This window comes from Lontra canadensis, unplaced genomic scaffold (genome assembly GCF_010015895.1).
Source record: "Lontra canadensis isolate GAN:19392208 unplaced genomic scaffold, GSC_riverotter_1.0 scaffold66, whole genome shotgun sequence".
Classification (NCBI taxonomy): domain Eukaryota; kingdom Metazoa; phylum Chordata; class Mammalia; order Carnivora; family Mustelidae; genus Lontra; species Lontra canadensis.
The window spans coordinates 6,460,382-6,529,658 of NW_022631060.1; the positions used below are offsets into that span (position 1 = coordinate 6,460,382).

General features: G+C 54.7%; 2 protein-coding genes across 3 annotated transcripts; both read left to right on the plus strand.

The window, feature by feature from the left end:
• Window positions 1-21,018: 21,018 nt before the first annotated feature.
• Window positions 21,019-41,879, plus strand: SYT12 (synaptotagmin 12). Its single transcript, XM_032879595.1, has 8 exons — window positions 21,019-21,291; window positions 27,478-27,537; window positions 31,004-31,197; window positions 33,324-33,716; window positions 36,663-36,878; window positions 37,525-37,645; window positions 38,540-38,673; window positions 40,096-41,879. The coding sequence occupies exons 2-8, from the start codon at window positions 27,504-27,506 to the stop codon at window positions 40,267-40,269; spliced, it is 1,266 nt and encodes a 421-aa protein (XP_032735486.1). The 5' UTR covers window positions 21,019-21,291; window positions 27,478-27,503; the 3' UTR covers window positions 40,270-41,879.
• A 5,229-nt stretch (window positions 41,880-47,108) lies between these two features.
• Window positions 47,109-55,558, plus strand: RHOD (ras homolog family member D). Of its 2 annotated transcripts, none has more exons than XM_032879597.1 (5): window positions 47,109-47,292; window positions 51,642-51,729; window positions 52,536-52,645; window positions 54,363-54,472; window positions 55,069-55,558. In XM_032879597.1, the coding sequence occupies exons 1-5, from the start codon at window positions 47,161-47,163 to the stop codon at window positions 55,229-55,231; spliced, it is 603 nt and encodes a 200-aa protein (XP_032735488.1). In that variant the 5' UTR covers window positions 47,109-47,160; the 3' UTR covers window positions 55,232-55,558. The 2 variants fall into 2 exon arrangements, with proteins under 2 accessions (XP_032735488.1, XP_032735487.1); XM_032879596.1 differs by having other exon boundaries at window positions 54,363-54,497; window positions 55,069-55,553.
• Window positions 55,559-69,277: the final 13,719 nt, after the last annotated feature.

The window sequence follows — 69,277 nt, forward strand, 5'->3', positions numbered from 1 at the left end:
GCATCGGGTTCTCTGCTCAGCGGGGAGCCTGCTTCCTCCTCTCTCTCTCTGCCTGCTTCTTTGCCTACTTGTGATCTCTCTCAAATAAATAAATAAAATCTTAAAAAAAAATAACAGTATCACCTATGAAACAATCTTGCCAAAAAAAAAAAAAAATCAAGCCTGCATCTTCTGAAACTTCTAGATCCCACTCCCAATCTATAAGATCCCATGGGGACAGAGAAACATGTTACATTACACCACAGGGCTGCAATCATCGAAATCCAGGCATGGTGATCCCTACAGGACAGACCGCCAAGCTGTTTCGCAACAAATAAGTTACAAAGAAAATAAGAGAGATGGAGGGACACTCTAGAGTAAAAGAAACCTAACACATGAACCAATCACAGTGTATTAACCTTATCTGGATACTAACTCAGACTTTTAAAAAAAGAAATTCCTTTTTATTTTATTTTATTTTATTTTATTTATTTGACAGAGAGAGCACAAGCAGGGGGAGTGGCAGGCAGAGGGAGAGGGAGAAGCAGGCTCTGCGCTGAGCAGGGAGTCCAATGCTGGGCTCAATCCCAGGACCCTGGGATCATGACCTGAGCAGAAGGCTGATTCCTAAGCGACTGAGCCATCCAGGCGCCCTGTTGAAGGAAATTCTTTAGGAAGTAACTGGCACTTTGAGTGCTGACCAAACATTTGATGGTACTATAGAACTATTCCTCTTGGGTGGGGGAGGAGAGTGGAAATTATACTATTATATTAATGAGAAACTCCTCATCCTTGAGGTGATTCTTGCCTTCCGTGGGTGAAATGATGTGCCCTCTGGGATTTGCTTTAAAGGAGAGGGATGTGGATGGGAATGCAGATGAAGCTAGATCAGCCCGGAACTGAGGCAGCGGGGTGGAGACTGTCTGGCTTTATGTTCAAAAGTCTCCACAATCAAGAGCTTTGGCAAAGCAGCCCTCTCTGTTAGTGGCGGCGAGAGCTGCTAACACACCTGCCCAGCCCTGCAGCCCAACTCCCTCCCCTAGGGGTGCGGGGTGCCCGAGACAGCCCTGGAAGGGGACCCCCAAAGTGCTCTGATAACAAAGACACCTGTGTCCTGGAGGGCTGGGAAGACTTTGTTCCCGGTCATTTTGTGAAACATGAAGCGTGGACGAGGCACGTGAGCCGGAAGTGGCCGCAAACTAAGACCACTGATGCTGGTGGCCAAGACGCCCCAGCAGAGGGCACGTGCTGTTCTGAGCAGGACTCAAGTCCCAGAACCTGACCCCGGGGAGTGGCGGAAGCCAGGCGGGATGTTTGGAGTTGGGACCAGGCCCGGCTGAGCCGGGGAAGGAACACTTAGCTCTGTATATTTGGAGATCTGTGGGCGGTGTTTATTTGCTGGGAAGTCTGGGTCCCTTCCCCTGGGGGTGCTCGAAGCCACAGCGGCCAAAGACACGTCCTGGAGGTGGCTGGGGAGCGGGCGGCTGGGCTAGGGCTGAGGACAGGGCAGGCTCCTGGCTGCAATTTAGCTCCTGACTCAAGGGGCTCAGAGGTGGCCCGGCCGTGGGGAGGGCCTGGGAGAAGCCACCAACTTGCTGGGTGGACGCAGACAAGCGCCCTCTCTCTGGAACTTGGTTTCTACATTTAAGCAGTTCTGTCCAGGGGCACCTGTCTCGCTCAGTGGAAGAGCGCGCAACTCTTCATCTCAGGTTCCTGAGTTCGAGCCCCAGGTTGGCTGCAGAGATTACGAAAAATAAATAAACTTAAAAAAATAATAAAACAGTATGTCCATTGTCAGACAGACCCAGGGAGGAATCCTGATTTTGCCACTTGCTGGCTTTGGTGTGGCTAATGGCTGGTGGACTCCACTTTCTCGCTACAAAATGGAGACAATAAAGTGACCAACATTACAGGTTGTCCTCAGGGGTCCGTGAGGCAAGTGAGGAAGTTCTTAGCGTGGGGCTGGATGCTCCAGAGGCACTCACTACATCAGACCTGCTGGTGTCACTCATGCTATGCCTTGGTGAAGGTCCTTCCAGCTCTGAAGAGACCAAACAGGTAAATCTTCCATATGAAAAGACACCATTAAAAAAAAAAAAAAGAGGACACTGTAGACACAGTTAACGCACAGGAAACAGGAATAAAGGAGTAACTTGACAGTGAAAAACCTGTCAAATACTACCTCAGTGTGGTCAACATCAATGATGATAAGCGATATGACAAACATGGCGCTTTATCTCTGTGGTCTTCCCCCCAAAGCGCCCAGATGCTACCTAAACAGGAGGAAATGAACAGGTCCTAATTGAGAGACAGTCTACAAAATGCTAACCATTTGCCCTTAAAACTGCCAAGGTCATTAAACACACACACGGGAGGAGCAGAGGGAGAGGGAGAGAGACAAACTCAAGCAGACTCCACACTGAGCACAGAGCCTGATGCGGGGATCAATCCCTCAACCCTGAGTTCAGAACCTGAGCCGAAATCAGGAGTCAGACCCTTAACTGACTGAGCCACCCAGGGATCGTGCTTGAGGTTCTCTCTCTCCCTCTGCTCCTCCCCCTGCTCTCTCTCCCACTCTATTTCTCTCTCTCTAAAATAAGTAAATCTTTTAAAATGAAAAAAAGAGGAGCATAAGAAGGAAAGGGGACTAAAGGTAATGTGGCATCCTGGATGGATTCTGGGACAAAAGGACATGGCTTAGAAAGCAAGGAAATCTGAAAAAGGTTAGACTCTAGTTAATAATAATGTGTAAATGTTGGCTAATTAATTGTGACAGTTGTACCATACTAATTCACACTAAGGTGTTAATTGAGAAACCTGGGTGCGGCGTACATGGGAATTCCCTGTTGGACCTTTGAAAATTCTCTGTAACCCTAAAATGATTCTGCGTTAAAGAGTATCAAAAGAGGGGTACCTGGGTGGCTCGGTCGTTGGCCGTCTGCCTTTTGCTCGGGTTGTGATCCTGGGGTCCTGGGATCGAGCCCCACATCTGGCTCCATGCTCAGCAGGAAGCCTGCTTCTCCCTTTCCCACTCCCCCTGCTTTTGTTCCCTCTCTTGCTGTGTCTCTCTCTGTCAAATAAATGGAATCTTAAAAAAAAAAAAAAAAGTCTCAAAAGAGAAAGACACTTGGGTGGCTCAGTCGGTTAACCATCTGTCTTCAGCCCAGGTCATGATCCCACAGTCCTGGAATTAAGCCCTGCATTGGGCTCTCTGCTCAGCAGGAAGCCTGCTTGTCCCTCTCCCTCTGCTCCTCCCCCTGCTTGTACCTTCATACTTTCTCTCTCTCTGTCAAATAAATAAATAAAACCTTTAAAAAAAAAAAAAGAGTATCAAAAGAGAAAAAAGACAAGAGACAGTGGGGGAAAAATACATAAACCTCTAAAGCAAGGGGAAGATCTTGGCCAAAATACACAGGAGCTTCTACACACAGTAACCAGAGGGAATCCGATTAAAACAACAATGAACCACCATCTTCTCACCTGAAGGGAAACCGGTGGTGATGAGGGCACAGGGCTAGAATCAGTGTTCGCAGATGTGTAATCCCTGGTATAACCTCTGGAGGAGGCAATTGGCCTGTAAATTTTAAAACTTTTTTATTTTTTTATTTTTAAAGATTTTTATTTATTTGACACACAGAAAGAGAGAGAGATCACAAGTAGGCAGAGAGAGAGAGGGGAAGCAGGCTCCCCGCCAAGCAGACAGCCTGATGTGGGACTCGATCCCAGGACCCCGAGACCATGACCCGAGCTGAAGGCAGAGGCTTAACCCACTGAGCCACTCAGGTGCCCCTGGGCTGTAAATTTTAAAAATAAATGTGTTTGGGGGGCGCCCGGGTGGCTCAGTGGGTTAAAGCCTCTGCCTTTGGCTCGGGTCATGATCTCAGGGTCCTGGAATCGAGCCCATGTGGGGCTCGGCTCAGCAGGGAGCTTGCTTCCCTTCCTCTCTCTGCCTGCCTCTCTGCCTACTTGTGATCTCTGTCAAATAAATAAATAAAATCTTTTTAAAAAATAAATTAAAAAATAAAAATAAATGTGTTTGTTGCAGCATTATTAGTAATAACCAAAACTAGAAACAGCCTTGGTCCATTGACAAGAGACTACAATGCTCCCAGAAAATAAAATACTCTGCAAGAGAGTGAAAGCATGAGGTCAGCCTTTGGCACAAACAGTGCCATGGTCACGATTAACCCTGTACCATGCATCGTGGGCTAGCCTCTCCCTCACTGTAAATTTCACAACTCTGTGACTTCATTGCTATTGTTATTCCCATTCTGCAGATGAGAACACTGAGTCACAGAGCCTGAGTAACTTTCCCAAGGTTGCACATGTAGTAAATAGCAAAGTGGGGATCTGAACCCAGGCAAGCTGGCTCGAAACGGCAAAAAGAACAGAAAAAAAAACAGTGTACACACGAATCTGTGTGTTTATGCAAATGCATAAATAAACAGCTGATTAATGTGCTCTCCTTTAGCGGGTGTCTCACAGGACGAGCCAAGAAGGTCCTTGGCTTCACACAGGATAAAAATCAAATGTGAGCTGAGAGGAAATGCTGAGTTTTTTGAAGACATGAAGAGCTGCAGACAGATACAGAGCATCTGGGAGGCTCGGAAAGGAAGTAAGCGTGACTCTCTGCTTGGCTTGGGGCCTGGGCTTTCTTCTGAGGATTGTGGCCTGATGCACGCGTCTTCTCAGGCATCCAGGAGCAAGGACAGGTATATACGTGTGCCCTTAAGTCACTTAGGTCCTGGAGCTAGGGTTCTCGACGAGTCAGTGGTCTTGGAAAATGCCCAGTCACTCCTTAAATGTTATCTGTAGACTCTAAAGAAATCATTAAACCCTTGACCTCTACGAGGAGGACACACATTATCTGTTCTACAATGAGTGCAGGAGGCGGGAAGGTAGGGCACGCTAGAACAGAAGCAGGAAAAGGAGCCAAAAAAGCAATTTTTCATGGGGTCCGTTTAGTTTCCTTGTCTCAACTGCACTAGGTTTCAAAGTGACGTGAATTTTCTGCCTTGAGCTAAGGTCAAAAATAGAAGCCAAACTTTCTCCAAGACTATGAGATTTAAGTGTAAATGGAAAGTGCCCAATGCTAAATTGGCAGTATTAGGATTTTGCTGCCACTGAGCAGAACCGTGGGCAAAGGGAGCTGAGCTTGACAGAGATACAGATTCTGGTTTTTCATACCAAATTTCATGTTTCAGATGCTAAATGATAGCAATTTGTTTGATGTTTGGTACATTGATAGAGCTTCTGTAATTTAAGAAAAAGTTTAATGAGTGTATTTCTTAAAGACATGCATGAATGAAAAGCAAAAAGGACCAAGGGCCATGAGGTTGTCTGGGGTCTTTGGCACTCTAGTTTTGCTGTTGTTGTCGTTTTAAAATTTGTTGAGAGAGAGAGAGCCGGTGCAGGAGGAGAGCAGGCAGGGCAGAGGGAGAGAAGGAGAGATAATCTCAAGCAGACTCCCCACTAAACTTGGAGGCTGACGTGACATTCCCTCCCATGACCCTGAGATCATGACCTGAGTCAGATGCTTAACCAACTGAGCCACCCAGGCGCTCCAAGGCAGCTCTAATTTTTTAAAGCCAAATAATCAAGAACCCAATAGATTTTTCTCCCATTTGGCCTAGAAGAGGCCGGTTCCCTTTCTGTCCCTGCGGGTCGTCCTCACGGCACAACTGGATACAATCAGAAGGGGATCAAAGGTGACAGGACCAAGCCCCACCTTCAAAGAGCACCTTATCATTTCTCGTGCCCACTCTGCGCCAACCCAGTACATCAGGGTGAAGATGGTGATAAGAGTCACTATCATGGTGAAGAGACCAGTGGCCCAACAGGCACAAAACTGACTACTGTGTGGGGCGTCCTGACTGGGTGGGGACGGGCCGAGCAGGTGAGGGAAGAATTCACCCAAGGCAGAACTAAAGAGATAGAAGTTTACTGAATTCACTGCAAGGGAACAGGAGGCAGGACAGCAAAGGGGAGACGGCCATGGGTGGTGGGGGCCGGCCACAGTTACAGGGTAGAGGGAAGCAGTATGGGGATGTATGGAATTTTCCCTTTTTTGGTAACTATGCCTGGTCATCCATAGCATTGACCGGTTAGGGCCTATGGCTTAATGCATCTCCGTGGTCACTGTGGGCCTTTGCCTTGTTCAAGTTTCCACTGCTCAAGCCTGTTGCCTAAAAGCGACCTCTACAACAGGGTTTGGTGGGAGCTCTAATGGGGTGAGGTAAGACACACAGGAGGGAACTCAGAGGCCAGTCATGGGAGCAGTGAGCGGTGGGCAGAAACAGCATGCAGGGTGAGCATGGGTCCTAACAAGCCTGAAGGTTATGAGTTTGGCAGGTGTGAAAAACACCAGTCAGACAGCCCCAACGTCCCTGAAGGGTGTGAGTGCTCTTTGCCCTGGATGGCTGGGTCAGACAAAGGGGTAGACTGGGTTGAACAGGGTGCTGCCCAGGGTGAAGCAGCCAAGGCAAGATGAACCATGACTGAGAGCGAAGACCGGAGGTCAACTCCAAGGGACAGTGCCACCTGGTCGATCTAAAGGGGCAGGCGTGAGTCTGTGCAGGAGATGCAAGCCCAGGGGCCAGGCACCTAGAAGGCTGGCGTTAGGAACTGGAGTGGATCGAGTCCTCCCCAAATTCCTATGTTGAAGCCTTAACTCCCAGGGTGACTGCATTTCAAGACCCGGCCTTTGGGGAAGTAATCAAGGTTAAATAAGGTTGTAAGGGTGGGGCCCTAATCAGTTAGGGCTGGTTTCCTTATAAGAGAAAAAGACCGCAGAGAGCATTTTCTCTGTCCACAGGGCGCTTGAAAGTGAGAGGCCGTGTGAGGACAAAGTGGAAAGTGGCCCTCTACAATCCAGGAAGAGAGGGCTCCCCAGAAACAGACTTTGCCAGCACCTTGATCTTGGACTTCCCACCTCTGTAACTATGAGAAACTCAATTACTGTTGTGTGAGCCGCCCAGCCTATAGTATTTTGTTATGGCTGCCCAAGCCGACTAGGATGGTCCGGGTGGAAAGATGATCGCAAGGGGAGGCAAGGAGAGGAGGAGAACCCTCTAATAATGTGCGGGGCTTGCTGCAAAATGTTAATGCGGACTTTTTTGAAAAATTACTGTGAATTGCAAGCCGGCAACAGCAGAGCATCAAACCATGCACAGGCTGTACACCCAGGAAGACAGGCCAGAAGAGGGGTTAGGGTGGAGGCCTGGAACCAACACACGCACGGTGAGGGGGTCTGTCCCAACCCCATGCCAGGGTCCTCGCGTGGGTTTGTGCGCAAAGACCGGCACACACGACCGACTCAGAAAGCAAGCAGAGAAGGCGGTCGGACTTCAAACTGCACTGCCCAGGAAGGGCAGCCAACACACGCAGATAAATTCTGCAGGAAGCGTAAAGCTGAGAAAGGAGCACGCAGGCGGCCAGGACCCCTTTGGGGTGACGTCAACATCCCTTACTCGGCCCCTACCCCCTCCAAGAGCAGGCCTGCAAAGCCCTGTCTGGATCACGTGACAGCACGCCTGGCCACACTGGATTGGAGCAGGGCCGATCACCTGACCCACGCCAGCCAATCAGAGCTCTCCCAGGAAAGGTGGCCCAGGTTGGGATTCTAGACGCTGTTACCCCGGGAGCTTGGGGTGGCCTTTCTCCCTGGTGAGGGGTCTGCAGAGTGGGAAGAAGGGGGCGGGGCCACAGAGGGAAGCCATTAGGGTTCATGGCGGTTCCACGTCCCTGATCCTTGTCGTTTGTGGACATCTGGCTGGCTTGGCGGGGCGCCTTGAGATGCAGAACGTGTTTGAATCGTCCCCCTCTTCGGCTTCAGCGAGCTTGAGTGGGATTCTGTTCCTTGCCGGGGTGGGACAAGGCTTCCCAGAGCAGGGGGAGGAAGCCGGGTTTCCAGGGATGAGCAGGAAATAGGAAGCAGATGACACGGTGTGAGAGTGGGGGTTCCTGGTGGGTGCTCTGCCGAGAGCTTCCTTCACACTCCCTCAGGTTTGCTATTTTTACCCAGCGCGCTCCCAGTTCCCAAGTGAGAGGCAATGATAAAAGGGAGTGGGAGAAGGCAGGGTAGATTTATTAAAAGACTGGGTATGAATCAAAGGGTTTCTCTTCATTTCTGAGGGGGAACACTTCCTTTCTGATCCTGAAGAAGTCCCTCTTCATTGGATTTTCTCCTGTGGGTCCTTTTAGTCATCTGTTCATTCATCAACTCATTCCTCCTCCTCCTCCTCCTGTTTTTCCTCCTCCTCCTCACTGCTATTACTACTGCTACTACTGCGTAGTCACTTGTTCGAATCCCACCGCAGCTACCTGCTAGTGGGTTTGCCCTTGGCCACATTTCTTTCTTCCCCAACAAGCACCAAGTCGTCTGATATGGGAACTTTCATGGTAGGAGTGTTGGGAGTTAGGGTGAGGAGTGTTGGGAGGCTTAAATGAGTCAAACTATATAAAACACTAAGAACTGGGGTACCTGGGTGGCTCCCTCGTTAAGCATCTGCCTTCACCTCGGGTTATGAAACAGGCTTCCCGATGAGCAGGGAGCCGCATGCAGGACTCTATCCCAGGACCCTAGGATCATGACCTGATCCAAAGGCAGACACTTAACCTACTGAGCCACCCAGGCATCCCATTGATTTTTAAAATTCTGACAAAGCGCTAAAGGACTGAGAGATGTCTGAGAAATGTTACCAGGTCCTCAGCCGGCCAGCATCCCGTAGAAACAGGCACAGAAAGAAATACTTCCGGGGCACTTGCTTGGCTCAGACAGTTAAGTCTTGGACTCTTGGTTTCAGCTCAGGTCATGATCTCAGGGTCACGATATTAGGCTCCATGCTGGACGTGGAGACTGCTTAAGATTCTCCCTCTCCCTCTGCTACCCGCCCCCCCCCAAAAAAAGGAAGCAAGAAATACTTTCATGACAGACTTTATATGTTGTTACATGAAAAGGAAGGCCAAGTTTCTGTGGGAAAGGAGAATGACTGACCTGTTGGAACAGTTCTGGAACGCATTGCAGGAGAAGGTTTTGAAGAATGAGGAGGAGTTTTATACAGAGGGAAGCATATAAAAAACATTCCAGGCAAAAGGAATTGCACTGAGCAAAAGCCTGGAGACTAGAAAGGCTTGGTGTGTTTGGGGAATAGTTAGTAAGGTATCTTGCTGAAGCTTAAAATGTATGGCCCTAAGGGACAGGGAGGGCTAGACAAGAAGCTGAAGATACAGGTGATAAAATACCACAAAAATATCTGCCCTGATTTCTGGCTTCCCAAGACTTTAAGAGAAAATATTTTGCCACCTCCCAGGCTAGAAAAAGAAGCAGAGTCTTAAGAATTGCCTGGACAAATAATCTTTAGTCATTCATTTCTCCCCTGTGGGAGTGTCCAGGCCAACTATATCCCAGGGGCTCTTGAGGGGGAGGGTGTGGCATGATTTCTGGAGCTAGCAGCCTTGCCCAGGTGCAGGTTCCATCCACCTCTGTTGTGCTGGGTCCCCAGGAGTGTGTAGGACAGATGAGAGCCAAGATGGGCGTCAGAGTCTAGACTGTAGGCATCATGATTTAGCTGGACTTGTGCAGTGCTAACCCCCCTTCCAACCCGAGGTCCCCTAGATCCCTTCCTGGGCTCATGCCCTTCATCCTGCCAGGACTGTTCTGGCTCTGTGTTAGCTGCTTGCTTAGCACCGTGCCGCTGACACCAACTCCAAATGCTCTTCGTGGCTGCCCTGCCTCCTGCTGGTGCCTGTGAGGCCCTGACAGCTGTCCCTGGGCATTCTGGGGGAGGGCGGCCTCACCTGTGACTCAGGCTCTGGGGAGAGGTCAGGAGGTGTTTTCCTGTGGTTCTTTTGCTTTATTTTAACAGGGGCTGTTGGCCGTGGTGCCACACTTTTTTGGTCTTATCCCCAAATGTGCTGAGCCAAAGGAATTTCAGGTCTGGGGAAGTAGGAAAAGGATTTGGGACCCAGGTTCATTTAAGACTTTCCTAAGGCCCCAGGTTCTCCTTCTCCTGAAGGCCTCATCCCATAACACATCACACAAAATGTGTCCACATGTCACGATGAAGAGGACTGATTCTTAATCACACCATATTTGAAGTGCAGTTTACTAGTCGGCAAAATATTCCTGCATGATCAAATATTAACTTTGATTTTCTTATCTTAGTTTGAAGGCAATAATTTCCCCAGTTTTTCGTGTTGTAGGCCCTTATAAACTGGGTTGGAAGCACTGGGCTATCTTTGAAGAGCCTCCCACAGAAATCCCCCAACCCTTTGGCCCTCTGGTGGCCTCCTGCTCTAAACCCCACAGTGTCCCCTATCACAATCCCACCCTTTGTGACGAACCTCCCACGAAATCAACATTCTCGTTAGGTATGCGGGACTTGTCTCCCAGTCCAGCCCAGGCACACAGCGGGTGCTTAATAAATGGGCCTTGACTCTCTTCCCAGGGCCTGGAGATGGAGAGAGCCTGAGCCTGCAGGACAGACCTGACCTCGTGTCCCACCTTTCCCGGTGGCTAACCCCCATCTCACCGCTCTACACAGCAAGACTGTGAGATAGAAAGGATGAAGAGTGCCCATTGTACAGATGGGAAAACTGAGCTGCTTAGATGGGGTCCGTAGTGGCAAAAAAAACAGCTGCAAAAGGCAGAGGGAGCCCCAGCGGCTGGTTGCGTCGGCAGTCAGACTAAGACTCAGACACTAAGACTCAGCATCGGGCTGTGGTCAGGACAAGGGTGCGGTGCCTGGGAGAGCACAGGCAGGGGTCAAGGGTGGGAGAAGTCAGGGGAAGGCCCAGGCCCAGGGAAGGAGGCCCCAGGGCTGGGTGGGTCAGCAGGCTGGAGCTTTGGAACTAAAGCCCAGGTAAGGGTGCTGGGTGGCAGAAACTCCAGATCTGCCGCTCCCCCACTTACCCCTCTCATCCCAGCAGAAAATATTGCTCTGGATGTGCATTTAAGGCCTGGAGATAAAGCCCAGATCACCGGGACCCACAAGGCCCTGCATAGCCCCTCTCCACCTGCACAGCCCCATCTTGCTTCATTCCCCTCTGCAAGCAAATTTCATTCCCTCGGCAAATACTTACTCGGCACCTCCTAGTAAATATGGTGCTGGACATGCTGGGTTGATCAGGTCAGCCCTCCTCCCTGCTTTCATGGAGCTTATGGCCCAGTTTCCTCTGCTTGGAATGCCTTCTCCCACCCCTTTTGCCTAGCCCAATGCCTGGTCATCTTTCAGGTCTAAGCTTAAAGGTCACCCTTTCCAGGAAGCCTTCTGGGAAGCCCTTCCCGCTCAGATTGGGCTAGTCATACTCCTTTGTGCTCCCACCATGCCCTACACTCCGTCATCACATTGCTTGGCTACAAGTTAGCCTCCACCATCAGACTGTGAGCTTCGAGAGGGTAGGGCCTACCTCATTCATGGGCCCTAAGACCCGCCTTCATCTGAAAATGCACCTAAAATGCCAGCCGGTGAAGGGGACAAAGGAGCCTTGAAGTCAGCACCAGATCAGGTTTCCCCGTTGGCCACAAAGTGGTAATAAGAGCCATCGCTCACAGAGCCACGTTCCAGGTTCTCACCCGTCTAAGGAGGCGGTTCCGGTTGCTTTGCAGTTTGGGCAAACTGAGGTATCGAGAAGGTAGGGAACTTACCCAAGCTCACGAAGTGACTCTGGTGCCCTTAACCATCTGTGCTGCCTCTGAGGGTTGTGGAGAAGGTTCTCGGATGTCAGATACTTAGTGCAAAGTAGGCACATGCTAGAAAGGGCCTGCAGAGGTTTTCCCCGAGGAGAGGGGACTCTTGGGGCAGAAGTTAGGGCTCTGAGGTCCAGGAGAGTCAGCCTTTCCTTTGGGAGGTAGAAGCAAGAATCTTACCCGTTATTCCTGAGTTCTGGGCCTTGAGGGATGACAACCGTGTCTTCACAGGTGATGGGCTGTAGAGTCCGGCAGGAAAGTGGGTGTGGGTGGCTTGAGGCAGAGTAATTCAAGATAATCGAGTCACTGAGTGGGGATGGGAGAAGGGCCCAGCCAGGCAATGTGTGGGGTGTCCCGATGGAAAGAGACCCTTAGGGACCAGCTGGAACCAGCCATACCCAGTGCTGAGCTCTGTGCCTGGCACTTATGTTTCTGTTCTCCTTCTGTGGGGAGCTCGGTCCCTCTTTGGGATGCTTCCGATTTGGGGAACTCTGACCATGAGAAAGTTCTTGTTTATGCTGATCTGACCTCTGCTTCCCAGTGTTCTTCTGACAGGTGGTGCTCAAGGCCCACTTGGATCTCACCTCCCTTTTCTCCTACCGCGCTTCCGGGAGCCGAGCAAGCCATCCAGACCTTTCTGGTTTTCAGCCAGGACTCCTGCCTCTCTCCTCTTTGCCCCAACCCTGACATTGAAGGCCTCCAGGCCCTGCGTCCATCCCCTTCACGCCCCGGCCCCTGCCAGCTCCTGGCCCACAGCTTCCCTCCCTGGGCCAAGGCCCCACCGGCCAGTTAGCAGGGTGCTGAGCACACCAGATGCTCCCGCTTTGGACCCTCCCCTGTGAGGTCCTCCCTTCTCTTCCCTGCGAGGTTCCAGGCTCCTGCCAAGTGTGGCCTTGGCTGAGAAGCATCCTCTGACCTCCAGGTCAGGGCCTCTCTGCCCGAAGACTCCCGGTGCACTCTGCTCGGTGCTCTGGCCCGTCGGGGTTCATGCCATCTGTATGAGGTTCCTGGGGCTGCTGTGACAAATGACCACAAGCACGGCAGCTTAAAACTACAGAAGTTTATTTTCTCACAGTTCTGGAGGCCAGAAGTCTGAAATCAAGGTGCTGGCAGGGCTGGTTCCCTCTGGAGGCTTGAGGGAGCATCTCTTCAGGCCTCTTTCCCAGCTTCCGGTGGCGACCAACCACCCTTGGCATGCCTTGGCTTGGGCTCCCGTGTCGTCTTCCCAGGGCCGCCTTCTCTCTGTGTCTCTGTGTCTGTGATCTTCCTCTCTCTTCTCTTGGAAGGCCCCCAGCCACTGGATTTAGGGCTCCCTCACTATCCAAGGTGATCTCATCTTGAGATCCTTAATTATCTCAGCCAAGACCTGATTTCTTTTTTTTTTTTAGTATTTTTTATTTATTTATTTGACAGGCAGAGATCACAAGTAGGCAGAGAGGCAGGCAGAGAGAGAGAGGAGGAAGCAGGCTCCCCGCTGAGCAGAGAGCCTGATGTGGGGCTCGATCCCAGGACTCCGGGATCATGACCTGAGCCGAAGGCAGAGGCTTAACCCACTGAGCCACCCAGGCGCCCCAAGACCTGATTTCTAAATAAGGTTACATTCACAGGTACTGCAGGTTGAGACTCGGCCATATCTTTGTGGGGGGCCGCAGTTCATCCGGCGACAACCCCTACCAGCCCAGGAGCATTCAGGGTCAGGAACAGCGTCTCCTCCGCCTCTCCATCCCCACAGAAGATGCTTGTTGGGAGAAAACTGTTGGCTGACGCAGTGACCGAGAATCTAAACAGTGTGCCCAGGGCAGATGCCTGGGGAGGTGTGGGGGGGAGGCTAGGGGGTGTGCAGATGGAATGGGGGGCCACAGACACCATAGGCTAGCCTCCCTGCCTCCCCAGCACCAGCTTCTCTGGAGCGGGCTAGAGAAGGGGTCCTTGCCGGCCTGCCCTCTGCCTGGACGCTGAGGCTGGACCATGAGGAAGCCATGTCCCCAGGGGCCTTGTGGGTCGAACCCAGGCTGGAGAATAAAGGCTGAAGTGTTGCAGGAGGGGGAGGGGAGGGGTGGGTGCGGGGCTGATCGAACACCTGTTTTCACTTGAATGGAGGCAGCAACAAGGTTTGGCCTGAGGATCTGAAAACACAGATGGGCCTAGGCGTCCGGTCCTGCCCTCCACAGTCACCCAAGCCCCGCGTGGTCTCCCTCCTCCTACATAGGTGTTTTCTGGCAGCTGGGAATGCCAAAGACAGGGGTGGGGGTAATACAAGTACATGCCCAGCCTGTGACCATGGGCCCTGGGAGCTGATGGGGGTTGGACGTGGGGAGGAGAGTCCCAGCCAACCTGGGCCTCTGACCCACAGAGGCAGATGGACAGACACCCATCAGGAGAGAAGCGGCTGGCAGACAGGTCTCCCTGGGCACATCCTGGGCAGCTGGAAAACATCCCCCCACCCCGCAACCTGGCCTTACATCCAGAGCTGCAACCTCCACTTGAATTTCTTCTGCCCTAATGCCAGTGGCAGCCCCCGCCCCCAGCCAAGGGCTCTGAGCTACCCATGAATGGGGCACACTGAGTGTCTTGTGGGTGCGGAGACCGACAGTTGCCGGTTCGGAGGGTTACAACAGGGGAGCTGGGAGAATGAGTCCCTGCCCCCCGCAAAAGACACTTACATCCCCAGGCCCTCTCCAGGCTGAATCCCAGGCCCTCATGCTGGAAACGGCAGCTGGGGGAGCCACTTCCCCACTGGGGTGTGGGGGAGGGAGGCACACAGGGTCAGGCATGGTGGGTGCCCTCGGGCGATGATGGTACAACAGGATCCCCAACTGGGAGCAAAGGGAAGTTAAGCGGCTCCTTGGAGAGAGGGTGTTCATGACTGGGGGCCTAGGCTCAGGGGCTCTATGTGGACGTGATTTCAGCTTCACTGGACTTGGGTTCTCTGTCAGTGACAAGAGTTAATTACAGCATCAACCTGCTGGGATTAACGAGATAATGAATATAAAGAGGGTTTGAAACATGTCTGACGGATCCCAGCTGTTGTGGCCGTCACCACTGGAATCCCTTCATGTTTGGAGCTTTAGAAAATTCCTCCCTGTATGTGACCAGAAAGAATTATGAACACAGGAGTGTCCAGTTGCTCCTTCGTCCCTTCCTGGCTCTGGATCTCAAGGGGGTGGGGATGGGAGGAGGGGGATTGGAGAAGCCGGGGGAGGCTGGGCTGGATTTCACTGGGAAGCTTGGGAGCTCATGGCTGGAGAGAGATGCTATCTCTCTCCATCACAAAAAGGGGGCATGAGGACAGGCTGTGGGAGAGCCCCAACAGAATGCTCAGGCAGCTGGAGCCAGGTAGAGAAATCTGGGAAGCAGCAGGCAAGGGTAGGAGAAGACAGGAGGAAAGGGATTTTGCTGAGCATTTATGAATGCGCTTCTTTGGCATTTTCTGGAGAGGCTTCTGGAAAAATGTAAATAACTTTTCAGCCATTTCAGATGCCAGACTAGTGTTTCTTTAAATGTGTAAGACAGCGTCTCCAAGTAGCATATATTATCAAAAAAGAGCATCACGAAACCTCCCCAAGGCAAGCTTGTTCTGGAACTATGCTCTAGTTTACAAGCCTCACGGATGGCATCGCAGGAACGATAGCGTCTCCTCTTCCTAACTGGTTGTCGTGCCCCCAAGAGAGACCCTAAATCTGTCTATTCCTCTTCCTGGTAAAACTCTGTTCCAAGCTCTCACCTGCTCTACCTGAATCCCACAAGAGCTTTCAAACTCTCTTCCATCCCTCTTCCACAGAGTGGCCAGAAAAGGAGTCACGAAAATTGACCTCAGTGGTGGTCCCTGATACTGTCACCCCAGATTTGCCACGGCGCATCTTGCTGATCCGTCTCTCCTCACCACCACCTAAAGCTACAGGGTCCTCACCTGCACAGCTCACCAAGCTCCCTGCTGCCTCAGGGCCTTGACACTGGCTGTTCCCTCTGCTTGGACTGCCCCTGAGTCCTAGCACAGGAGGTGTAGCTCAAATGTCGCCTCCTCAGAAGCCTTCCTTGCCCACCTAGCCCCTCTCTGTCATGTCACCCTGCTTTATTGTCTTCATTAGAGTTACCAAAGTTTGTAAGCATCTCATTTCCTTATTGGTTTGCTCATTTATCTCCTGTCTTCACCACTAGAGCGTAAGACCAGGGCCCCATCTGCCTCTTTCATGGTTATGTCTGCCTTGCGGGACAGGAAGACCCTTGGCTAGCTCTGTTCTTCCTCGGTCCACGAAGGTGGCAAGTAGAGCCCCCGGCCAGGGCACAGGCCACACTCATCTGTCACTATGCTGAGCAACACGATCCCAGGGTGGCCAGGTATGGGAGCCATTAGAAATGAGGTTTCCGTCTTCCTGCTCCAAGATCTCCAGCTGCAAGCTGACGAGGAAGGAGGTAGACAAGAAAGAGGCCAGGCCTGGGGTCCCGGCCGCCCCAGAAAAGTATGTGTTGCAGGGAGAGGCCCGCAGCATCTTGGGGACTGATTCACACCCCAGCCAGCCCTCCTCCCAGACTCCTCCCCAGAGGGCATTGTGCCCCCGCCCCCCACCCCTGTTTCTGGCCTTCCCGAAGCTGCTTACTCAAGACCCACCTGGGTGCTTTAGTTTCCTAACGCTGCTATGACAAATTACCACAGAATCGGGGCTGAAATTTATTCTCTTCCAGTTCTCAAGGTCAGGAATCTGAAATGGGTCTTACAGGGCGAGAATCAAGACCTCAGCAGGGTCAGTTCCTTCTGGAAGCTTGAGGGGAGAATCTATTTCCTTGCTTTTCTCCTGTTGCTAGAGGTTGTCCTCATTCCTTGGCTCATGGCCCCGCATCCCGTGGTCTTTTGTCACTCCATTAGTCTCCAGCTTTGGCCCTCCCGCCTCCCCCATGAAGACCCTTGTGATTACCTTGGGCTCACAGTAATCACAGACGCTGTCATTACAAGCCCCTTGACTTAATCACACAAGCAACATGCGCTTCCCTTTTACGGTGTGAGGAACCACTCATGGCCTGGGGTTGAGGATCTGGATATGTTGGAGGGTCATTATTCAGCTGCAACCTGGGCACCCCAAAACACGGACCTCAATGGGTGGAACCTCACACTCTGTTTCTCAGAACCCCAGGACTGGGGGGAAGCTCTGGCTTCAAGGGGAACGGATCCCTTTGATATGTTTCATAGAGTTTGCAAATCACCAGAATGGCTGTGAGAGCCTTAAGACTAACCCTCCCACTTCAGGGGCCCAGCCTCCCCCTGCTGTTCAGCACCCCTCCCCTCTGCCAGCTCTGCCCCATCCTCTGTTGCTTACTCTGCATACCTCCCATCCCCCAACGTCCTGGCCACTGTCTGTGTTGGCACCCACCCCCAGACCCAGGGGCTGCTGGTGCTGAGGGGTCAAGGGGTCTGGGTCCAAGCACAGTGCTGCCTGGGTCCCCCCACACCTCACCCAGCTCTAGGGCTTTGGGGTCCCTGCTGGTCTCCCCAGGTTCCCTTCTTCCCTTAGACCAGCCCCATAGTTGGTCACAGCAAAGGTGAGGTTGAGATTGAAGAGGCCAGAGGAGGAAGAGAGTGTGGCCAAGAGGGAACCAGGGGTGGGTAGCCTGGGAAACGGTGTGAGGTATGCCAGGCACCCTAAAGGGCCTGAGCTTTGCAAGGTGGGGTGGAGACAGAGGGTGCCACATACCCCACCCGCTGTTCACTCACGGCGTGACTCTCCTCCTGCTCTCTGAGCCTCAGTTTCCCCATCTGCCTTGCGGTATGACAGAGTGAATAAGAAAATAGGAGGCATGAATCTGGCCAGCCAGTTTGGGGGCTCTGGCAGGGAACCCAGCACCTCTCTCCCAGGCCCTGGCTGGCTCATCTGTGCCCTTCGTTTGAGACCTGTTACCTCTGAGGGCCCAATGCCCCTGGGCATGAGCTCTGAGGACCGGCAGATGTGAACCTAAATTCCCATCATGGTGAGAAGATTCCCTTCTCCGAGCTCAGTGTCTTCATCTATAAATTAGGGACGAACCTCACAAGGCTGGGGGGCCATTAAAGGAGTGTGTGCACGACATGCAGCAAGCCTTCAGCAAACGGGAGCAGCTGCCGCCACCTGCCCCTGCATTTTCTTTGAAATAATAACACAGAACTGGAATTCATATACTACTTGACATTGTGCAAGGTGTTTTCTTGGCTGTTACACCATGAAATCCTCCCACAGTTGGTGATATTGGGGCAAATGATCCCAGTTTATGGAAGGGAGTGGGATAACTGAGACCGAGCCCAGAGAACTTTCCAGAACTCACAGGTAGAACTGGAAGGTTCTTCGGGGTGGTCTTGGCTTCTAGAGTGTGGTGGGAAGGAGTCTGAAGAGCTCTGATTTATTCACATAAAGCCTCAACTTCTGCTTTTTGCTTATCCTGTAGAAGCCCACATCAGCATTGCCTGTTTATGTGCTGATGGCACTTACTGAGTACCTACTGTGTGCCAGGCACTGTCCCAGATAGGCTATAAGGATGAAGACAGGCAGAATTGTCAAAGTGGAGAATTAAGCGGAGACTCTGGAGCCAGGCTGCCTGGGTTCAAGCCCCAGCTTTGCTGCTTTCCAGCTGTGTGACCATGAGCAAGCTACATAACCTCTCTGAGCCCCAGCTGCCTCAATTGTAAATCGGCCTAAGAATAGTATCTCCCCATGGGCTTGGGATGAGGACTCAATGCCTTAATATAATGTTAGAAGAGCACTTGCCAAATAGTTAGTGTGCCATGTGTTTGCGATTATTAGTCTAGTGGGGGATGCAGAAAATTAACTGTAAACACATAAATAAAATAACTGTGGATTATGGCTGGTGTTTTCAGGGAAATAAAGGACATGCTGTGGGGTGGAGAACTCCCTGTGGGGTAGTCAGGAGGGTCTCTTGGTGACTGCTTTAGGGCAATGTTTAGGGGATAGAGGAAACAGCCTTGGCAAGAGCAGGAAAAGGGCTTTCCAGGCAGAGGGACCAGCAAGTGAGACTCCCTGAAGTGGAAAATGGCTTGGCAGGTGTCAGGAACACCAGAAGGCCTGAGAGGTGGGAGATCAGTGGGTGAGGAGGAGGACGGCACGACAGGTCAGAGAGGCCAGCAAGGCCGTATGGACCACAAAGAAGTTTGGCTTTTTTTTCCAGAATGGTGGGCAGTCAAACGAGGTACTTCTATTTCTGTGTGCAGAAGCGGATGGTGTGTGCAGAAACTCACACAATCTAAGCAGCCAATGCTGGGAAGTTTCACAAAGTGAACACACCCAGGAGCCAACACTGAGCTCAAAGCCAGGACAGGAGCGGCACCCCAGACACCCCCCGGGTCTCTTCCAGCCACGACCCCTGTGGTAATCGCCATCCTGACTGCTCACAACAGAGTAGTTCTCCCTGTTTTTTTTTTTTTAACTTTCTATAAATGAAATTATTCAACATTATAAGCACTATTCAGCATCACCTGCAGGTGAAATTCACCCACCTTGTTGCAGAGGACCAAAATTTTTCTTTCCCTTTGCTGTGCACCTGCCACGTGACTATGCCTCCAGGCATTTACACACCTGGCTGTTGACAGGCACTCGCAGCCCCCTGACATCGGTGCACGGTGAGTGCTCCCGCTCTTCTGTTCAGGGAGGGGTTTTCCGCATGAAATCTACACGAGCTCCTTCCAAGCTCACTCCAGTTCCTGCATCAGCCCCCAGAACCCGACGAGCCTCAACTTCTGCTTTTTGCTTCTCTCATAGAAGCCCACATCAGCATTGCCCTTTCATGCGCTGATGGCGTGTCTAACTCATCACTCCCTCCCAAACCAGGAACCCTGTCATTCCCTCAGGCTTTGATGTCCTAAGAAGATACTATTCTTAGGCTGATGATGTTCCATGGAAAATGGGTTCAATCATTCCAAAGCTGCAGGTGGCTGTGAAGAGTCAGTTAAATGAGAAATGGCAGTGAAAGCCCACAGTCTGGGCCCCAGGTCTACCCAGAAAGCGAGCGGAAAACGAGGGCGCCCCCTGTGGGTACCGGTGAAGCTGCATCCCTGATTCCCCAGGGTCCTGCTTTCTAGGATAAGTCCCCTCCCCACAAAGCCAGCACAGACCCCGCTTCTTCTTCTTTTTCTTCTTCTTCTTCTTTTTTTTTTTTTTAGATTTTATTTATTTATTTGACATAGAGAGATCACAAGTAGGCAGAGAGGCAGGCGGGGCCGGGAAGCAGGCAACCCGCTGAGTAGAGAGCCGGATGCCAGAGTTGATCCCAAGACCCAAGATCACGACCTGAGCTGAAGGCAGAGGCTTAACCCACTGAGCCACCCCCGGGCCCTAGCACAGACCCGCCTTCTACTGAGAGGTCAGTGCCCACAGGTTACTCTCAGCACCAAAAGCCCAGATAGATGATACACACGTATTCCCCACTGAGATGCCCCTCTTCTTCACCTCATATCAGGTCCTCCAGGTCTCCTGCAGGATTTCCCAGGTGCCCCCAGGCCTGCTCTCTTGATCACTGTGCCGTGGCAGGTGGCATCTTCCCACACACACCCAGGCCCCTCCTGATGCGTGCGTGCCTCCCTGCCAGACTGCGAGGGTAGGGTGGGGACCTGTCCCCCTGTTCTGGGAACAAGGAAGATCGCCCACACCTGGCACTCTGCCTAGAGTCCAGCGGGGGCGTCATAAATAGCTCCTGAATGATTCATTCATCCCTTTGGGAGGAAAGCACGACCTCTAAGAGGTTAAGATCATGGGCTTTGAAATCACATAGATGTAGGTTCAAGTCTTGGCCCTGACCTTTGGCTCTGTGACCTTGGGAAGGTCATTGCACCTCTTTGAAGCTTGTCGGCTCATGTAAAAAATGGTGTGACCACGACCCCATTAGGTCGTTGTGAGCATGGAGATGATGTTGGCCTGCCCAAAAGCCCAGTTACGATGGGAGGGGTGATTATCCATTCAGCGCCTTGGGAAACCTCCCGCTGTTCCACCTGTTCTCTCACCGGTGTCCAGGAGGCGCGCAATATCAGGCCGGTTTCACGGAAAAAGAAACTGAGGCCCAGAAAGGGAATAGGATAACCTGGGGCGCCGCAGGCTGGGGCTGGAACCCGGGCCTGCCCACTTTGCGTCCAGTACTCCGCCTGCCTCTCAAAGCCACTGGAGAGCACATCCCCCAGCCGACCCTCGTCCCCCGACCTGGGAAGTGAGGGGCTGCGCTCGGCCTCGGGCGACCTCCCGGGACTGCCGGGTGCGCTTGGGGATCTTGGGCTCAGACCCCGGAAGCGGCGCGTGGCTCCCGGGAGCGGAGAGAGCGCTCGTGGTTGTCACTTTAAATTAAAAGAGGGAGCGGGAGGGGGGCGGGCGAGCGCGAGGGAGCGCGCGGCGGGCTCCTGGGAGCGTGCCCGGACTGCGGCGCAGCTCCCGTGCGCCGCCCCGGCCCGGCTGAGCCCCCGGCCCGAGCCGCGCTCCTCCGAAGGGGCCGCCGGGCGACACTGCAGGGGTGGCGTTGCGGGAGACGGCCGGGCCTGGCGCCGGTGCGTGCGCGCTGCAGGAGGCCGGCCGGGAGCCGGGAGCCGCGAGCCGCGAGCCGGGAGCCGGGAGTCAGGAGCCCGAGCGGGAGCCGAGAGGCGGCCCCTCCGCGGAGCCCGGGTGAGTAGCACCCGGCCGCCCCCGCGCACCACCCGGATCCGGTCCCGCGCGGGGACGCACGCGGCGCCCCCTGTTAGCGCCGCGGACCCCGGCCTCCGCGCACTCTGCACACCCGCGCCGCGCCGCGCTTGCACACGCACGCCGGGCACAGAGCGCGCCGGGCGCCCTTCCCCGGCCCGGCCACTTCGCGCACTGCGCATCATATCGCGCCCGCACGCCCGTCCCGCGTGTGCACACACGCGACTCACCCGGGCATTTACACGCCTCCCCGGCGCCCGCGCTGCGCGAGCGCCCCTCACTTTCACACTCAGCGTCCTGACTGGCCCCACTGCCCCCTGCCCCACCTCACACCCTCTCCCGACTCTTCCGGCTCAGTCCCCGGCTCTCGGGTCCCCATAAACCCTGGGGGGTTCCCGCGGCAGGGGTGCTGGGTCTTCAGAAAATGCTCCGATCCGGAGAGGCAGGTCGCACCGCGTCGCCAGGAGGCCCGGGGAGCTCGGGAGAGGATCCTCAGCCTCGTCCCGCGTCAACGGCCTGGGTCTGGGGCTTTGCGGGGGCTCTTGGGAACCTCTGATACCGCTGCTCTTTGCAAGAGGAAGCTTGCCGCGTCTCAGGGCCTCGGACTGTAGAATTGGCTGCTGAGGGGTGGGAGTGGGGCCCAGCATGGGGACCTGGAGCCAGGCCTGTGGGTGGAGGAGCCCTGAGCCAGCCCTCCTGGTGATTCCTCTTCCAGGGCTGCATGACAGCGTGCCCCCCTCCCCCGTCATTAGGGCCACCCCAGAGCGACTGGGAAACCTTCACCCAGGAATGTCGGCTCCTTCTCCAAGCTAGGGAGGGGAGCAGGTTAGGAGGGCAGCGGCTGTTGTGCTTCTTACTAGAAATGGGGAAACTGAGGCTCAAAGCAGACAGGAGTTCCAGCCAAGTTAACCCAGCCAGCCTGGAGAAAGGTCAAGACAAGTACCTAAGCCCCCTGCCTTCCCACTCTGAAATCCAGAACCTTCCCCTAGCTTGGGAGAGAGCAGGTTCCCAGTCTGGGGTTCAAGCTTGGATTCTCCGTCTTGTCGGCTATGGTGACGCTGGGCAAGTCATTTCTGGCGGGTCAGTTTTCTTACCAGTACAATGGGCAGAGTAGCACCCCCTCAGAGGGCAGCAGGGAGGGACTTGCTGAAATAAAACACGGCGAGTCCTTGGTACGGTGCCCAGCACATAGTAGGTACCCAGTAGACGCCAGCAGCCGCCACCCTAGCCAGTCTGCCCTGCGGTTTCTGTAGGCTTTAGGGGGATGGTAGCAGGATATGGTTATTTCGGGGGCGGGAGGAGGGAAGCACTTGAAAAAGATTTCAAACCTAAAGATCCTAAAGAGGTTTACAGCCTGGGAGGTGAGGACTGCCCTGTGCCCACATCGGAATCCTTCCTAATATCTGATGACCGCGGGGGTGGGGGGACAGGCAACACCTTGTGAGCCACAAATGTGATGTGGGCTCACAGTGAGCAAGGAAATGGGGTGGGGGAAGCAGAGACACGGGGCCCCTTTCCCCTGGAGAGGCACAAAATTCCTGGAAAGCCATTCCTCCGACAAGCCCAGGAGGGGGCCTCGACTGTGGTCAGATTCCAGTAAGGCCAGTGACAGTTCTTTCCACCCACCTCCACCCCCTGAAAGGCCTGGTCAGGAGGTGGCATCAGGGCCAAGAGCCCAGGCCCGGATCCATCACACCTTGGCACCAGTCCCAGTGTTGCTACTCAAATGCTGAGTGACCTGGGGCTCCCGCTTCCTCATCTTTAAAACAGGGACCCGTTCATCCAGCCAAGCGTCATGGCTGTATCGCGAGCCTCGGCCAGGCCAGGCTCTGTGCTGAGCATTTCGCAGGTATGAAGTGCAATGCTTGCAGCAGTCGGGAGCCACTGCCACGTAGGTCTGATTAAGTCTGGATTTGAACCTAAAGCTGTTTCCAGTGAGCAAGCCCTATGCAGTTTTGGATTCGGGATGGGGGGGCTGGGACCAGAATGAGTAGAATGGATGGATGGGAAAGGGTGCCTGGAAGGGGACGTGGATCTGAGGAGGTTGGGTGTGAGTTTGGGACAGCTCTGGCTCATCCCTGGTGTGCCCACTTCCTCTGTATCAGAAGCTCGAGGGAGTTCTATCATAGGCTGCCCTGGCTTCCTGACATGGCTTGTCAGCAGACGGCCTAAGCCACAGCCCCTCTGCCCAGAGGACCTCCAGCCAGGCGGCGGTGGGAGCCTGCTTGCCGAGGCTGTAGTCGGTGAGATGAGGGGGGCGAGGGGGCCAGCACTAGGGAGGAAAGCCATGCAGAAGGGCACTCACTACACAGTTAGCTCAGTCTCTGCTCCCTGCTTCCTGGTTGGGTGACTTTGGACAAATTTATGCCCTTCTCTGAGCCTCTTCTTCCTCCTCTGTGGAACGAGGTTAATGATAGGATATCCCACAGGGGTCTTGTGGGAGATGTTGGAGAAGACACCTGTGAAGTCCTTGGGGGCTGTGGCTACTGGTGGAAGAGGCACCGGACGGGGCAGCAGGGGTGGCTGCCCAGGACCAGCTCTCCCACTGCTGGCTGTGTGGCTTTGGGCAGATTCCTGAACCTTTCTAAATCTCTCACTGTTCATCCAAGAGCCATGAATGGAGATGCGCTCCAGGGGCCAGCAGGTTCTGGAAGTGAGTGGAGGGATCGGAGGGGCCGGGCTTGAAGAACAAATGCCCTTCCCAAGGGGCAGAGCCTACTCCATTCCAGCTTTGGCATTTTTGCAGGGGTCAGGGGAGACCAACCCACCGGCCCCTAGATCTCTTCATTTTTTAAGGGAAGCTGTAAATCGAGCTTACTGCCCACACGATTCTACTGCTCAAACGAGGGCTTAGTTAGGGGGCCTTTGGGACGATTGTCAGGCTGGTAACCACAGCAGCTAATGTTTACCAAGCCAGACTACACTTCTTAGTCTGCCCTCCTAGCACCCCGATAAGGCAGTCATGAGCCCCATTTTACAGATGGGATGACTGAGGCTCAGAGCTAGTCAGGGGGCAGAGCTGAGATTCAGAACTGTGCTCAGGCTGCCCACCTCCTCCCCCAGCCCAGTTTTCTCCTCCTTCCCTCCCTCCGTCTAGGCAGATTCAGTCAGACTTCTGCTACCTCTCTGGGGGCCACTGCAGAAGCTTGGGGCTTGGGTGTGCCTCAAATCATCCACATGTTCACTGAAACTACAGCTCCCGGGCAAGGGGTTTGGGAAGAGTGGGCAGTGTGATAGTCGGGGTTTGGAGCTGGACCAGCCTTGGAGGGCTGGGGGCCCCTCCACAGCTCTAAGTCTGGCACAGCAGATACGGGGTTCTGTCCCATACCAGGTGGTACTTGCCACGGGGATGTACCCCGTCCACGCTAGCCTGCTGCTAGCACTGGCTATCCCCGTGAAGCCTCACTCTGGAAGTCAGCTTGTGCCAAGTAAGCAGGAAAGAAAGCTGATGGCATTGGATTCCCAGCAAGGCTGGGACAGGTGTGTACCCCTTAACATATGTGTGTTGGTGTGTCCAGACCCCGTTCTGCCAGGAACTAGGGCCACCTTGGATTTGTCCACAGGGACCGGTTTGGCCTGCACGTTCTCAGGAAAGTTTTGAAACCATATGCCCGTCTGGAGTAAGGCACAAAGGTTAGGAGTATGGAGCCAGAGGGCCTGGGTGGACCGGTTTCTTAGCCCCGTGTGGTCTGGGGCAAATGATTTTCCCCTCGGGCCTCATGACTCTTCCTCTGCAAACTGGAGATGATAATAGTATCTACCTCCTGGGGTGGTTAGAGGATTAAATGAGGTAATATATAAGCAAAATGCTTAGAATCATGCTCTCGGGCCTACGGAGTGCTCAGCGAGGCTAACTGTCATCCAGGTCTACAGCCCAGGGTCCCAGGAGTGAGCTCCCTCTTCGGGTCAGCATAGGTGAAGCCTTCCCGGATAAGCCTCCTTTCTACCACCGTGAAAGACCCACCTCTCACTGGATCACCATCGGCAGAGCTGGGAGCAAGGAGCTGTCCCCGCACCTAACAGAGCTTTGCCCCAGGGCTCTGTTTTGCCCTGTTTCTCCAGGCCTCCTGCCCTGGGGCTTCTGGCACTCCCCCATGTGCTGGATAACCCCGTCAGAACCAGACTTCTGGGCTGTAGAGCCACAGACTGGGGAGAACCCCAGGATTCAAGAAAATGCTTACCTTCTGATTAGACTCCAATCCCCAAGGGAACCCACAGAATCCTTCCAGGGGTTGCAAAGAGGGTAGCCAAGCCACAGCCTGGGAGCCTTTTACCCTGTGGCTGAACAGTGTTCACATTTTTTTGAGAATTGGTTACAACATTTAAAAAATCAAGAAACTGCACATTTAAAAAAATCCAGGTATCTGGCTTTTCTTTTCTTTTTTTCTTTTTTTTTTTAAAGATTTCATTTATTTATTTGACAGACAGAGATCACAAGTAGGCAGAGAGGCAGGCAGAGAGAGAGGGGAAAGCAGGCTCCCTGCTGAGCAGGGAGCCAGATGTGGGGCTCAATCCCAGGATCCTGACCCGAGCCAAAGGCAGAGGCTTCAACCCACTGAGCCACCCAGGCGCCCCTACCTGGCTTTTCTTGAAAAAGCCAGAAGATAGATAGATAGATAGATAGATAGATAGATAGATAGATAGATAGATAGAATAAAATAAAATGCCTAGAGATTGGGGCCCCTGGCTGTCTCAGCCAGTAGAGTCTGCAGCTCTAGATCTCAGGGTTGTAAGTTCGAGCCCCACATTGGGCATAGAGATTACTTAAAAATAAAATATTTTATAAAATAAAGTCATGAAAAGCCAGAAGATCCAGCAGTGCTAGATTGGCATTCCTGCGGGAACAGAAAAAACAGCGGCCTTTGGTGGGGTGGCGGGGAGGCGAGCCAACACCCTGACCTGTTTGCAGCCACCTCTGCGGGGGCGGGGCTGTCCTGTCTTCCCATGGCCCTTAGAGCTGAGGCCGATAGGGTTATCCCAGCCTCCCTTGTCCATTCCTTTAGCTCATGTCTGTGAGACAAAAGTACTTCTCAGCAACAGCAGTAATAAAATTATGAGCAGTCACTGGGGTTCAGGTAATGGCTTGTATGACTCCCAGACCTTTCTAGAACAACTGATTCAGACCTTCAGCATTCATAAAACTTGGAATTGGAGGGTGGGGTGGGGAGGAAACCACCCTGAGCAGTGAAAGGACTGATAATAGAATATTGCAGAAATGCAGCTTTGCCTTTCCAGTGGAAACAAAAGCTTTTGAAGTAAGCGTTAGCAAACACCCTAAAAGCCCACGCTATAAGTAGCAAAGAATCAGAGAACAGTTGTGGGTAGGATGTTGGTTGGATGGGGTTGGTAGGATGGAAATGAGGTAGCGGTGCCAGATTTAGTGAATATAAATGCAGGATACCCAGGAAATTTTGAGTTTCAGATAAACATTGAATAATTTTTTTTTTTTAGTATAAGTATGTCCCATACAATATTTGGTACATACTTATACTAAAAATGAATCAAATTCAAATGTCACTGGGCATCTTGCATTTTTATCTTGCAATCCGGAAATTAAGGTGGTCTTAGAGTGGTTGGAAAGAGCTTTAAATGCCATTTTTTAAAAAAGATTTTATTTATTTATTTGACAGAAGGAGAAGTCACAAGTAGGCAGAGAGGCAGGCAGAGAGAGAGAGGGGAAGAAGCAGGCTCCCCGCTGAGCAGAGAGCCCGATGTGGGGCTCGATCCCAGGACTCCGGGATCATGACCTGAGCCAAAGGCAGAGGCTTTAACCCACTGAGCCACCCAGGCACCCTAAACACCATTTTTTAAAAATGCCATTTAATAGGTGACTGGATTAAGCGTTTACCGTTCCCAGGCCGTTCTATCCCCGCTCCTGGGATTGAGGAGGGAGCTTGCTTCTCTGCCCCTTCTCCCCACCCCCCACCCCTAGCTCGTGCATGCTCTCTCTTGCAAAAATAAATAAGTAACATCTTTTTTATAAATAAAATTTTAAAAATTAAATTAAAAAAAAATGACAGTGCCATTTAAAAGCCTACCTTTGGCTGAGCTCTCCTCACAGGTGAATGTGAGCTCCAGACAGGCCCATGGCATCAGGGAGGTCAAGGCATAGGGTTGGGGTTGGTGGCCCTCCAAAGCCCCCTCTGCTGACTGTCTTTCCCCTTGCAGGCCCGGCTGCTGCAGCAGGCGTCACCATGGCCATGGACGTGGCTGAATACCACCTGAGCGGTGAGTCCCAGCAGAAGCTGTCACCTCACCGGGCCCTCCCATAAGGCCCGGGGTGGGGGTGTCAGTGGGATGCCAGTAATGGCCCTATTTTAGCAGTAAGGAGAGGGACTTACCCAAGGTCACACAGCCTTGGGGACGCTGGGCTAGGACCCGGCATGGCCTTGGACGAGTGACTTCCTCTCTGGGCCTCTGCTTACTCATCTGCAAAATGGGGGAAGTGAGGCCTCCCTCAAGGACTGCTGGGAAGATTCAGTAACCGAGCTTAGTGCCAACTCAGGTCTTTGCATGTGACCTTCCCTTTGCCCAGAGTCCTTCCCTGCCTCCGCCTGGCTAAGCCCTCGAGACCGGTGGGATGTCCCCGAGGCAGATCTAGCTCCAGACTGGCAGGCCGCCAGCACCTCCTCGGCCCCTCATCTCCTGGGGTCTCAGTGGCTAATCCACAAACAAGTGCTGGGCAGGGGCCTGGCAAATAGTCGACAGTCAAGGAAGCTTTTATGATCTGCCACTCAGCCGCTGCTGCCTCCTCCTCATTTCTGGTCCCAGCAGAGCGCTCGCTTCCCTTGGGAATTCTCCCTATATCCCCGAGGCTGGCAGGCAATAAAATGAATAAATAAATTCGCATTAATAGGCATCATTTTGCGTCACCGTCCTGGGGCTGTTCCTCTCCTGCCCCCCTCTCTGCCAACCAGACTCTGGCTTCAGGCCCTCAGCCACCCCGGGATCCTCCCCCTCAGGATCGTCCACATCATTGCCCATCATCCACAGGGACCTCAGACTTCAGTGCCCACCTGCTCGCCTGCCCCCACAACCACTGGCCCTGCTGGGAGCCATCCCTGGAGCATCCCGGCAGAGCTCCTCACGTGTGCCCTCACTCTCCAGTTCACCAGGCCCATTCCTAGGCCATCTCTTATTCACCAGACTCCCAGAACTTTCCTGGCTCTGCAGGGCTCGCCTGGGGCCCTCTGTAGATCTCTGTTGTGGTTTTGGTTAGCCCACAAATGATGTTCTGTCAACAGAGGTCAGAACTCCGGGTTTGCTCACAGCTCCTCCGTCCTGATCTCCCGCCCCTCTCATCTGTCCCTGGTCCTGCCCAGCCCTTGTCCATAGGCTGTGTGATGTTTACGTCAAAACCGTGTGGTTGGACCATGTCGTGAATTCATCTCTTTTTCTTCTGGCAATGCATGACATGTCTTCCTGCTTTGCCACAGTGACATCCTAATGACTTCCATTCTCAAAGGCCAGCGGTATTTCCCTCCCTAGTTAGCACCACCTGGCCCCAGTGACCCCGGCAGGCTGTTTCTAGTTTTCTGCGGTTATAAATACAGCCTCAATGATTCACACCAGATATAAAACTTCCTGGGACTTTTTTCCGCAAGATAAATTCCCCAGGGCGGGACCGTATGCTTGGAGGGTGGCGGCAGGCAGCGGGGTGGTCATCTCCATTCTCTGGGTGGGAAGGCTCCAGCTCAGACTGGTGAGGCTCTGTGTTTCCTACCCCAGGGCCTTTGGCCAGTGGCTGGGCAGGCTCTCAGCCTCTCCCAGCCTCAGCTCTCCTCCTCTAGCAGGTGGAGGTCAGGAGTTCATAGGATGTGTGTGCTGGATAAATGCCGGGGCTACAGGCTGGCCCTGCTCTTCTCCGGAGTACGTTGGTGTTATGGCTTCTGGCTAGAGTTGGTGGGTCTCAGGAGAGCAGGGGTAGGCTGAGGCCTCCCACTGCCAGCGGGACTGCTGCTGCTGCGTGGCAGCACAGGACAGCCTGGCTTCAGGGAAGGGGTAGCAAGGAAATCCCCAGCCCCAAATGCCTCACTGTCTCTCCCCCACTGGACACTCTGAATGCTTCTGGCTTTGGACACCCTCTCCTCCTCTTGTCCTAAACTCCCAGTCCCTGGCGCCTTGGCCTGGCACATTTCTTGCTCCTCCCTTGTATCTCAACCTGGATGTCTTTCCTCCAGGAAGCCCTCCTGGATTGTCCTCATCACTCTGTTTTTGTCTATTTATTTGCCTACTTATCTCATCCCTAGACTGTGAGCTACTTAAGGACGGGGACTGAGCCTGGGGCTGACTCCCCCAGAGTGTTCGCACACAGTAGGTGCTCATCAGACGTTGCAGTGATGAATCTCCACACATGAAATGCCCTCCCCATCTCTTTTCGCTTTGCTGCTTCGGAGCTGTGCGGGGTGGAGGCTGGGTGGGGCCATGGTGACTCCTGCTTGCTCTCCAGTCTGGCTGGCAGAGTTGAAATCCCAGGACCACCCCCTCCTGCCTCTGTGACCTTGGGCAATTTCTTTATCCTTTGTACACCTCAGTTTCCCCATTTGAACTGAGCACAGAAGCAGCCCTGATAATGGTGCAGAGAATTATGTTTGCCGGCAGAAGGTCACTTCTGATAGGTGAGAGCTCACCCAACACAGGTGAGGGGCGGTTTGTTACTATGTCTGGGGCCAGTGAGGCTCAGATAGGGAAAGTTCTTTACTTATCAGCGGAGAGAGAGCATTAAGCGTCTGGATTTGTCCCCAAGCCCTGCACAGCCGGAAAGCTACATCTCACTCCTGGCTGAGCCTTTTTTTTTTTTTTATAAGAGCTTTATTGAGATAAAATTCACATACAATTTACTCGCTTAAGACGTACAATTAAGTGGATTTAACATATTTTATACCCATCAACACTTTCAACTTTGAAAATCTGCTTATCATTCTCCAAAGCAACCCTGTATTCTGCATTGCCCCCTTGTCCCCCTAGACAATCACTAACCAACTTTCTGTCTGTAGGCATTTACCTATTCTAGACATTTCATGTAAATAGAATCCTACAACATGTGTTTTTTGGTGCCTGGCTTCTTTCGCTTAGCATGGCGTTTTCATGGGTCATGTATGTTGCAAGGTGTATGTTGCAACCAAGACCTTTGTGTTGCCACATTATAGTCTGTTGCGTGGATGGAGATTTTATTTATCCGTCTATCAATTGATAGACATTGGGTTGTTCTACATGACGGTGAGGCAAAAATGGGGTCATTTCTTCTTTTCCCCGAACCCTTTCCCTCTTCCTTCAGACCTCAAAAGGTGGCTTTGATTACCTGGCGGCAAGAGGTCTTTTGAAGGCTGTAAGGTCAGAGATCTCAAAAGGGGGGAAATTAACCCTATTTGTTCAAAGCCTAGGGAATGTTTAACCATCGTTCACAGCTCTTCATCTGATCTAGCCAAGCTAGTCCCCACTGCCATCCTGTTCTGGTAGAAATTGATGCTTTTGTAGAAAAGGAGATAGAAGCAGAAATCACAGCGTACATATGTCTTATTCAATCCTGGATCCCCTAGCACCCTTCATGGAGCCTGGAGCATAGTAGCAGCTCAGTAAATATTTGTGCAGTGAATAAGGAAGTCAGTGCTGAACTCCCTGCTCCTTGGGTGGGAGTCTATAAGCACTGGGGAACCCCAGGGCCTACTAATGAGAGCCTGCTCTTACCTTGCAGTCATCAAGAGCCCCCCTGGCTGGGAGGTGGGTGTCTACACTGCTGGGGCCCTGGCACTGCTGGGAATTGCAGCTGTGAGCCTGTGGAAGCTCTGGACATCGGGGAGCTTCCCCAGCCCCTCCCCGTTCCCAAACTACGACTACAGGTACCTTCAGCAGAAGTACGGGGAGACCTACACAGAGGCCAAGCAGAAGGTGAGGTTTCCGCTCTCTCAAGACGGCATCCCCTCCCTCCCCAGTCCCTTGTTCTCTCCTGGTTAACTTCCTCCGGTGACCAGGGACCCTTGTCCCACTCCGTGTCTCCACCACAGCCCAGTGGTGCGAAACCAGGGGACACTTAGTGAGGGAATGAATGCTCTCAATTTTAAAAACCATCCTGTGTTGGGCACCTGGGTGGCTCAGTCGGTTGGACGTCTGCGTTCTGCTCAGGTCATGATCCCTGGATCGAGCCCCATATCGGGTGCCCTGCGCAGTGGGGCGCCTGCTTCTCCCTCTCTCCCTGCCTGCTGAGCCCCCTGCTGTGCACTCTCTCTCTCTCCCTCTGTCGAATAAATAAATAAATCTTTAAAAAAAATAAAATAATAAAATAAAATAAAAACCATGCTGTGAAAACTACAGGAAAATACAAATAAGAAAACCTCTCTCCACATGCTACCACCCAGGGGCAAATAACTGTGAGCTGTATTTTAACCACTAACATTTTGATTTCATTCCAGTACTTTTAACCTACCCTCCAGTCTTTTTTCCATGCATAGTTTTTATACAATGGGTGTCATTTCTACATAAAATTTTATACCCTGCTCTTTTTATCTCACACCTAAAACATTTTCCTATATTGTTGAGCCCCCGTCATAAACCATCATTTTTAAAATGATTTATTAATTTATTTTAGAGAGAGAGAGCAGGGGGGAGGGGCAGATGGAGAGAGAGAGTCTTAAGCAGACTCCGCACGACCCTGAGATCATGACCTGAGCCGAAACCAAGAGTCGGATGCTTAACCAACTAAGCCACCCAGGGGCCCCGTAAACATCATTTTAATGGCCGGTTCAGGTTCCTTTTTATGTATGTGCCATGATTTCCTAAGTGCCATTATAAATAATGCAGTGAATATTTTATATATAAAATTTGTCTTCATTTGGGATTATGTACTTTGAGTGGATGCCCAGATGTGGAATTCCTGTGTCAGGGAGGACAAACATTTTTTAGGGCTCTCAGTGTATATTGCTGAATGTTTCATCATTAGACACTTGGCAGAGAATTTTTCTAACATCATGTCGAGTTCCAGAGAACACAGCCAGAATTTGTTACTGGATAGGGGCCCCGCACGCTCATTCATTTGAGGTGCGAGGGGACTATCTCCCATTCTGCTGGGGGGTACTGTACTTTGGCACAACTTTTCCAAAAAGCATTTTGGCAACATAGGTCAACCGCTTGCAAAAGGACCGTGTCCTCTGAGCTAGGATTTTAAGAAAGCTATTTGATGCTGCATTATCTCTCTTCGTGAAAAATAAGCAACAACGTAAATGTCCAGCAGTGGGGGACAGTAAAGTAAAGCACAGCTATCCACTCAATGACAGGTTGGGGGCCTGTTAAAAATTATGGTAATGAAGACTGTGCAGCCGCTTGGGAGATGCTGATGGCACAAAGGCTTTTGGGTTCTCAAATCCCAAGGTCAATTTAGAGAAAAAATTTTGAATATTAGGGCGAACGTTACCCAACTTGGAAGACTTCCCCTTTTGTAGATATTTTGGTAAACATCCTTTGAGGCTGCTCGATCATCTGTTGAACCGCTCTGCCCTAGTATTCTTACCCCTTGCCCTTGTGCTGGAAACTTAGATTGCGAACTACTTTCGCTTTTCATAAGCACCACTGCAGTGAACATCTTTATGTACGGAACTCAGTCTGCATCACTAAACATTTTGAGAAAAAGCTTTCTTCCTCGTGGTTAGGGAAAGAAAACGGAGTGACACAAAAGAGCATTAAGCCAGGCCCTTCCTGGGGCGTCTGGGGGGCTCAGTCGGTTGCGCATCGGACTCAGGTCCTGATCGCATGGGTTGTGAGATCGAGCCCCACACCAGGCCCCATGTTCAGTGGGGGTCTGCGTGGATGTTCTCTCCCTCTGCTCCTCCCCCTGCTTGTGCTCTTCTCTCTCTCTCTCTTTCTCTCCACCCTCAAATAAGTAAGTAAATCTTTAAAAACACCTGACTAAGGCATGCATCGTTCCTGCAAAAGGGGAACTAGAGGTGCCTCGAATAGACCAGGCTCACAAGACCATGCCTTTGCATTTGTGAGGCTCCCGTGTCCCTTTTTCTCACCCCCAGAGAGTGCCTGCCTGGAATGCCCCAAGGGCCAGCACGCGGGGACCACCCAGCCGCAAAGGCAGTCTCAGCATTGAGGACACCTTTGAGAGCATCAGCGAGCTGGGACCGCTGGAGCTGATGGGCCGGGAGCTGGACCTGGCCCCCTACGGGACCCTCCACAAGTCGCAGTCGGCTGACTCGCTGAACTCCATCTCCTCTGTGAGCAACACCTTCGGGCAGGACTTCACGCTGGGCCAGGTGGAGGTGAGGATGGACTACGACACGGCCTCGCACACCCTCCACGTGGCCGTGCTGCAGGGCAAGGACCTCCTGGAGCGGGAAGAAGCCGGCTTCGAGTCCTGCTTCATGCGCGTCAGCCTGCTGCCCGACGAGCAGATCGTGGGCATCTCCCGGGTAAGTGGGGTGCGCTCTGGGCTCTCGGAGGTCCTCCCCGGGCAGGCGGGTCTGCAGGGCCAGGCTGGATGTGAGGAAGGTGCCACAGGGCAGCTTTAGATGCTAATCCCAGAGCTGAAGGACCTGAGGACCAGGCCCGGTTCTCGGCAGTCCTACCCCAGCAGCCCAGTGTGTGGTAATTGTCCGTTTCCACTCCTGTCCCCTGGGTCAGCTTAGGGTCCTGGCAGAAGAGGGATGACATGTTCAAGTTGGCTCATTTGTGGAGAGCTCAATAACAGGACTGTTAATGATCGTGTGGGGAGGGGTGCTTGGGTGGCTAAGTTGGTTAAGCTTCCGACTTTTGATTTAGGCTCAGGTCATGATCTCAGGGTCGTGGAATCAAGCCCTGTGTCAGGCTCCACACTCAGTGGGGAGTCTGCTTAAGATTCTGTCTCTCTTTCTTCCTCTGCGCCTCTGTCTTCCTCCCTGCCTCCGTTCCCTAAAATAAATAAATAAATCTTTAACACACACACACACACACACACACACACACACACACACAAAACAATGGTGTGGGTGGGGTATAGGATGACCTCAAAGATAGAGTGGCTCCCTCTTCTGAAGGGATAAGGGGAAGGGGAGACTACTGGCCCCAAAGGAAGAAAGGCATGTGGAGGGGCCACGTTGATAGGCTCTGTGCCCTTTGGTCAAGGGACACACATGGTCAGACCACAACAGTACTGCAGAGAAGGACCTAGGGAATAAGCACCCACACCTCTGACCTCTGATTTCCCTTGAGTGACTCCCCCTGTCTGACTCCACCAGGAGCCAGAGGCTAAGGGAGCCTGTCGATTAACCCATAGAGGTCAGTTCCTGGGGTCGAGAGCAGGGTGGGGAGAGTGGGGGGAGACACTCAGCACCCTCCCACACCAGGCTATCTTTCAAGGGTCCCCTCTGTTTTGCCAGGAGGGAGCCAAGCCTTCATGAGACACACTCCACTCCAGGCTGGATTAGGGGTAAAAGGGCTCCAGACACCATGGCTGGGAGTCCTCTGAGGTAGGCAAGGTGGCCTCTAACTGGAGTAGGAGGAACCTGCGGGCTTGCAGGACCAAGTGGTTTCTGACTCCTCAGAAACCTGCCTGTGTCCAGTCATTCTTACCACGCTGAAGTTGACTATCCCTCTGTGGTGGACACTGTCATCCCTCTCCCACCCCCACGCTGCCCCCCCCCACTCTGGGTCCCTGACCACAGCCCAGTATGTGTGGGACCCAAGAGAGGCCGTCCAGTGGGTGGTGAGGAGCAGGACCCTAAAAGCTCACTGTCTGGTTCCAATAGCAGTTTTCCGCTTCCTAGCAGCATGACCTTGGATAAGTCATATAAGCTCTCTGTGACACGGTTTCCCCATCTCTCAAACGGGGACTGTAATCCTTGAGGAGGGGATACAATAGATTGTACCTCAGGACCATGGAGTGTCCCTGCTGAGCCTGGATCCAGGCTGCCGATGGCCTGGACTGCCTAGAAGATCCTGGGTGGTTCCGGATACCTTCCTTGAGGGGGGACATTGGTGGACAGGAACCACCACAGCCTGGTGTGTGCTGAGAATCTGGTTCACCGAGTCCCTACATCTGTGACTCTCTCATTAGCCCCAGTGGGATGGACCGAGGGCATCTTACAGATGAAGAGGTTCAAGAGAGTGCTTTGCCCAACACTACGCCAGCAAGTGAGCCAGAGATCCAGAACTTGGCCCTGGAGTTCCCATTTTCCTACCCCCATGTGCTCATAAAGCACAACACACAGAGAATGCATGGTCAGGGAACCTGAGCCCCTGCAGGCAGGGGACAGCAAAGTGGCTCATTTGGCAGGAGGAGGGAGATCATGAAGAGCCTGGAGGCCAAGGTCAAGATCAGGGGTGGACTTCAGCCCACGGGGAAGGAGTCCGTGAAGATCCTCAAGCAGGGAACCGGCTGGGGAAGGTGGCTCCCAGGGAGCAGTGGCAGAGGAACCTTCCCACAACCCAGGCAGGGACCAAAAAGTATGCTTCAGTGCACCCAGAGCTGTTGGCAGATTTATTCCCAAGAAGGCAGGCTTCTCAGCATTGCAGCCTAGCCAGTCCTAGCAAGTAGGTGGCTGCCCCCAGGCTGGGCAACCCCCCAGCTTCAGGCAAGTTTCCAGAGATGAGAGCTCCTCCCTGAATATTGCCAGGCAGTAACTAAGGCAGCCCCCAATGGACAGGGGAGCTGTGCCCGCTAGGGCACCTTCCCAGGGGGCCTGCCTACGGCTTCCTCGGAGGAGGCCAAAGGCACCCACCAGGCAGGACTGGTCTTGGAAGCAGAGTCTGCCCAGCCTCACCTCGTCACTCCATCCATCCATCCATCCACCTATCCATCCATCCATCCCACAATGTTCAGGCCATCCAGGGCCAGGCTCTGAAGGGCTGGGACATCAGTGGTTCTCAGCTCCACGATTTTCTGTACTTACTGCACACCCCAGCCCAGAGCTGAACTGGTATAAGAGAGAGGAGACCAGTTCAGCAAACATCACAAGGGTTTTATGGAGCCATGGGCACTGAGTGTGGGAATTCGTTGATGTCCGATTATGGAAGCTTCGAATGCCAGGCTACCAGATTGGCCACCACAGAGAGGAAGACGGGGGCCTTTAAACCCCCAAGGCTGGGGTGCCTGACTAGCTCAGTTGGTAGAGCACAAGACTCTTAATCTCAGGGTCATGAGTTCAAGCCCCATGGTGGGCATGGAGACCACCTTAAAAAAAAGTCCTCAGAGCTAAACCCCCAAAGGAAGAATTGGCATTGAGGCTGGGCAGGGGGTTGGTGCGCAGCAGAGCCAGGGCGCTTGCCCAGGCCTCTGGACTCTCTGTCCGGTGCTTTCTCCCAACCATGGCTTCACAGGCCCCTGACTGCCACCCCTTCCCCAGAGTCAGAGCTCCCTCCGTGTCCCTTTCTCTCTGCAGATCCAGAGGAATGCCTACTCCATCTTCTTTGATGAGAAGTTCTCCATCCCCCTGGACCCTGCCGCCCTGGAGGAGAAGAGCCTGCGGTTTTCTGTGTTTGGCATCGATGAGGACGAGCGGAAGGTCAGCACGGGCGTGGTCGAGCTGAAGCTCTCTGTCCTCGACCTCCCCCTGCAGCCCTTCAGCGGCTGGCTCTACCTCCAGGACCAGAACAAGGTCAGTCCGCCCATGGAGAGAGGGTCACACATGCCTCTTGCCGCAGGGAGACCCCGCCGTCCATAACAGCCCCCACCCCGCCGTTCTTTAGGGGATGAGAGAAAGAGGCCTGTGCCGCATTCAGGAATACTCTGTTTACTGCATGAATGAAGATGCTTTCACTGCTATTCACTGCGCCAACCACCAAACCTTCAGACACTCTCCTCCTTAGAGGGTTTCTGCTGGGGAGGTGCTCTGGCGCTGAAGGGGCCGACAGAGCAGACAGAGGCCGAGCTGCGGTTTACCTTTATAAGCGTAGGGCGGCTTGGAGACCATCAGTGTTACTCAAGTAAATGGTCTACCCGTCCTGGTCCGCTGGGACCTCTGTGTGCTACTCCATGGAACGTTTTCCATGGGCTGGAAGGAGGGACCCTACCTGCATTGGGTGGCCACATTTGACAGGTGCCCTCTGGCCCTCCTTCCAAGGCCGGGCCCACCCCCTGTACGAGGGAGGGATGGTGCACCCTTCATGGGATGGGGGACTGGGGTCCCTTTCTCAATCCCACTGGCCCAGTGCCTGGTGGAAGGGCAGGAGCAACAAGTTCTCAGTGGAGAAGGAAGCTTCTGCCTTGCCCTGGGCCCCTCAAGTCACTCACATGTCCTCCAGGCTGCTGATGCTGTGGGTGAGATCTTGCTGTCCCTGAGCTACCTCCCAACAGCTGAGCGCCTCACGGTCGTGGTGGTGAAAGCCAAAAATCTCATCTGGACCAATGACAAGACCACAGCAGGTAAGGCCTGGCCGGCTGCCCAGCTCCTTCGTGTGGGCTGGTGGGAGCGGTGGCCCCCCTGCTAAGCAGGGGGCCCCCGGGAGCATCAGTAGGTGTGGGGGTATAGCGCCTGGCCCCTCCACCCCCTGGTGTTGGCTGAGCTCAGGAGCCATGCACAGCGGGCAAAGCAGTCTGGCTGCGGAAGGCTGAGTGCAGCGAGGGTGGCAGGGAACCCCCGTGAGGGGCAGACGGGAGTCTGAGCAGGAGACTGGGGCGTGGGGAAGAAACCAAGGTGGATGCCCGCTTTGCAGAACTAGAATTCATGAGGAGCCGGGCTGCGTCCCAGATCCCAGACAGGACCGGGGCCCCCAGGATGGTTTGGGTGCCGGGCAGGACCTGCTGCCTCCCACCGCCTGCAGGGACAGAACTGGGAACAGGGGGTTGGGGGTCTGGAGCCCGACCTGCTGGGAGCTCGCGGGGAGGGGGAATCCAGGGTCCAGGCGGGTACAGCAAGGACACCCAGTGGGTGGAGGGTGACAAGCAATGAGTGACTTGTTATTTCAAAGTCAGGCTCCACAGAACGGGTACAGGGTGACTCAGGGCTGACGTCTGTGCTCATTATAGAACGAGAAGTGGTAGGTCTGCGGAGTGTGCCGAGCGCCGTGGGCGGGGAGTGCGTGCGGGGGCCGGGAGGTGGGCTGCCTGAGCCCCAAGCCCGGCTCTTCTCCTGACCCATGCACGAGCCTCAGTTTTCTCATCTGTAAAATAGGAAAGAACTAAAGGCCCAATGGCAGGATGGCAGGGGATGGTAGCAGCCGTGAAGGTTTGGCTGTGTGGAGCCAGTGGGCCACTAGGACTGGGCAGGCCTATGCCAAGGGAGTGTGGCCCTGACCCCCACCTCTCGCTTGCCCATAGACCCCTTTGTCAAGGTATACCTGCTTCAGGATGGGAGGAAGATGAGCAAAAAGAAGACGGCTGTGAAGAGGGATGACCCCAACCCGGTGTTCAACGAAGCCATGATCTTCTCGGTGCCAGCCATCGTGCTCCAGGTGAGGGGGGGACCGGCTCAGGTGTGGGAGCCCAGGCCTGGTCATCCCGGGGACTCTGGGGCCACTCCAGCCACACCGACCTTGCAGCTCAGGGCTCCTGCAGATGCCAATGGTTTGCCTCATGCCCTCACCTTTCTAGTGGTGAGGCATTTACGGAGCACCCACCAGCTACCAGCCCTATGGTGGGTGCTGGGGACGCAGGCGCTGCTTCCTTGGTGCTCACAAGGGACAGGCAGAAGGTCCCCAGACAATCTTAATCCTCCAAGGGCATGCCAGACTTTGGTGGTCAGGGGAGGCTTTTGCAGGAGGGGGGAGCTAAGCTAAGACAGTTTCCGGTAGAAGCAACAAAGGCCTTGGAGATGAGCCAGGGCTAAGCCAAGGGCCCACAGTGCTGGCCCTAACTCTCTGGAGGCTACCAGCAGAGGCTCTGCTCAGCCCCGCCCACACTTCCGTGGCTTTCAGAAGGTCATGTGATCCAGGGAGACCACAACCCCCCCCCCCCGCCCCAGTACAGATACCACAGACCAAACCTGTGGGGTTACAGAGGATATGGCCTGTGCCTCACCAGTGGCCCTGCTGGCATGCCTCAGAGGATGGGGAGCTTACCACCTCCCCTCACTATATCCTTCCGTCCCTGGACATCCCTGACAGTGAGAATGGCCTTTTGTGCCTTGAGCCGAAACCTGCCCCTTATCCGTGGGGCTGTGGGAACCTGCCTACTCTGACACCCCCCCTGAATTTGAAAGCCCAGAAATCGGCCTCACTCCCAGAGTCCCCAAGGCAGGCAAACATCCCAGCATTGCTGGTTGGCACCGGTGTTGCTTTCCTGCCACCCTTATAGGACAGACTGTCCACCTGCCCCCCTCTTCTCCCACCCCCAGTGGCTGCAGTGTCCCTATTCCACAGCCTCCAAGGGTGGGAGACCTCTCGGGACCAGGAGGGAAGGTGAGGAAGGAGGAGCACGAGGAGGAGGAGGAGGAAGGAGGTCAGGCTGGGTTTTAGTTTCAAGCTCAACCACTTTGATCTCAAGCACATTCTTTTCCTTCCTCAGCTCTGAGTCCAACATGTGATTATATTAAGAATAATGAGACATCTAAAATGCTCCGTGTGCAGGCTGTTCTAAGCACTTGACACATTTTAACCTTTTTTTTCCCCCAGAACAGGTAGGAACTAATAGAATTACCATTTCACAGACGGGGAACTAAGGTAGGAAGAGCCCAATTCACTGTCCAAGGTCACATAGCAAGGCGCGTGGGGAGGCTGGCATTTGAACCTGGTAGTCCAGCACCGCCGCTGTGTAGGGAGATAGCAACAGAAGCCTGGGGGCTATGCAGATCGGGGGTAAGGATTCAGGGAGTCACACCTGGCCCCCTGCTGGGGCCTGGCACCCTGTCCCTAGCACTCATGTCACTTCTTCCCCAGGACCTGTCTCTCCGTGTGACAGTGGCTGAGAGCAGCAGCGACAGCCGAGGGGACAACGTGGGCCATGTCATCATTGGGCCGTCCGCCAGCGGCATGGGCACCACGCACTGGAACCAGATGCTGGCCACTCTGCGCAGGCCCGTGTCCATGTGGCACCCTGTTCGGCGAAACTAGCAGCTGGCACGACGGGCCGGGGTGGGCACTGAGCCTGGCCCATGCTCAGCTCTAATGCCCCTCCCTAGTCCAGCAGGAGCCATGAATGTTGGGGTCCCCTGCCGGAGCCCCCATGAGCCATCTTGGTCCTTCTGTCCAGACTGCAGTGGAGAAGCGGGCCTGGCCAGGTGTCTAGGGACCCAAGGTTTTCTCCCACAGAGGGCCTGCTGGGGCTGGGCCATGACTCATGGAAGGCAGCCTGGCACTGGCTCATTGTGCTCCCACTTTGAGATCCCCATACAGCCTGTTCCTCGGCCTGGGGCATTGGGGCTTGGTCTCTCAGGGCTCTCCACATCCCACCCTGCTGGGAGACCAGTGCTAAGCGAGGTCATGTACAGGGAAACACGTGAGTCTCGGGGGCCAGATGCTGTGCTAGATACCACAGACATGACATGAAGAGGACACGGCCCTTAGGATGTCCGGAAGACAAGACTCCCCTGTCCTGGGGTTCTGCTCAGTGCTGAATGCCACCATGGCAGAGCTCTGGGGGCTGTGAGGACAGGATGGGAGCCATGCCTGAGGGGCAGGAAAAGAACAGAGTGTGTCCCATGCAGGCAGCCAGCCCCAGCAAGGCAGGGACAGGAACTTCCCTGTCACTAACTGTCCTCAGCCTACTGGAGTGGACACAACGACCTTTCTCTGGGCAGGAGAAGTGACCAGGAGACCAGGCTGACTCCGGAATCACGCTCCATGAAATCTGCTCCCTCCATCCATAACCCTGGCAAGGCCCAGAGATCCCGAGAGGCCCAGAGCCAGGTCCCTGTGTTTGGTCTCCACTGGATTAGGCATTGGCTCTATACCTCCAGGCCAGGCCCTATTGGGAAGAGAGATGCCTCAGCCTGTGGGGAGCCAGTGGGTAGTGGGGCCAGAAGACAGACTGCAGGGATGGGAGGAAAGGGGTGGCCTGAGCAGGGGCAGGGAAGGGAAGTCTAGGGGCATCCAGATTGGGGGGGCGGTGAGAAGGAAGGGTTTGAATGCCAGACTGGGGAGGAGGGGGCACTGGGGGTCCTAGGTCAAGTTCCAGAAGCGAACCCTGAGATTCTTAGGCAAGGGGTTAGTTAGGAGAGCAGGGAGCCTTCCTCCATCTGGAGAAAACTGGAGGGGAGAGAGGAGAGCCGTGAGCAGGGGCAGACTCCAAGCACGTCGTGACTTCTGGAGTGTCCAGCCTAATGGCCTGAGGAGCCCTGTTGTGTGATTGGCCCCCTGGAGGGATCCTGACCAGAAAAAAAGGGGCTGGACCGTGTGGCCCCCCACCAGGGCTTCGGCTAGCACCCACCCCAGCTGGAGGAGGAGAGTGCACACTCTCCAGCTGTCACTGGCTGCTGCAGCCCCTGTGCGTGAGAAGCAGGCAGCTGAGGGGTGGGGGTGGGGAGGGTGGCCTGCAGCAGCATCCGCTCCCCGGGGCCACCCACAGGTCAACGCAGGGGCTCTCGGGCTGCCACAGGCCCTGGTGAGCTATGGAGACCTAGGCCCAACCTGTCACCCCCAGTGCCTCTGGGAGAGCCCAGTCATGGGACCGGAGGCAGAACTGTGGCCCAGCCCTGCGGCCGGCACCGGAAGGTCTGCATGGCCTGCCATGGAGGTCAGGGGCACAGTGGAGGAGCCTCTGCAGCCGGGGAGACCCAGACCGTTTCTGCCCCAGGGCAGCCTTTACACCCACCTTCTCTTCCCCCTCTTTCCCTCCCTCTAACTGCATGAAATGTGGACTGTGGACCCGGGACGGGCACGGTGGGGACCGAGTCTGCTGACTGGAATGATTCCAGAACCAAAATAAAGCTGGGGCAGGAAGGAGGGGGCTTCCAGGGAGCCTTGCTCGGCCCCAAATCACCTTTGTCTCTACTCCAGGAATGGGGACTTGGGTCTCTGTGTGGGTTACTCTGAGCAGACTGCCCTGCTGCTGAGTACCCAGAAGGGAAGGAGGCCTCTGTCTGGCTGGGAGTCTAGCACGAGAAGCAATGCCATCGGACTGTTTGGGAGGCTCTAATAAGGGGCCCTAAGCCAGGCCTGGCAGGGAGGATGGCAGTAGGGAATACCACGGAGGGCTTCCTGGTGGTGTCACTGAGCCGTCTTCAGGGAAAGAAGAACCGTAGGGTTGAAAAAGGTAGGACAAAGCCCAAAAAGCATTTCTGGAACAGGGCACAAGACACAAAAGGGCAGGAGTGGGCAAAAATTGAGGCCAATTAGTCAACCTTGCTAGAGCAAATTTGGGGGAGGCTGAGGACAAGGGAGCCAAAAGAAAGGCTTAGAGGAGAAGGGTCGCCCACGTTTAGTGAGTGCAGGTGCCAGCGGGCCACCCTGTAACCCTCGCTACCCCAGGGGAGGTTCAGTTATCATCCCGTTTTGAAGAACTGGAAACGGAAGCTTAAAGAAGTTAGGTAACTAGTCCAAGATCACACAGCCCCAGAAAGTTTCAAAGCTGGGATTCAAGCTCTGGCTGTCTCGTTCCAAAGTTCATGCTCTTAACCCCCAGGCCACACTGCCCCCTTCCCCGACTCTCCCAGGCTGCTCTAGTCTCTCCCCTGTCCTAGAAGATCATACCAAGGATAAAAGGATGATCTAGGTCGGAATTACCAGTAGCCCCAAGGAGGCCTGCCTCCCACAGAGCCCGACTGTGCAGGCTTCTGTGGACCTCCCCCCACGTCTCCCACCAACACTGGACAGACAAAGGACACCAGTGAGATAGGAGTGGAAGGGTAGGGAAGGGCTTCCTGGAGGAGGTGGAAGCAGGAGCACTAGCCTGGCAGTGTGGGGAAGACCATGCGAATGGAGGAGGGAGAGGGGCCTCTGGGCATGGGAACTCCTTGGTGTCCTTTGTGACACCTGTGGCTGGAGAGGCCAGATGAGGCTGAGCTGGGGAGGTTTTATGGCTCCGGGGTAAAGCCAAAGGTCCTGGTCGGGTTGGCAGTGAGGAGCCACGGAGGGTCCCAGGCTGGGTCAGAGGCGCAGGTCAGGGGAGGGAGGCAGGGGACCTTGTGAACAGCTTTGGAAGTGATGAGGAGGGGACGTGAGCCAGCACCGCTCCTGGTCAGTGAGAGCCGGCCTGAGCTGTCCTGAGGTCTCAGGCTCCTTCGGCATACCCCGCACCGCACCACCGGCATCTCTTCCTGCCTCTTCCTCCTCCCAGCCCTAGGCCCATGGGCCGGCCTCAAGGGTCCCAGACCTCCTTTGTCGGGGAGACTTCAGGAATAGGCAGTGCTGCACCCAAGAGGACAGGTATGGAGGTCACTGACCTGACCACACGGGCCACGCCTACAGGGGGCGGGGCTGAGTCCTTGTACCGCCCACAACCCACAGCCGCTCAGACCTTGGCTTCCTCTCTCCTGCCCCAGCCGTCTATACCTGCAGATGTCCAAAGTGACAACCCGAAAGGCTAAATAAACCTGAGACTGGGCCACAGGGCCCCCTCGCTCTCTGCCCCTCCCACCCCATTATCAACCTTCTCACTCCACCCACCAGGATCCATAATGACAGGTCGGAGAGAGGAGGCAAGGACAGGAGGCCTGCATTCCCAGCCCTGAGCTCCATCCAGTTAAATGGTGGCTGGAGTGGAATGGATCTGACGGAGCCCAGACAGACGGAAATGGGAGAAAAGGCTCTTCCGGGCTCCATCTGCCGCAGACTGGGCCTGCAGCTTTCTCACTATGCGACAGGTCCCTTCCTCTTGAGAGCTTCAGCTTCCCTGCATGAAGAATAAATGTGTTGGTCAGGAAGGCCTCTAAAGCCCCCCCCCCACCTCTGACTTTCAGGAATTCCGTGAGTAGCAGCCCCAAATGCCTGGGTTAGAATCCCAGCTCACCCACTCACCAGCTGTGGGATCTTGGGCAAATCATCTGTCCTCTCTGGGCCTCAGTTTCATTACTTGTCAAAGGAGGATAAGAATTATACGTAATAGGAGGGAATAAAGCAATACATGCCAAGTGTCCAGGACTCAGGAGATGGTCCGTAAACAAGAGGTCCGGGCTTTGGGTGGAAGGGTTCTGGCCAAAGACAGACCTCCTGGGACCTGGTTTCGAGATAAAAGGGAGGGGGAGGGCACATAGGGAAGCATGAGGAGCAAAGGGCCTGTGTACCCTGCCAAGCCACTCCAAGGGGGCATGACTGGACCTCTGAAGTTCCACTCCACCCCCTGCACCCACTTCCCCCATCTGTCAGCTACTCATGAGCACCCCACCACCCAAGCCAGGAGCTCCCAGCCACCTGGCAAGCCGCTGTGGGAATGGTGCAGGGAGAAGAGCAGCCACACGGCGGCAGCAGAGACCCGGCTGGGGCAGCAGGGGACTCCCGGGCTTGGGGAGGGTGGGGTCGGGGGGTCTATGATGCGGCCAAGGGGCCAAGGCCAGGGGTCCTTGGAGCGGATGGAAGCAGGAGGGCGGTCCCCTGCCTGCTGCCCCTACCATTGGGTCACGCACTGTAATCTCACCTGGGCGGTCGTTTATCCCTTTTTCGTTTCTTCCGTTTGTCTATTCTTTTGAGTCAACCAACCTTCCTTCCTCTAGTCCCTGCTCCATTTCCCTTCCTTTGCCCTCTTTGTCCAGCCAGGCAGTCAATCGGACCTACTGTCCTGAGCCTCAGCTCCCAGTAGAACGAAGGAAGCAGATCACTTGCTGGGCTCACAACAGAGTCTCGCGGCCGAAGGAAATAATACATACGAGGTGTGATGTCAGGAGAGAGCCCTGCCGTGTGGCCAGACCTGGGTTCAAACTCAAGTTCTGCCTCTTCCTAGCTTCGGGTCTTAGGCAAGAATTTAACCTCTCTGCCCCCTGCCCAGGGTTCCTCATCTGTAAAATGGGGCTAACAATTCCCACCTGCTAGGGGACAGAGCCGGCACACAGTGAGCTAGCCATTAATGGGCGCTGTTATTCTCGGAAATGTTCAGTGAAACTGTAAGGCATGACATACGTCAAGGATGTCATTATAATGATTATCCCTATAGCAACCAAGGCCAAACGCCTCTGCCTGACTCTCAGCTCCCTCCACCGCCAGTCTGGCCCCACCTGCCTCCTAGCCTGTCACCCAAGGCCTGATGACAGCAGCAGTGGAGAGAATAGAGGATGACAAAGCTGACAGCTGATTGTTAGGGGATGGGGCCCCTCCCACCACTCCTTGGGGCGGGGAGCCCTGCTCGGTGGCTATACACACCCAGCTCAGTGCCAAGTCATTGCTCAGCCCTTTGGCAGTTTCGGGGAGGAAAGAGCATCTGAAGGGTGGGGATGTCACGAGATGCTCCCTCCATCCAGATGAGGCTCCATTCCTCCTGTGGACTGTGGCTCTGGCTGAGCTTGATTCAGGGGTCTGGGCTCTGCCTCTTTGCAGTGGGGACAGTGACTCCTGCCCCAGCTGTCTCTTTGGTCCACAGTGAGGACTGTGGTCCACAGGACTTTGGTCCACAGTGAGGACCTCAACGTGGGTTGAGGGTGCTTTTCCACCTGCCCAGCTTCGAACTCCACATGGGATGACGTCATGACCTGCGTGGGGAACCCAAAGATTCTACCGTCTATTCCTTTGAGATTCACTGAAAACACTCAGTCCAGGACCTGGGGAGAACCTTGTGCCCATTTTCAAAAGATTTCAATTCACTTCAGTTCTGTATTTATTCCCAGCACCCAAAATGCTCCGCTATCCAAGCCCTGTTAGAACGTCAGCCTCTCCTGGCACCAGCTCCCCAACCCGACCTCACCTTCCATCACAGAGAAGGACCACAGCACCCCCTCAAAGTACCCCCTCTCTCACCTCCATACTTTGCCTGGGCTTCCCTCAGTTTGGACCACCTTCCCCCACCCCCCTGCCCATTTGACTGTCTCACTCTTTCTTCAAGACTCTGGCCCGTCTCCTCAGAAGGGTTTTCTGATCCCCCACCCCCCCGCCCCAGGTAAAGAGCCAGCCTCTCTTCCCCACTTCTGTTGTAGCTCCTACCACACCAATGCCCTACCTGTCTCCCACTCTAGACGTGAGCTTCTCAAGATAGGGACTTCATCTTGAAGGGCTCAGGGTCCCCAGGCCCTTAGGCATCAGTATTGGTTAAATAGTAAGGATCACTAACACATGGACCAACCATGCACCAGACCCTGCTCTCATCACTTTGTTGGTGGAAGGTTCCTTCACTTTCTTTAGATGATGCCCTCCCAGAGGTGAGCAGATGGTCACTGACCTACCTGCATGGAAACTTCCTGATGCTGGCTGGGGCAGGGCAGGCCAGGCTGGCAGTGCCGGGAACTGACCCATAAGGGTATGCCCGGCTCATCCCCTTCCCGCCTGGCCTTACATATCTGGAGGGAGGACCGTGGTGGGCGCTGATTCCAGAGCCCTGGGGAAACGCACATTCGTCCCTTCAGGCATCCATTCGTTCACCCGAAGTCACCGGCTCTTGTGGTTCTTGTTCCGGCCGGCCGGCGTTGGGCACCAGGGACCCAGTTCTTGTCCCTACAAAGCTGGTAGGCTCCCCAGGCTGCCCCTCACCCCCCACCCCGCCTCCTTCCTCCAAGGGGAAGTGGGCCAGGGGCCTCCTCTTCCCCTGTCCACCCTCCCCACACACAGTCGTCGTCCGGCTCCTTTTCTTCTCCCCATCCGACCCGGGTGGGCCTCCAGAGGACGCAGGCCGAGCGCGGGACCCCTTCCCGCCCCCCGCGCCGGCTCGCAGTAGCGGCTCCCCAAGGGTTTCCCCAGGGGCGGGCCCCGCCGCTCGCCACGCCCCCGGGCTCTCACCTGGCCCCGCGCCTCCGCCCCCGCCCCCGGCCGCCCCGCGCGCACTTCCTCCCGTCGCCCTGCCCCTTCCACATTCCTGCCCCGCCGGCCGCCCCGCGCCGCTGCCCGCCCGCCCCGCCGGCCGCCCGCGCCGTCGCCCGCCCGCTCGCGATGAAGGCGGCCCAGGCCGCGGGCGCCGAGGCGCCGCCGGGCGCGCGGTCCGTCAAGGTGGTCCTGGTCGGCGACGGCGGCTGCGGGAAGACATCGCTTCTCATGGTCTTCGCCGAGGGGTCCTTCCCCGAGGTGAGTCCCGGCCCCCTCCGGGCCCCGCGCCCCGGACCCTGCCTCGCGCGCTCGGCCGCCCGGTCGGGTTCCGCGCGCGCTCCCCGGGGCGCCCACCTGGTCCCCCAAGGGGTCTCCCGGCGGACTGTGTGCTCAGAGGCAGTTCTCGCTCCACCATCGGGAGCGAGGGCCTCAGTGGTATCATCTGTAAAATGGCAAGAAGGGCACTTCGCTGGGAGAGGTGCCACGGGGACTGACTTAGGCAACCTGGGTACCCCCCAGATCCTAAGAGAGCACTTGGCGGCCCAGCTTGGCTAGGAAGGACTAAGGACACTGGAGCCAGACTTGCCTGGGTTCGAATCATTGCTTTGCCACTTAAAGCTGTGTACTCTTGGGCAAGTCCCCTACCCTCTCTGTGCCTGTTTTCTTGACCACACAATAGGAATAAGATTGGTGCCCACCTTCCACGGTCTCTGTGAAGAGTGAATTAATACAGGTCAAGGGCTCAGCTCAGAGCCTGCAGCAGGAAGGACCCACGGAATTTGGCAAACATCTCTTCTCCACCAGCTCTTGCTTGTGCAGGGACCTCTGGTGGGTTGTGTCCTGGAGGTCAGAGCACACCAGACTCAAGTCAGATAGCTTGGTTGGCACCTCAGCTCTCCTCTAACAAACTGTAGGGCCCTCGGTACCTTACTTAGCCTCTCTGAGCCTCCATTTCCTCACACAACCTTAGAGGGCCGGAGACCCAGTGAGGTGGAATTAGGGCAAGGCTGAGAGACAGCCCGTGTGTACCAGGCACGTCTGGGACACTCTGGGCGCCTTGGCTGTCAGTCCTTCGCTAGCGCACTCAGACTGTCCAGGCGGGCTCCCAGGCACCAGGACAGGGGCTCGGCCCACTCACCTCTCAGCCCAGTTCTGGGAGTCTGTGGGTTTGCTTCCAGCATCTCGTCTCCCTCCTGCCTGTCCCATCATCCTCCAAACCCCTGGGCTGTTGCAGGCCCTGGAGAGTCTGATGGGGGAGGCAGGAGAAGCCAGGGCTGGTAACAGGGTCAGACCTTCCATTCCACTATGACAGCATCGAGCCAACTCTTGCTTTGTGGTTTGTGGAGCTGACATCACCTCCTCTGGGCAGTCACATTTTTTTTTAAGTTGGGTGGGACAAGTTTCTGGGCCCCCAGATGCTGCCCTAGGGAACCCAACAATTATGGCATGGTAGGGAGAGGGACCAGGCCAGCCAGGGTCCAGGAGACTGGCTGGGAGGGGTGTCCTAGGCTCTGAGACATCACTGATGGCAAGGCTCATCCTGATTCCAGAGAGACTGCAGCTTGGAAGTGGGCATCTGGAAGTTGATGGAATGTGTGTTTTGAAGGGCATGCTGGGGCTGGCCAGGGGAAGGGAGGACATGCTTGCCACCAGGGAGATGCACCTGTCCTTGTCTAGCTCCTCATCTGTTTGAGGACCCCTCTACCTCCAGGCACAAGGAAGAGCTCTTCTTTTAAAAGAATGGCAAGCACTGGAAAGGCCTCATTTTACAGGTGAGAAAACTGAAGCTAGAGAGAGAGTCTTGCCATGGGGAGCAGGGCCCAGCAGTGACAGTGCACGTTGGGAGCCCAGATCTCCCCGCCCCTGACCAGGGCACTCTCCACAGTCCCCAGTGCTCCGCCTGCCAGACCAGCCTTCTGCTCTGGCCCAGAGACTCCTCCTCCTGGCAGGCCTCCAAACTCAGGGAACCAGCAGCTAGAAGACCTGGAGTCCCCCACAGAGCAGATAGTAGGCTGGGATTCGAACCTCAGGGACCCTTGTCTGGCTGTGGCCCAGCCTTAGGTTCAGAGCAAGGGAGCGGAGTAGAGAAAGCTCCTGAGGTAGAGGGAAGTCCAGGCACCAGCCTCTGCCCAGTCCTGGCTAACCTTTGGATCAGCAACCATTCCAAAGCTCAGGGGTCCCACAGAAGGATGGGAAGGGGAGGGGGGAGGGAGGACCAGCCTGCCTTCCAGAACCAGCTCAGTCCCTCCTGGCCCACAGAGGGACTCTCATGGGTGTGAACCCCCTGACTCTCCTTTCTTGAACTATGTTCCCCCATCCTGTAATGCTCCGTCTGTCTGTCTGTGAGCCCTGTAAGGGCAGACCCAAGCCTGAGTCACCTCTACCCTGGTCTGGCTCAGACCTGGCCTTCCCTTTCTGACTAAGGACAGCTCAAGAGATAAGATTAGGCATTTACTGGTCAGAGTGACCCTGCCTGGTGGTTCAAAGAACACAACAGAAGGTGTAGACAAAGTCTCTAGAGTTGGGGGGAGGGTTGTGCTGTTACAAGATGCAGGAGCAACCCAGCCAGGCAGCCTGGGATGGGGCTTGCCTGCCCACTCCAGATACCCAGGGCTCAAGAGTCAGTGACCTCAGGACAGGCCGGTGGTCTGAGCCTGGGACAGAGCCTGGCCTCTTGAGCCAGAAAGACCTGGCTCCATCCTTCCTGGCTCTGTCCTCATGAGGAAAATGGGGATAGTGCTAACTTCCCAAGGTTGTGGGTATCCTAGAGAGGACAGGTGGAGGGCCATGCACAGTAGATCCCTAGAAAATGTGGATGACGGTGTCATCTCCACAGGTGTTCGCTAAGTAGTGACACATGTCTCCCCAGGGCTTTGTGGCCGGCTGCCCTCCACCTCGGATCAGGAGGGGTCCCGCCACAGGTGAGTGGGTACGTGGAAGCTCAGCAGGTGTCAGTCCCTTCCTCGGTGACAGGCTGGGGAAGGGCATACCACCTGGAGGGATGGACAGCAGCTGGCATAGACACTGCTGCTGGCGCCCCGCTTTCTAAGCAGGAGACGTCTATGCTGGGCCTCCCCTGCCAGCCAGTCTCCCCTATCCCACTGTAAAGGGACACTCTTCTCCTTTAACCAGTGAGGGGACGGGCCCAAGGTCACGCAGCTGGTGAGGGCCAGAGCCAGTCCGAAGCCAGGAACATCTGAGACCACAGCCACTGCTCTAGCCACCATGTCACACTGTCTCCCACCAGGCAAGGGACCTGAGGGGAGGGAGCCTGGGCCGGCTGGGTGCTGGGGGGTGGGGTGGGGGGTAGGTAGAGCTCTTGTCTGTACCTACTGGTAGAGGGAGTGACAGGTGGCTAGAGTCCAGGGCAAATTAAACCCCTATCCCAGGGCCGTCCTCACCTTCTCCGTTGGCCCAACCTCCCCCTGTACCTTCCCAAGTGGCCTAGAGGACCACACTGACCCACCACTGAGGGGCTGCCCCTCCCAGCAGCCCAGGGCCTGACTCAGAGCCTGCAGGCAGGCTGGAAGGCTTGAAGTCAGCTGGAGTTGAGGCAGGCGCAGGCCCCATCTGGCCTAGGAAGTGTGGAGGCCAGGAGGCCAGGGTCTCCCCATGCTGTGGCCCCACCCACCAGCCCTGAGCAAGTGAGCGCACCTTGGGGACCCTAGCTGGTCCAGAACGCCACTCCGGCAAAGGGCTTGCATTGTCGAGCTTTGGAAACCTCTCACCTGTTGTCAGACCGCATCTGTACATGTTCCCCCTTCTCATTCCTGCACGTTGTCTGTGTACCAAACCCGTCCTGTTTCCATTCATCCAGCCTTCATGGAGAGGGAGTGCCTTCAGCCTCTAGGCCTGGGTGGAGGGGCCTGTGGCCCGAGTGACTTCCTTCTGATGCCAGACGGGGCTAATAAGAAAGGCAGACACGGACAGGATGTGGGAAGCAATCCAGAAGGGCTTCCTGGGGGAGGTGGCATGGGGCAGGGGGCTTGGTTGGCTTATGAGAGGTTGAGAGGCAAAGCAGGGACCCCCCCCAAAAAAAGCTACGGGCTCTCCAGAGCAGTGAGTCTTGTTCATGACCTGCTCCCCAGTATTCAGGACTAGAGAAGGTGCCAGTGTTTACTGAATGTATATATGAGGGAGTGAATGAATGGACAAACAAATGTAGGTTAACGTCATTCCAGGAGGAGGGGACAACGCGAAGGAAGAATGAGAAATGGGACAGTCCCCCATCTGGGGGGACAAAGATAAAAATAACAGTAGCTGGCATGTGGGGAGCTCTCAGTGTGCGTCAGGCTCTGCACAGAGCTAGCCTCTCACGGAATCCTTAGGGCAATACATGTGGGAGGCGCCTTCCATATTCCTGCTTTACAGGTGGGAAGGCCGGGGAGGTTCTGTGCCTGCCTCGCTGGGACCCCCAGCCAGGAGGCGGCAGTACTAGGCCTCACCCCCTCAGGCCGCCTACCTCGCAGAGACCCTCCCTCAGACTATCAGACTCCCAAAGAGGGGGGCGGTGCTGCAGGCAAATCCGGGCTCTGGCCAGGGCACCCGAGTATACCCTGCTACAGAAGCAGTCCTCACAGCCTCTGCCTTGCCCCCTTCTTCCTCAGAGCTACACCCCCACTGTGTTTGAGCGGCTCACCGTTAACCTGCAAATGAAGGGGAAATCCCTGGACCTCCAAATCTGGGACACGGCAGGTGGGTGTGCAGGCTGCAGGAGGGACGAGGGAGGAGGGGGCCCCCATGCCCAGAAGCCCAGCCCTACTCCCTTCGTTCCGAACCAGAGAAGCCCAGCCAATCTCACCGATCTCCAAGGGAGGGTGTTGGCCACGATTAGGGTCCCCGGGAACCTGAACCTTCTTTGCTCCTGCACCTACGTCCGCTGCCTCCCCCAACAGAGGGTAGCCAGCTGTGTCCCGGAGACAAGGAGGAGTTCATAGCTCTTTTCTCTCAAGGGGTGAGCTATTACTGGCCTCCTAAGCATTCCATCCTGGCTCTAGCTTCTGTAAGATCTGCCTGACCTTGACCTCTGCCTCCCAGCTTCCTGACCTTACCCACCTAGGGTTCAGTCAAATCCACACCAGAGCTGAAAGCTCACCCCAGGGTATCCCAGCAGCCCCCTGGCCGTGCAGGGGTTTAAGGGGCCTTTGTCCAGGGTCCTACCTGCTTCCTACTCCTCACCTCCCAAGCTCAGGGCAAAGCAGACTTCGGACCGATGGCCCCAGTCCCTGCAGGCTGGGCCTCTGCCTGGTCCCCCACTCCTTCCAGAACAGGGCTTTCTTGGCAAGGGCTAACACCAGGGCTAACCAGGGCTAACACAGCCCCCGGGCAAGCTGGGGGAACACCGCCGGGAGGGAAATGTCTGTATGCTGAGGCCATCTAGGCACCACATGTGTATCAGACCACGAGGCATACAGGCCTGATCCTGGCTCCCCCGTCTGCTGGGATGACCTCCCTGGTGTTGGGGGAGATCTGAAGGGAATGCCCATGCCCACTCTCCCCAGGGCAAGTTGACTATGACCGCCTGCGGCCCCTCTTCTACCCCGACGCCAGTGTCCTGCTCCTCTGCTTCGATGTCACCAGCCCGCACAGCTTTGACAACATCTTTAACCGGGTAGGTACTGGGGGTGGAGGAGGTACAGCCCCCCGTAGCCAGGCCACTCTGCTCTGGCCCCACCCTTGACTCCACAGCCTGTCAGAGCATGGCAGGCCCCAGATGACTCAAATCCAGCACCTTTGGTGTATACATAGGGAAACTGAGGCCCAGAGCAGGGGCAGCAACTTGCCAGAGGTCCCACAGGGATTTGGTAGCGGGGTCTGGACCGAGAAAGCCCCTGCAGCTCTCCAGCCTGGGCCTGTCCGAGGCTGCACGCACTGGCAGCTTCCAGCAGCTCTCGGGCCGCTCCTGTGTGACCGCTGGCTTTCCGCAGCCTCCCACAGTGCCCCGCAGCCGTGTCAGGGCTTCCCAAGGCTGCTCACTGCCCACAGGTGTCAGGGATGTGGTCCCTTGAGTTGTTCTGCTCTTGTACCCCCTGCTGCCAGGCCTCCACGTGAATGACAGGCAAACAGTGTGCTCTAGGGTTCCTCGGGGCACAGCTGGTGACAGCATGAGTCACACTGACCGCAACAATGATGGTAATAGTCACTGAGAACGTACGCTGTGCCAAGCTCCGTTCTGGGCCCTTCTGCCCACTTACTCAGCTCCTCCCCTTGACAGCCTGGTGGAGCCAGTAGTATTGTCCCCAGGTTGGGAGTGGGAGAGAGGTTTGGACCAGAGCAGATAGAAGGCGGCCTTGCCATTTCCCAAGACGAGAAGGAGCAAGTGGGGGGTAGGGAGGTGGGAGATGGGGGCCTGTTGGACATCACAGTGGAGGGCCAGGTAGACATGAGGGTCTGAGTCTGCAGCTCCCAGGGCTGGGCAGATCCATTTTGGCACCACCAGTGGGGAAGAGCCTTGCACACGGGAAGGTCACCTGGAGAGAAACGAGAGAGCAGGGTCCCAGAGTGAAGTGCCAACCAGACGGTAGGGGAGGGAGAGATGGCGGCCTGGTGCCAGGGCTCAGGCAGGACGAAGGCCGAGGATTCAGTGTTGGATTTAGCAAGGCAAAGTCACAGCGGAGACCACGGTCAGACACAGGTCTGTGGAGAGGCTGGAGTATGGGAATTCAGCCCAGGACCCCCCCCTCCAGGCCCCGTCTGGCTCCAGCAGCCAGACGGTTTGATGCCAGTTTTTTCTAAATAGACAAACTGAGCAGGCGTGCACTCCTGGAGATCTAAATCCCCTGCCTCCAGATTCTAGACTTCCCAGCTGTCCGGCTGCAATAACCAGGCCCTGAAGCCGCACGTTCCAAAGAGCAGCTGACACAGAATAGGAGAGTTCCCTCCAGCAGGCACACAGCTGCTGCGACCGTTTTGTGAGCTGCTTTATTTTTAAAGGCTGACTTATTTCTTTATATATTTTACCCAGTTGGGAGGCAGTCCTAGGGGCCCTTACCTTGCAGAGTGGCAGGATTCTAGACCAGGCAGGAGCAGGGCTCTGGGTCCCAACCCTGGGCTCAGATCCTGCCGCTTCCAGTTGTGTGACCAAAGCCACGTTCCACAGCATCTCCGAGCCTCAGTTACTGCATCTGTACAATGGGATTGATGACAGAACTTGCTTCACGGGAACTTAGGGGACTGAAGGGTTCACACATGTGAAGTCTTAGAGCCTAGAACAGGGTAATTCTCCCTAAATGTTCACTGCGCTGATTATCATTGCTGGAGTCCACCCGGGGAGCGCGAGGTTGAGGACATGGCTAACACACGCACCCGTGCTGCCACCCTCCCCGCAGTGGTACCCAGAGGTGAGCCACTTCTGCAAGGAGGTGCCTGTCATTGTCGTGGGCTGCAAGACTGACCTGCGCAAGGACAAGTCGCTGGTGAAGAAGCTGCGGAAAAATAGGTTGGAACCTGTGACCTACCACAGGGTAGGAAACCCAGCCCAAGGGTGGGGGTGACGGGTCCTGGGAAGGGGGCGGGCTTCGGGGTATGCTGACCCCGCCCAGCCTCTCAGCAGCATGAGGCATCCAGCACAAACAGGGTGTAGGTCAAGGTAGGGGTCATCTTGGAATGGTCTGGGCTTAGAATTGGTACCTAGAATACTCTAGAAGCTTTTGCCTGTGGAAGGGGAGCGAGTGGTCTGCCCATTCAGATAATCCTGCACACCCACTTCACAGATAGGGAAGCTGAGGCCTGGAGAGGAACCCCATCCCTTCAGGCCACAGGCCCCTCTCTGCTACACACCCAGGAAGTGGGTTAGTTCCTGCCATGAGAGGCAGAGATCCATCCCAGAACTGAGGCAGGAAACCCAAAGAAGCCATGAGAGTGCTTGGTCAAGCCAGGGGGCAGGAGCTGTGGCTCCTGGAAAAACTCACCTTCCTCTTTTGTCCTGGAGACTTCCTAGGATGGCCAAGAGCACTGTGAAGCCATGAGGAGGCCGAACGCAAGGCCCTCCAGAGGCCTCCCCCTCAAGGCAGCCCTCTCCCCTCTCTCTGTTAGGGCCAGGAGATGGCGAGGTCCGTGGGCGCAGTGGCCTACCTGGAGTGCTCAGCCCTGCTCCAAGAAAATGTCCATGCGGTCTTCCAGGAGGCAGCCAAGGTGGCCCTCAGCAGCCGCGGTCGCAACTTCTGGAGGAGGGTTACCCAGAGCTGTTGCGTGGTGACCTGACGTCTTGAGCCCCTCCCTGCACCAACCACCCCAGCAGCACCGGAAGGAGCTGGGCGCTGCGCTGCCCAGTCGGCTGGGCTGGACCCGGTCCCCGCGCTGTGATCACCGAACTGCACCTCACACAGCCGGACCCGCCAAGGCCGGGCCCCTGAGCTGGAGCTGCCAACCCTGGAATAGAGCATCACCCGCTCACCCTGAGGCCTGAAGAAGGGGCTTCCGGAGCCCACCCGCCCTGTGGAGGGCTCTTCCTGGAGTCCCCTAAAATGACTGCCAGTCTCCCAGCTCCCAGCCTGGACCACACATCCAGAAGTAGCCTGTTTGGCCAGGCACCGCCTCACGGCTGCCCCCAGGGCTGCCCCTTCAGACACGGCACTCCCAGAACCCTGAGCCACACGACTCACACCCTCCCTCATCCCCGCCCCCTGCCCACCCTGTGGTAACTAACAACTAAAACCGACTAAAACCGCATTCCTTGCCAGCTAGGTCACGTGTCTTGCTTTACACACACACACACACACACACACACACACACACTCCGTAGCAGAAAAGGACCCACCACTCTTAGGCACTGGAGTGGGACTACCCGCATCCAAACCCGGATCCAAACCCAGCTCTATCACTTCAGGACCTTGGGCAAATTACTTGAACCCTCTGCGGCTCAGTATCCTCATCCGTGAAATGGGACCAATCCCAGATGATGGCATGGAGCCTTTAGATGAGGAAGAGCATCTGAGATGCATGCAAAGAGCTTGGCAGGTGGCTGGCACCCAGTAAGTGCTCACAAAAGGTTCACAAGAGGGTTTTTTAGTTGTTGTTTATGATAAATACATAATATTGCTGAGATATAATATATGTAATATACTCAGCAATATTATAGTGGGGTTTTCCAGAGAAACAGAACCATATAGAACCAATAGTGTGTGTGTATATGTGTGGAGAGGAGGAGAGGAATTGTAAGGAGTTGACTCACAGGATCACAGGGCCTGGCAAGTATGAAAGCTGTAGGGCAGGCTGGAGATTCAGGTAAGTTGATGTTGCCGTCCTGAGTCTGAATTCTGCAGGGCAGCCGGCTGGATGCTCAGGCAGGCTTTCTGTGCTGCAGAATTCCTTCCTCAAGAAACCTGTCATTTCTCTTAAGGTCTTCACCTCATTGGGTGAGGCCCACCCACATAGAACCAGCCACAAACATGCACCGCTTGGGTTTCATTAGAAACAGCTTGAGGGCAGGGGGGTGGGAGGCAGCAACTGCATGACTCAGTCCATTAAGCAGCTGCCTTCCGCTCACGTCATGATCCCAGGGTCCTGGGATAGAGACCCGCATCGGCTCCCTGCTCAGCGTTAAGTCTGCTTCTCCGTTTCCCTCTGCCCTCCCCCTCTCTCTCTCAAATAAATAAATGAAATCTTTAGTTTTAAAGATTTTATTATTTATTTGTCGGAGGGAGAGAGAGAGTGCACAAGCAGGGGGAGGGGCAGAGGGAGAAGCAGGCTTCCCGCTGATCAAGGAGCCCAACATGGGACTCGATCTCAGGACCCTGAGATCATGACCTGAGCCAAAGGCAGAGGCTTAACCAACTGAGCGACCCAGGTGTCCCAGGAAATAAAATCTTTAAGAAAAAAAAAGGTGCTTGGGTGGCTCAGTGGAGTCCAAATGTTGGTTTTGGCTCCAGTCATGGTCTCAGGGTCGTGGGATCAGGCCCAGCGCCAAGCTCCATGTTCAGCGTGGAGTCTGCTAGAGATTCTCTCCCCCTCCCTCCCTCTGCTCCTCCCCACACTCGCTCCCAGTCTCTCTCTCACAACATTTTTTTTTAAAAGAAACTCAAGGGAGGAACCACTTCATGGGCACATGGCAGATGCAGCCAGTTGAGCGTGCGACTTGATTCTCAGGGTTGTGAGTTCAAGCCGCACGTTGAGTGTAGAGATTACTTAAAAATAAATCTTTAAGAAAAAAAACAAAACCTTAAAAAAAGAAAGGAGAAAAAGAACAACGACAAACAGCTCAAGGGAAGGACTACTTGTGCAAGAGGAGGCCTCATGGCTTGGGATACAGAGCTGAACTGAGGCAGGGGAAATGATGTTATTGGCCTGTCCAGAAACCCCACGTGAATTACAGGCTTCACTCCAGGAATGAATGGGAAATAACGTTTCCTGGCCTAGATTTCTAGCCTGATTGCTCCTTCCTGCCAAGCATACCCCATGCCCAGAATATTTCTTATTCTCCCCTTCCTGCCCTCCCCAAGCCCAGCTCAGACAGCCCTCTTGTCTAATTTCCCCAAATACATGTTCCTGGAGCCATGATAGGTTGCTACGAAGCTTTTCACGCTAATTTCTTGCACATCTGTTTGTTGTTGTTTTTTAAGATATTTATTTATTTATTTGACAGAGAGACAGAGCAAGAACACAAGCAGGGGGAGTGGGAGAGGGAAAGCAGGCTTCCTGCCGAGCAGGGAGCCCGATGTACGGCTGGATCCCAGGACCCTGGGATCATAACCTGAGCTGAAGGCAGACACCTAATGACTGAGCCACCCAGGCAGCCTACACACCTCTCTTCATGCACTAGACCTCAGCTTCCATGAAATCAGGACCTTTGTTTGCTTTGTCTCTTTGTCCCCAGCCCCTAGCTGAGGATGTGGCTTGGCCTGTTGGTACTGATGAGTGTCCCATCTCTGGAGTCAGTAGCAGATCTGGGTTCGAGTGTCAGTGCTGCCATTTTCCTTAGCTATATGGTTTTATGAGAGTTACACTCTTTGAGCCTCAATGTCCCATCTGGCAAAGGGGAAGTAGCATATCCATCTACAGGGTTGTTATGGGAAGGAAGCGACAAAATGCTTGTCAGGTGCCTAGCATAGTGCTGGCCACAAAGGAAGAAGCAGGAAGCAGAGAACACATTGCAAGAAGTAGCTGGTCTGGACGGAATGTCCTATACTCGAGGGCAAAGTGCTGAACAAGAGGTCAAGAGACACAGGTGCTGGCATGGGCTCCTTCCCTGAGATAACCAGGGACTCCGTCATCTGTCCCTTCAACAACCTGGTGTCTCAGGAGCTCTCTGGTGTGCCCCACACTAGGACAAGGGCTAGGAATATGACCACAGGTAAGTATGGGGTATGACATGTCCCATCATGATGACCCAAGAGCCTGAGTGTGTGTGTGTAAAGTCTTGCAAGGCAGGTAGGACAAAAGGATGTGGGCCAAGGGGGCCATAGGATTAACAAGAAGGTAGGAGTGATGTGCTTGGTCCCAGGAGGGTCTCTGTCTTCTCGTCTTCTCACCAGACCATGGGAGGAGTAAGTTCCGCTTCCTTGCTTCTTGTCTCTTGGCAGTGTTCTATCTAGAATGAGATGATTAGATAAATAAGCAGCTTTCACAGTTAAATTTATGTGTCAACTTGATTAGGTGACAGTGCCCAGTTATTTGGTCAAACACCAGCCTAGATGCTGCCCCTAAAGGGATTTTTTAGAGGTCAGGAACGTTTGCATCAGTAGGCTTGGAATAAAGTGGTGATCTTGCATCAGGTAGGTGGGCCTTGTCCAATCAGTGGACGGCCTTGAAGGACAGGTTTCCTGAGGAAGAGGGTCATGTGACCAGAGGCAGGCCTGATGTTTAGCTCAACCCTCCCAGCTTTTCACCCCAGGACACACGCTGGGAGGTCAAGGTCAGAGAAGAACTGCTCTGGGCAGAGGTTAAGTCAGATGGGGTCAGGGAGACAGAGTATGCAGTGGTATGCAAGGAAGGGGCTTCTGGGGCTGCTGCACGCACAGAGAGGAACGTGGGCCGGAGCCCAGTCTCGTGGGGTCTCCGCAGGGGAGCTGCTGAGTCAGAAAGACACATCCACTTACTCTCCGCCTCGCCCCGCCCTTGGAGGCCCTCCTTTACTTTCCTCCAGAGCTCATCACCGTGTGGGACGGTCTTGTGGGGCTCCCCGCGGATTACCAGCTCCTCAAGAGAACGGACTGGGTTTGTCGGATTCCCCTGTGCCTCCAACAGTGCCCAGCATATAGGAAGCTCTAAAGAAATACCCGCGGGACGAATGGAGGCTCACACTGGGTCCTGCCTCAGTTATCACGTAGATCTCCCCGCCTAATTCTTCTTCTTCGTCGTTGTCATCCTCCTCCTCCTAGTCGTCTTCTTCTTCTTCTTCTTCTTCTTCTTCTTCTTCTTCTTCTTCTTCTTCTTCCTCCTCCTCCTCCTCCTCCTCCTCCTCCCCAGACTCCGCCCCTCCTTCCCTCCCACTGCCGCCAGCCTGCACCGCCGCTCTCCCCAGCAGGGATCCAGTCACATCAGCTTGATCCTTCTGCAACCCTCTACCCGGGAAGAAGGTCGTCCGGCTGGGGTAGCCGGGGACTTGAACTCTCCTGTAAGTGGCTGCCTGGCTGCCGCCTGCCTTCCCTACCTCACACCGGGACACCTGACACTCCAGCCACACCGGGGAGCATCGCGGACCTGTCCTAGCTTCCAAGTCTGCTCAGACCCTTGGCCCACCTGCTGACCACTGCCTGTTCAAGTCCCCCCTCCACCCCCAAATCCTCCAGAGGCAGATCAGACACCGCCTTGCCCAGGAAACCCGTTGACCTGTCAACCTATTCACTCCCCCTCATGGCATGCACCCCCCCCAGGGTCCCTTGTCTTTGCACGGGCCCCTTGGGAACTGGGCTTTGCTTTCGGGCAGTGAGAACGGCCAGACTGGGCTCCTTAAGATGACAGTCTGGTGGCAGACGGGGCAGGATGGCTGGGAGGGCGGGGCAGGAGCCCGGTTGGGCAGCCGCAGACGTCCAGACTCGACCAGCGAAACAAGCCTGCACAGGTCAAGGCCGGGTGACTTCTAGGCTTGGAAGCCGAGGTGGTGGCCCCGGGTGGACTGCTGGAAGGGTGGGGACGCTGAGAATGAGGGCAGAATGCAGGCCTCTCCCCAGCGTGAGAAACTTGGAGAAGACGAGCCCCTTCCCCGCGGGCGGCACCAGGAGGGGCGGATCTGGCCAGGCGGTCCCCCCACAGCCATCCCAGGTGTCCCGGGAGGGCACAGTGAGTGGTGGCCCTCGGAGCTGCCTGGCCGGCCGAGGAGCCAGTGTTGTTATTATGGACGGTTGTTCTCCTCCTCACCCGCCAAGCCCCCCTTCCAATTCCTTACAACCCTGTCTGGCAGGGAGGCGGCCAGACGAGTGGGAGCCAGGGGAAGGCACAGCCCAGAGGCCAGCTGGGGCCAGGAGCCACAGACCGCAGTGTCTTCAGTTCTCCACACCGCCTCCGCCAGCCTTGGGGTTGTCTGCCGGGAAGGCAAGGGGTGGGGGTGGGGACCCCAAGTCACCTCCTCCAAAACAGGCCACTCCCTGGCATCCTTGGGTGGGAGGGTGGGGCACACTCCGTGAGTCACGAAGCTTCCCTGTAACTCTGCCTGTATGCGTGCGTGCCAAGCCCCACATCTGGGAGCAGGGGAGGGGAGGGTGGCTGCCAGATCACCCCACTTTGGGCCACTCTCTTTGTTTTCTCTGGCCTCCTTTTGGAGGATGAGAATTCACAGGCTCCCAGGAAGTCATCCCGAAGCCACTGGCGAGGGAACCAACAAAGCCTGAGAGCCGGTAAGGGGCAGAGAGATCTGTGAGCCGCGATCCAGGAGAGAGTCAGATAGCTGACGGGCCACCCTGCTTTCTAGGGCTTGATCTCCAGCTAAATGCTTCCGTTTAACAGGTCGGATTTGGCCCAACCCTGAGAGCGGAGGCAGGAGGATGGGCTGAAATTGCCTGTGGGGCTCACGTCTGCAGAGACACCAAGCCTGGTCCACGACTAATCTCAGGGCAGACACTCCAAGTGTTTGTTTAGGAAAGACGTCTTGGTTGCCTACCATGTGCAGTCCCTGTTCCAGACACTGGGGTGTCTGGGAGGTGTGGAAGGGAGCAGGATGTGGCTCCTGCCTTCTAAGCCTCCATCCTCCACCCTCTGTGGAGGGTGTCCCATTGTGGACACAACCCGTGGGGGAGGGAGCGTCCAACGTGTCATCTGGAGCCTGCTTCTACCCTTGAGATAAATAAGCGGGGAGACGGGGGAGGTCCCCCCCCCCACAGCCACAAATCTGAAACAGGGTTGCTCCAGGATCTATGCTCCCGTCTGCCCTCCGGAAGAGCATTACTAGAATCCTCTAGCCAGACGCCGTAGGTGACATTCTGCACACCGTCCCTCATTCAGTCCTCGTAATATCCTCACTTCAGAGATGAGGAAAGCGCTTCAGAAAGCTAAAGAGTGGGACCAAAAGCTGGGGTCTTGCACACAGGATGGGACTCCCAGCCCAGGCTCCTGACCTCCCCTGGGCACCGGCCAGGTGGCTGGACCTCCACCAGCAGAGGGCAGCAGGGTCCAAGGAGAGGAAACTCCCCAGGGGAGGCCGGTGGGCAGGCCAGGAGAGGACACCTGTCCCATCGCCCCCACCTGGGGCACTGTGGGCCACCACACCATGCCCACAAGCCACCACCCACCAGCCGTGCCCATCCCAACATTTTATTGAAGAAAAAGCAGGCTCAGAGTGGCCAAGGACTTGACCATTCAGCGAGTCTGGGCGGACTTAGAATGAAAATCGTGCTGGGGTTCTATCGTCAGAATCTGGGACTAGAATCCCAGTGCAGCGTGTACGCCTGGCAGGATCACAGGGAAGTGCGGGGGCTGGACCGAGATCAAAGGAGGCGGCTCGCTGCAAGCACTTTTCACGGGGCCACGGGATCCAGACTCGCTTCATTTCCTCGGGGCCACACCTGGGGAGGCAGACGGTGTCTCGGCCCCTGACTTCCTCTCCCTTGACTCCACCCCCGAATTTAGAACATGGTTGTAGGAGATTACCCAAATACTTTAGGACGTCAGGGAACCCCAAGGGAGCACACCCGGAAAGTAAGACACTGTGGGCAGGCACCTGGAGCATGCTCCACGTGGCCAGAACTATCCTGAAGGGCTGGCGGGAGGAGGGAAGGGAAGACGGAGCATCTGGAGGACCTTGGGGTCCTTCCTGCTGGAGAACTAGGCCATGCGGAGACCCAGACCCTGTGATGGGGGCGGGAGGGTGCTGGGAAAGGTGAGCCTCTCCAGCTGAAGGCTTCCTCGTGTGACCAAGGGCTGCCTCCACAGTAGGGGAGACGTCCCGCAGGGCTCCCCCCTGCCCATCCCCTAGCTTCAGACACCTCGGGCTCTCCAACTGTTCACTTCCCCACCCCAGCTCTTCCCCTGAAATGAAAGAGAGTGCTTTACACTGCTGTCACTGGTTGGGTGCCTAGATTCCTGGCGTGCAACTTCCCACTCACTCCACCTTTATCCCTGCCCCTACCCCAGGCTGGGGACACCCCTGAGCACAGGGTGGAGGGGCAGATCTAAGTGCCCCATGGTCCCAGTGGCGACCTGCAGGACACTGCATGAAGAGCTTCTTTTTCTGGCCTCACTGCCCCCACTCCCTCCTCCTGCTTCCTGGACTCTCCTAACTAGCTTTTCTGTTCCTTCTAGTTGTTTCATTTGTTTTGCTGGTCTATTCAATCATGCACTGAACCCTTCTTTCCTGAGCCCCTCCCAGCCCAGTCCCTGGACCACTGGCTTCTTGATTCTCTGTGCAGCCTTACTGGGAGGCAGCACGCCTTCCTCTATGGAAGCTAGGCCACCCACTGGACCCTCACTCTGTCCTTAACGTGCCTCTAGGACATCACCAATATCGACTCCTCTTGCTGTCTCTCCTGCACTTAAGACTTTTAATCTGGACGAGGAGACAAAGAGGGACGTTTAAATTCGTCTTAGTGACATGGGCAATATATTTTTTTTCTACCTTCCAGACTCATTCAATCTTCATAACCACTGTACAAGGTAGGTCCAGTTGTCAGCAGCTCCATCTTACAGATGGGAAAACTGAGGGGCAGAGAGCTTAGGAAACTTATCCAACTTGTACAAGCCAATGAGTGACAGGTCTAGGGTTTGAACTAGGGCTGTATCTGTGCATGGTCCAGGCACTGGGTGGGGTGGCCTGCCTGGGAAAAGTGCTCAGTGGCTGTCACCTGGCCCATGGGGACCTGTTCCCCTGCTTTCACACTGATTGAGAGTGATCAGATAGCCTTTCCATAGGCCTTTTCTGCAGAAATTAACCAGCCCCTTCCAAGGTCCAAAGCCTCTGAAGAGGTCTGAGTGATTGAGATCGTGTATCAAGGGAAAATTGGAAAACAGGATTCAAATTACTCTCTATCATGGTCAACCAAAAACAGCTGTTGATAATTTGCATAGCTTCTTTTCCTCTTTTTTCTATGAAAATGCTTTTGCATAGTTGTAATCACACCATTGACCAATTTTGAATTCTGCTTTTTTTTTCAAAATTTTAGCCTAAAACAAAAACAAAACTCATTTTTTAGTCTAAGCATTCTTATATTCCAAACAGCTTGTGAATATCATTAAAAATTATTTTTGGAATAATCTCAGATTTAAACAGGAATTACAAAAATAGTATATCAAGTCCCCATAAACTCTTCACCTGGCTTCCCGTAATGTTAACACTCATTTATCAAAACTAAGAAATTAACATTAACACAGTTCACTCTGGACCTCACTTGGGTCTCCCTAGCTTTTTCACAAATGTCTCTTCTCTGTTCCAAGACCCAATCCAGTGTATCATGATGCGTTTAGGTGAATATCATTTTTAGTGGCTGCATGTTATTTCCTCTAGTGAAGATTCTAATAAGTTTTTAAAAGCCTATCTGCTGCTACACATTTTTTTGCATTGTTCCTAGTTTTACTTTGGAAAACTTATTTCATAAGAAATGAAAATAAGAATGCTTATTTAAAAACAAGTGCTGGTTCACACCTGGGGGTTGGGCACCAAATGAAACAAAACAAAAAACAAGTTCTATTTAAGTAGGAGCCCCGCTGATCAGTAGTATAACTACTCAGTGGCCCCATGCCTCCTCCACGCACCCCACACCCCCATGCTCAGGTAAGGAGAAAGGTTAGGGGACCCACCCAAGAGCACACAGGGCTGGCAGGGAAGGACAGGATTCAAGGTCTTCTTGCCCCTAAACCCTATGCTGTTGTCTACATGAAACTCTATCAAAGTACCAGTCTGGTATGTATTGTGACTTGGTAAAGGGAGCCAAGGAATCAGTAAACTAAAGAAGAAAGGTTTTAGAGAAGGAAAAACTCTGGCTTGTTCCCTGCCATTTTTGGTTTTAGATACATTTATTTTTTTATCAGATTAAGATCAGTAATCATCGGTTGGGCCTCGGCTTCCTCTTCGGTAAAGCGGTGGTAGGACCTCCCTCGCTCGCTGCCTAGATGGTTGCCAAGAGGTCCTGCACCGGAGGACTTAACACAGCACCTAGCGAGTGCCTGGGGAATGAGAGCCTAGCTGGTGTTCAGGAAAGCCACTTGGTCATTAGTGATGGTACTTCTGCTGCAGACCTTGCAGGGGCTGCTGAAGGGCCTTTGGGGCAGGGGAAGAGACAAAGGGGAATGTTGCTCCTCACCTCCCACCACCCCAGTCAGACAGGACTTTTTAGGACTCACTTCAAGCACCCCTTTGGTGGGTCTATTCTCTACAGCTTAACTAATAATCCCAACAGCCCTAACAAGGTGGGTGCTCTTAACAGAGATGCAGAAAATAAGATTTGAACCCAGGAAATCCATGTCTTAATCACTACACCTCACTGGCCCCCTCCTGTCCCCAGAGACCCTCCGGGTCCCCCCCAAGACCTCCAGGCCACTGAGCACCCCGCCCCTCAACTCCTTAGCTCTGATGGCCAGGTCTATTCTTCTACAAGCCAACAGAGAGATAGAGGAAGTGTCTGGGCCAGGCAAAGCAGGTGCACCCCAAAGAAAAAGAAAAGGTGAAGGCAATAAAGAGGGCTGGGTCAGAGGGAGGGGAGAAAAAAATGAACAGTTTTGGAAATAAATTTAATTTTTATATTCAAGATTAATCAAAACACTTTACCATTGTGATCCTTCCCAAACCCTATTTTTATTTATTTATTTATTTTACAGATTTTATTTGTTTGTTTTTTTTAAATTAAAGATATTATTTATTTGTCAGAGAGAGAGAGAGCACAAGCAGGAGGAGAGGGAGGCAGAGGGAGAAGCAGGCTCCCCACTGAGCAAGGAGCCCGATGTGGGATGTAGGACTCCATCCCAGGACCCTGGATCATGACCTGAGTTGAAGGCAGGTGCTTAACCGACTGAGCCACCCAGGCGCCCCTTTTATTTTATTTTATTAAAGATTTTATTCATTTGATAGAGAGTAAGAGAGCACGAGCAGAGGGGAGCAGGCTCCCCACTGAGCAGGGAGCCCGAAGCAGGGCTTGATCCCAGGACCTCAGGATCATGACCTGAGCAGAGGGCAGATGCTTAACCAAATGAGCCACCCAGGTGCCCCTTTTATTTTATTTTTTTTTAAATATCTTATTTTTAAGTAATGTCTATGCCCAATGTGGGACTCAAACCCACAACCCTGAGATTAAGAGTCACCCACTCCACCGCCTGAGCCCCTATTTAATTAGGAGAAAAACTACAGACAAACCCCTGCTGAGGGACATTCTACAAACTACCTGGCAGGTCCTCCTCAAAACTGTCAAGGTCATCAAAAACACTTGAAATCTAAGAAACTGTCACAGCCAGAGGAGCCTCAGGAGACGTGACCATCAAATGTAGTATCTTGTGTCCTGGAAGGGATTCCGGGACAAAAAGAACATTAGGGAAAAAGTAAGGAACTCCATAGAAGACATAAACTTTAGTTAATAATGTATCAATATTGGCTTATTACTAGGGGTGTCTGGCTGGCTCAGTCAGCAGAGCATGTGACTCTCGATCTCGAGGTCCTGAGTTCAAGCCCCATGGAGCCTACTTAAAAAAATAAATACTGGGGCACCTGGGTGCCTCAGTGGGTTAAAGCCTCTGCCTTCGGCTCAGGTCATGATCTCAGGGTCCTGGAATCGAGTCCCGCATCGGGCTCTCTGCTCAGCAGGGAGCCTGCATCCTCCTCTCTCTCTGCCTGCCTCTCTGCCTACCTGCGATCTCTATCTGTCAAATAAATAAATGAAATCTTAAAAAAAAATTAAAAAATAAATAAATACTAAAACAAAACAAAAGAAACACTGGTTCATCACTTGTAACAAATGTACCAGGCAAATATAAGATACCAGTACTAGGGAAACCTGGGTGCAGGGAGACATAGAAACTGTACTAATACTTTTTTTTTTTAATATAAATCTAAAACTTCCAAAATAAAAACATTACTTAAGGGGCATCTGAGTGGCTCAGTCCATCATGGGATCGAGCCCTGCATTGGGCTCCCTGCTTAGTGGGGAGTCTGCCTCTCCCTTTCCTTCTGTTTCTCTCCTGGTTCATTCTCTCTCTCTCTCTCTCTCAAACAAATAAAATCTTTTTAAAACGTTATTTAAAAAACGAATCCAAGTAAGCACTGGGAGAAATCTTGTGTTGATCAGACATCCTATTATCTATGCTGGGGAAGGACCCCATGGTCCTTCAGCTGAGAACCTCTAAGGACAACTGTCAAAGCTGAAACCGTGTACCGTGACGGTGTCTGGATGGCAAAAAGGCTGAGGGCAGGTCCCCGAGGCTTAGCGACGTGCCCCGGGGCCTCCCTTGGAGGCCTTTAATGTTCATTAAATGCACGTGGGCTCTCAAAGCCTGAACGGCCCCACCTCCGGGCAAGACGAATAACTGCGTGCAATTCGTGCTGACTTGTGAAATTCAAGTTCTAAGCTGAAGCCGAGACCCGAAAGAGCCAGGGGAGACCTCCTGGGGTTAAACAAACAGATGCTGGCCTCTGACAATAGAAGTGTAAACAGCCCCTGATGGGCTTGCTCACACGTTGTCACTCTTGGGACGCGTCTGCCCAAGCCCAAATTCACTGACCCTCGGAGTCCCGGGAAGTCGGGACACAGCAGTCAGTTACCACGTTTCAAACCAGATCTCAGTACTCTGGCCCAGACTCAGTTCGGAGCCCCCGAGTATGACCTAGCCCCTGGGCTGATCGCCTGCCCTAGGGACCCCGGGTTGGGATGGTCCAAGACGAGCCTCCTGGAGGTCTTCGGGCTGTGGGCAGAGCAGCCTCCTGGCCCTCTCCAAGCTCACCCGCTCCGCTTCCCGCTCCTCTGCTCAGCCGTCAGCGGAAGGGATTATGGCAGGGATTAAAAACCTGCAGGGCGGGCGGGCGGAGATTACAGGGCCTGTGTCCCGGAGGCCAAGGCAGCTGGGGCACGAGACACAGCTGTGCACGGTCAGCGGGGCCCCCCTGAACCCCTCACTCACCCGGCCCGAGCCTCTCGAAGCCTCTGGCCCAAGTTCTACCCGGCCCAGCCTCACAGGGTGTCTGTGGTCACCTGCGGGTGGGGCAGGGCCCCCGGAAGAGAGGGTCGTGGTGGAGGTAGGGGAAGAATCTGGAGCTAAACCAGGCAGGGGGACCCTGGAGAATTTTTGCCTCTGGGCTGAGGGTAGAGCAGGCAGAGAATCACAGGCGGGATGGAGAATGGCGCGGTGCATGTCCGGGCTGAAAACTAGTCAGGGCCAGGACTGAGACCCTTCCCCTAAGGAGCAAAGACCCACCTCCAGCTCGGGGGTCACCCTGGCCCCCTTCCCCTGAAGCTGCTCCGTCAGCTCCCACCAAGTACCCGCTGGACACCTAGAACATCACCGTCACTCTGAGCTGCGGGCAAGACTCAGGACAAATCTCCCTTTGGGAAGGGGCCCAGGCCCCACAGCCATGTATCCACTCTCTAGAGGACACTCTGCCCCAGTCCCACAAAGCTGCCGGGACTCCTGCGGGCTACCCCGCCTTGCCTGCTGCGCTCCGTCCTCTCCCACCCTGGAGAGAGCAGCATCCGCCCCTGTCGTCGGAGCTCCAGGGAGAGCCTGCTGGCATCCAAGGGAGACTGGGGGTCACCTCATCTGTGAGCACGGAGTGGCCTTCCCGCACTGGGGCTGCGCTCTGCTGTCTGCTCTCAGCAACAGCCCCTGCCAGCCCCTGGCCCACTGGGCACAGCTGCTGAGGGGGTTACAGAAAAGGCACCTTAGGGGTGCCTCCTGGCTCAGTCGGTGGAGCCTCGACTCTTGATCTCAGAGTCCTGAGTTCGAGCCCCACACTGGGTGTAGAGATTGTTGGAAAACAAAATCTTTAAAGGGGCGCCTGGGTGGCTCAGTTGGTTAAGCGGCTGCTTTTGGCTCTGGTCATAATCCCGGGGACCTGGGATTGAGCCCCGCATCAGGCTCCCTGCACAGCGGAGAGCCTGCTTCTCCCTCTCCCTCTGCCTGCTGCTCTGCCAGCTTGTGATCCCTCTGTCAAATAAATAAAAAAATAAAATCTTTTTTAAAAAAGAGACAGTTAAAGACAAAATCTTTAAAAAGAAAGGAAAGAGAGAAAGAGAAAAAAGAAAGGAAAGAAGGAAGGAAGGAGAAGGGGAAGGGAAGGGAGGAAGGAAGGGAAAACACTTTAGCCTCTGGCTGGGACTCTCTCAGAAGCGAGCAGAATTTCAATTTAACACACTTGTCGCACACCTTAGGGAATCTTGAGACAAAATAAAGCATGAGTTGTGTGCTCCAAAGTCTCTCCAGAAGGCCCCTGTAAGGAGCAGCTCTTTATCTGGAACATCACTCAGGACCCCAAGAGCCACGGCGTCAACCCCTGGCACAGCAAAGCTCGGGGCTTTGTCCAAGAGGATCGCAGTCCGTCCCAGGACTACGAGCCCCGTCTGGGCCCCTGAGACTACATGGGGGCCGCTGCTGCCTGAGACTCAGTATCCTTACACAAACATAGGTCAAAGAGGACAATGGACAAGGGTTACTTTCTGGCTGATAATTCTAGTGCTGTAGCACAGCACAACTAGAAGCTGCTGAACCCTTCAAGGAGAGAGGAAGGGGCGGGAGTGGTGGGCAGGCAGGACTGCCGGGCAAGCGGGAGGCAGGTGCCCTTGGGCTTGGTCGGAGGGCTGGCGGGAGGCAGGAGTGTGTGGGAGTGAGGGTGTGGGAGCAGGGCTTGCCTTCCCACGGCAGGATCAGACCATAGGACTCTGCTTCCCGCATCCACCTCCAC

What these genes read in the sequence shown, in the direction of transcription:
- RHOD (XM_032879596.1), top strand. Translation starts at nt 47,161, where the DNA reads ATGAAGGCGGCCCAGGCCGCGGGCGCCGAGGCGCCGCCGGGCGCGCGG. An exon ending in CCAAATCTGGGACACGGCAG is followed by an intron (nt 51,730 to 52,535) that starts GTGGGTGTGCAG and finishes CACTCTCCCCAG; the next exon opens with GGCAAGTTGACTATGACCGC. An exon ending in AACCTGTGACCTACCACAGG is followed by an intron (nt 54,498 to 55,068) that starts GTAGGAAACCCA and finishes TCTCTCTGTTAG; the next exon opens with GGCCAGGAGATGGCGAGGTC.
- SYT12 (XM_032879595.1), top strand. Translation starts at nt 27,504, where the DNA reads ATGGCCATGGACGTGGCTGAATACCACCTGAGCG. An exon ending in GGCTGAATACCACCTGAGCG is followed by an intron (nt 27,538 to 31,003) that starts GTGAGTCCCAGC and finishes CTTACCTTGCAG; the next exon opens with TCATCAAGAGCCCCCCTGGC. An exon ending in CAATGACAAGACCACAGCAG is followed by an intron (nt 37,646 to 38,539) that starts GTAAGGCCTGGC and finishes GCTTGCCCATAG; the next exon opens with ACCCCTTTGTCAAGGTATAC.